This window comes from Lactuca serriola, chromosome 4 (assembly GCF_051521515.1).
Source record: "Lactuca serriola cultivar US96UC23 chromosome 4, Lser_US96UC23_V15, whole genome shotgun sequence".
Classification (NCBI taxonomy): Eukaryota; Viridiplantae; Streptophyta; class Magnoliopsida; order Asterales; family Asteraceae; genus Lactuca; species Lactuca serriola.
The window spans coordinates 206484183-206556271 of record NC_136411.1 but is presented as its reverse complement, the minus strand read 5'-3'; the positions used below and the strand labels follow the sequence as shown (position 1 = coordinate 206556271).

The following is a 72089-nucleotide window of genomic DNA, read 5'->3' as shown; positions in this document are numbered from 1 at the left end:
ACACCTCCTCCCATACAACAGCTCAAAGGGTGGCATACCAATGCACTAATGATGGCTGTTGATATAGGATAACTTAACCAAGGATAAATACGTGCCGCAACTCCCTCCGAAATCTAATACACATGCCCGAAGCATGTCTTCGAGCATCTGAATCGTTCGCTCGCTCTGAAGTGTCCTCAGACATCATCATGATAAGCTCTAGCTCATTTCTCATATCCCTCTTCGAGACTGAGCACCAAGTCAGCTTTTGACTCCACAGTTGAGCCTCCAAGGGTCACCCATATCATGATCCAAATATCCCACTAACTTACTCCCCGTGACCACTATCCCGGCCCAATGACACGCCAGTCACGAAATTCTTTTTCCTCATGCGAGAAAATACAATCCAACCGAGGATCGTCTCAACTCTGATCTCTGGTTTCTGCTGCGCATATCCCTTGCGCATCTTGCCGCATCTCCCGAAAGAGACGGAGACCCCAGTCTTGCCCCCGGTTCAACACCCAGGCTCCAAAAACTCAATACTAGGGCTACTCAAGCCCAAAACTCTTCCACATCATACACTGATCAGAGAACATTCCATCATCACATTATCTTGCCATCTAGTGAGTACTACGGCTCCCCGCAGTATCACAACACCCTCTGACTAGTGAGTACTACGGCTCCCCGCAGTATCACAACACCCTCTGACTACTGAGTACTATGGCTCCCCGCAGTATCACAACACCCTCTGACTAGTGAGTACTACGGCTCCCCGCAGTATCACAACACCCTCTAACTAGTGAGTACTATGGATCCCCGCAGTATCACAACACCCTCTGACTAGTGAGTACTACAGCTCCCTGCAGTATCACAACACCCTCTGACTAGTGAGTACTACGGCTCCCCGCAGTATCACAACACTCTCTGATCCCACTAGCTCATGCTCCGCAGACTATCATAGGCACCTACCCATACTCGACTCGAATATTTATCACAGACTCTGGAGGCAATCGACATATCAAAATGCCTACCCTCGCGAAGATCCACTCTCTTAAATAATCTCCCTGGATGCCCATACTCGAAGGGCTCCCACTAGATCCGTAGATACCTGATATACCACAAGTTGTCTCAACTCAAGATTCACGAGTAACTCCGAAATAAAGATATCATACCCGGATACCTCGGAATATCCCAACAGAACATCACAAGCTCCTGCCACAACCACTGATCTCCTACCCCCAAGCATCATATAGATACAATAATACATTTCCTCCGAACCCCATAATCAGATCTACATTTTTCCCAAAATGCAACTTCGGTGTATCCAATTTCTCAATTGGAATACGAGAAAACGCTAATGCTACGAAATACGCTGATAATTCTCCGAAACCCTTTTTCCCACCACTCAAAATCAAGGGAAGGATACGCATACCGACCCGGGAGTTGGCTACCCAATCATTCTCTATCTACTTGCAACAACACTGACCACTACCAGGTTCCAGACCATTAAACACCTGCCGTGGAGACATTCATCCTTCTCAAACAAGTACTTCCCACATTAACTCACTCTGACCCCCTTCCCTCGATCACCGACATCTCTGGTCTCATGATTTCTTACCGCAGATCTCTATACTCCACTTATAACTGCTCTGGACAAATCTCTGCTTTCTTACATACGGTACCCGGTTCCCCCCCACTCAGGGTTCGAACCATCACCAATTAGCACACAACCAACCCACAACTATTTTCACCAGCAAAATCGCACCTGTCCCTGGAAAGTGCTACACAACGCCCAATAATCCCCTTTAAGGAAATCAATCGACCTCATATACTCTGAACCTCTGATGAACTCCTCAAGAACTTGTCGTCACGACTGCCTATAGTCGTTCCAAATCTCGTACCAATCTAGTACCAAACAACTCAATTGCTCAATAACATCCCTGGCTCATAGACTGAACCACAAAATCATCGTACCCCTCACCTCAACTCATCAACCAACGCTCCAACACATGGATCATCTCAAGAACAGAGACCCACTCCCATATTCAATACCTAACATAGATAGAAAACTCTCTGCACTGCTAAACTCGACTGAACTCCCCACTGATACCACTACAATACATCCTACTATACTCGAATAGGCGTAATGTGGTCCTCAACTATCTCAGTCCCAACTGACTATCTGATCATGATAAATCACTGCCTCGCGGCACACATGCTACCTGATACTCTGGTGGGAAATCATCATCAATGAAAACCTGCAAGGTTTACCCCCAAACCCAAAACTTAAACATCGTGCTTCTCATATTTTGCACACAAACATAATCAGTACCACCCAAATCATAGAAGGTGACATCTCCTTTATCGACTGATCGCTCAACTTAGATCGAAATTCTCCCTTCTCACTGACTCTTTACTAAAATACTCTGAGAGGCTCTCGATCTCCCTCTCAAGGGACGCCTCTTCGAACTCAACATGACCGGATAGCCGGAGAACCACAAGCATCATTCCCTACGAACCATGGTAGTCGTTCCATGACATCTCTTCTCAATATGCTCCGGCGTACGGTACTCGAACCGTAACACCACTCCTTAGTCCACTCTGATGTATGGTACTCGAACCATAACATCACTCCTCAATCCGCTCCGATGTATGGTACTCGAACCATAACATCACTCATCAATCCGCTCCGATGTATGGTACTCGAACCATAACATCACTCCTCAATCCTCTCCGATGTATGGCACTCAAACCATAACATCACTCCTCAATCCGCTCTGATGTATCGTACTTGAACGATAACATCACTCCTCAATCCTCTCCGATGTATGGTACTCGAACCATAACATCACTCCTCAATCCGCTCCTTAGAACCTTCAGAATACTCCCTGTATCAAGTATGGGTCCTCTGCTTTTAGTACTACGGGCCCATACTACCTGCCACATCTACCCATACTTTCCACACGGACCATCCCAGAGCTCCTAAGTAGCTGCTCGACCTGCTCTTTCACCAATCCCATCGCGCGTGCTCGCTCCCCAGCGAAATTCTCTACCCTACCAGCGCACTCATCTGGCTAAGGTTACTCCCTAGGCTCTTCCTTGGTCCTCCTACTTCTTTGCTATCAGCTGCTGAAGAGCTCCTAATGAAGCCAACCATCTACCTCCTGAATATCGTCATATTCACTTGGTAGCTAACTCCCATCATCGAGAGTTCCACAAAGCACAAAGCAAGCAACATTCGAGCATCAAAGAATACATAGAACTCACTCTCGGTGATAACTCCACTTTCTCGGCTCATCCTCAAAAGTACCACCGAACTCTGTAACTCTACCGCGCATGGGTTCTAACCGGATACTCTCACTCATCACATACTCAAAAGCATAACACATATAACAACAAGTCCTAGGCTAAGGCATCACAAATCAGACCACCCTAGTCCTAAGATATGAAATACCTCGCCTGTCTCTAGCATGCAATAATATCTCATAAAGTGCATCATAAATATCTCATAACACAAAAGTAAGGGTGTTTTGGGAAATCACCGTTCGGGCTCTGGCTGATTGTACACACTGCTCTTTCTCGCTTTCTCTTTGAACTCTTATTCACTTTTAGAAATTCATTTCTTTTGAAAACTTTTCTTACTTCCTCATCTTGAGTCCAGATTTACCTGAAGGCGCATCTGAATACCTCAAACCAAGGCTCTGATACCAACTTGTAACACCGAAAATTTCAAAATATTTTTTTCATTTAAAAATAATCGTTTAATTCTTAGAAACACTTGTTTAAAATCTCATTCATAATCGAATTACAATACATAACTCCATTTTCACTTGCATAGTAAACCAGGATCCTTAAAACATGACTCTTTCTCTGGTGTGTACAATCAAGCCGGTGCCGTCCCGTGATCCTGAAGGAAACCTGAAACACATACGTAAAACAAAACACTCTAAGCACGAAGCTTAGTGAGTTCCCCAAAATACCACACACAACACATATTAGCCACTCGAGGCTATAACTCTGTGGGTCCGTAGACCCTGCTCTGTGAACCCTCTGGTTCTAAGTCTGTGAACCTTCCGGTTCTAACTCTAGGAACCCTCCGGTTCAACCTCTGAAAATATGCACAACATAAATCACATAGAAATAATGCAGTACAACACATAACATACATAGCATACAAATACTCTATCACATAAATCTGGTTACCTACTCAAGGTAAAGTATAGTGAGAAGACTCACCTGGCAAGCAGAAAGCAGATATCCCCACACTTGAATCTCGAACTAGCCACCACCTAACACATAAGGCATATACTCTCATAAATATAACTCTCGAGACTAGAATCAACCCTCTCATGGCACTCTCTTAAGGGTAAAAGACTATTTTACCCCTCTCTTGGCCCAAAGGCCACATCGCTGACCAAGCCCTAAAAGTCAACGGTCAACTCTTTGTCAAAGTCAAAGTCCTCAGTCAAAGTCAACCCTCCTGGTTAACCCTGCTCGTCGAGTCAACCCGTCGACTCGTCGAGTCCCCATGCTCGGAACTTCCCCAGTCCGTGACTCGACTCGCCGAGTCACCCCGAGACTCGCCGAGTCCCACAACTCTGAGTCCACTCGCACACAACTTACCGAGTCATCCCTTGACTCGCCGATTCTCGACTCAACCAGAAAATATGGGAACTCTTCGACAAGACTCGCCGAGTCCAACAACAGACTCGCCGAGTCTAAGGCTATCTTCAACCTACTCGCCGAGTTGTTCATACACCTCGCCGAGTTCCAGGGCATCTTCATCCAACTCACCGAGTTGTTCTTCCAACTCGTCGAGTTCCAGCTCATCTTCAAGCAACTCGTCGAGTACACCCATGTTACTTGCCGAGTACCACCGGTTTGAATCCATATAGAAGCATTCCAGGCCATGCAATTGGTCCAAAACATAGATCTAGTCTCCTACAACTCATCCATCACGTAAAGTGGCAAACTTTACGTGAATCCAAGGAGATCTAGGCCTTTTACACTTTAGGGCTAAGGTTTGGAACATGATAGCTTCACTACATACTCAAACACAGGGACTTTCAGGCATTTCTAATCCTTCTCCATTCCAGATCTGAGGTAGCAACCTCAGATCTAACCTCTAAGCTCCAAAACACCAAAAGATATGATCTCAACACCCCCAAAGATGAAGAATCTAGACAATAGAAGCTCAAACAATGGAAAGATACCTCAAAAGGAAGCTCCAAGAGAAGATTATCCCGAATCCTTGCAAAGCCCTTTGATCCAAGCCTCTTCTTCTTCAAGATCTCTCCAATTTGCTCAACAATGGTGTTTCTCCATGAAATTAGGGTTTCTGGGACTCAAGGGGGTGATAAAGAGGCTGGGGAGGAAACATAATGTTCCTTATATAGGGCTCAACCCCGAGAATTAGGGTTTTCTCCACTCAGCGCCTACTCGCCGAGTCCATCTCGTTGACTCGCCGAGTCGGCTACTTGACACGCGACAAAGCCGCGACTCTACTCGCCGAGTCACCCATGGACTCGCTGAGTCACTCTTTCCCAATTTACTCTTTTAGCCCTTCAACTCTACTCTTGATATTTTGGGATGTTACAATAGTGTATTGTGTACTCGGTATTGGAGTCTGATCTTGAAGTATGTATTTGAAAAAGAAGGTATCATGGTTCCAAAAGATGATCCGACGACTGATTTTGTATTGTATCAGCATCCCAAGACAGTGGAGGATGATCCTGCAGTTTTTTCAAATGTTTCAAGGATCGCTAATGCTATGCATCGAAAGGTTGATCCAACTGATCCAGTTCGTGTAGCTTATCTACAAATAATCAAACCTTCTATTGAAATAGGTGTTCTTCTGACAAATGGAATAGCTGGTACTTCAAAACGTGGCAAGAATTTGAAGAAAATTACAAAGGCTAGTCCATCGAAGCCTGATCTTGTTTCTACTCCAAAGAAGGTTACAAAGCATGTTCCAGTTTTTGATCCTAAAGAGCCTGAAAAGGAAGTCATACCTTCAAAATATGGAGTTCTCAAGAAGTTGAAGAAAATGGCACATAGGCCTCACCATTCTCATGAAAGGCAGTGTATTATCGAAACCGCTTCTGAGCCATCTATTTCTTCTCCTAAAGAGACGTTCGCATCAAAGATCAAGAAAATTTTGCAAACCTCAGCAGAGTCGAAAGGGGGTGTTTTTTAGGGAAATTCCTACTCTTGTTTCTTTGTCATCCAAGAAACGAAGAGCTAGAGATATGGTGAAGAAAATCAATAAATGGTGAAAACGAGTGGACGATAATTTGGACGAGGTAGTTGTCAAGATAGAATTTGAAGATAGTGCTAAGTCTTAATCTCCACTTTGTTATGATGATATTGGCTTCGAATCCTCTTAAAAGGGCTCTCATGTTAAGTCTAATGTCGAGGCGACAAGAAGTCGTGGTCGCAATGTGGAAACATCTCATGTGGACACAACCATTAATATGGGTGATCATTCGCAATAATCCATCCTTGAGCAGACTTCGGTCATACCACCCGAAGTTTCGCTTGCCATGTCCAATATGGAGGGGGTGAGAACTTCAAGCATCACTGCGAACATATCTAATATGGATGCAAATGTCAATAAGGGTGATGGGATGTCGACTTCTAATATCAAAGGTAATTCAGATTGTATTGTTGTTTCATCTACTTTCGAAGCATCAGGTATTGATATAACCACTTCATTACCACCATTTCATTCACCCCTTCATACATCATTACCTCAATCCACAACTTCACCCACTTATCAAAACATTCTCAATCAACCAATCGCATATTTGTTTGCCTCCTAATCTACTAAAGAACCAAAATCCATTCTTGATGATAATATTGAAGATGGTGATGTTTATGCTTCGTTTGTTGACATACAATTTGATCCTGAAGAGGAGAAAATTCTTGATCACATGCTTATGTCTGGTAAGAAATTTAAAATCCTCAATAGAACGCTTAATTCTTTGTTGCAACTTTAAGCCAATTCTGGAAATTGACATCATGTTTCTGTGATAGAAGTCGATCTCATGCTTAAAGCTCAGGAGCTTCAATTGAAAGAAATGATGGACCGAATTGATAAGAACAATAAAATGTGTGTGAAACTTCAATCTGAATCGTTTAATCATGAAGTGAAAGATATGCGAGAAATTTCCAAAGAACGACACATTTTTTTTGGTGAAGCTGTGAAGAAAGTTAGGGAGGATGTAAATTTTAAGATTGAAGAGATTCGTCAAGAGATGAAAAAGGAGGTTGTCAATGTTTATCAGAACTATTCTACTCTTCATAACAAGATGTATATAGTTGTTGATGCAGTTAAGAAGATTGCTAAGTTCACTAGTACTCTTTTTATCAAAGTTGATTTGAAATCAAACAATAATTCTAAGGAGTTTGTTCATCTATAAGAGTTATTGGCAGGCTTGAAGGAGTTGATTTCGGAATTTACTGTTCCTGATTCCTCTTCCATTTCTCAAGAATCATTATCACAACTGTTTTCTTCATTTGAGTCTCGCACCAAGGCTGATCTTGATCCTCTCATGATGTTTGTTAATTTGATGCCCAGGACTATCCCACCTGTTTCTACAGGGGTGCAAGGGGGAGAAAAGGGTGTTGGTGCATCAAAGGATTCAGATCACGGAAAAGTTCTTGGTAAAGTAATAAGCACACAGATTCCCACTTCATTTCTAGCATTCTCAACAACTACTTCAACAACCACGACTTTGAAGCCTTTAACTAAAGGTGTTGTTATTGAACCAACTACAGAAGAGAATAAGCTGGTTTTAGAATAGGAAATCGAGAAGCAAAGAAAAATTCAAAGTATTCTTCGACAAAGAGAGAATGATCCTACTAGTATTGATAAGGGTGATCCATCAAAATATTATATCTATGAAACAATTGAAGCTTCTGTCTTTAGTGGTGTTATGCATGAATTCGCTAAAGTTCCTAAAAAGAGCTTTGGTATCTGAAACACTGATTTTTACCAGTTGGTTTTCCCTATCGATGAAATGATGTTCATTTCTACTAAATATCAAATTGTTGATAAGTTTGAAGATAAGGAAGAATATAAAAGGTTGAAGCTCAGATTCTGTGCTGATTTTCGAAAAAGAGAAGAAGAGATTTGGTCTTTGGTGAAGATAGTGAAAGTTTTGAATATCTCAAAGGATGTTTTATTCGAGGGGGTATTACACAATTTCATATTTCATGTTGTCTGAGCCAACAATGTTGCTTTCGATTTTTTAGTAGCAGATTTTCCGTTGATGAATCTCAATGTTCTCATCAATGTAGCTAAGATCTTGAAATGTACAGATGTTTCGAAGGTTCAATTGACCAACAAAGAAGATTTTCTACTTGGATTTTCTCAAATTAAGCTATTCATTGACAATTACTATGATTGTCTTGCAATGATAGATGTGGCACTTGCACTTACAATGGGAAAACAAATCTCTGTCCCACAGTCCTTGATGAAAGGTGTCAAGAATTTAAAGAATTATGATGATCGTGAAATTTGTCTGAAACCCTTGGGAATTGTTTTTGTTGGGAAAAATAAAACAACAATATTACAAAGTTCTTATTCAAGGTTGAAGATGTGGAAAGATATACGAACTCTCAGTATACGAATTTACTGGGTCGTATCAATGAGGGGAAGAAGAATACAGAAGGTGATAAAGCTGAAGTTCGTAAATTGATTTTACGGTATATGGAAATTCAAAGAGTTTTTACATCAAGCGATCCAGATGCCAATGACTTAGGATTCGAAACTGCTCACAAAGGGGGAGAATGTTGAGGTCGAAATTAGTTGTGAGGTGTCGAAGTGTACTTTGTTATGTATTAGTGTTGAAGTCAGTCTTGTATAACGTCTTAGTGTCGAAGCGTGATTGTATAAGCCCTTGTGTATATTTTGTATGCTACTATAATCCCTATAAATAGGTGAAAGGTACTAGAGTTAGAATACCTTTTGAGCCTTTTCTACTTTACTTTAAAACTTTATCTTTATCTTTCAAAAGCTATAATCGAACCATCCAAATCTTATTTACCTTTTTATGTTCATAATTTAATCCAATCTTTGATTATGTTTCTTATACTCAATCTATAACAACTACAATAATCCCTCCAAATCAGAGAGCCACCTCATGGCAACAATCAGATCATTAAACTCCATCAAAGTCCGCCTTCTTGGGTTGCAAGAAACTTCTATTGTTACCTTTAGTCGCCTCGCGTATGCTAGTCATACATAAGATATGATCCAATAGACTGTCAAATATTTGGTTCTACTCTAGCCCACAACCAAACAAGGAACAGGAAGTATGGCCAAATCAATCATTTTAAGGCTATAAAACTCTAATTATGTACAACTATGGGGCATACGCTTAATCACTAGCAATAATAATATATGTTCCAAATAGCGTAACAAGTAATCCCGAAGGCTACCAGTCATTACAATATCCAGGCAATGCTATCATGCAATTCTTGAGGTTCCCTAGCCTATTTACTAGCATGTAATTCTAGCAGTTTGAATATAAGTAATATTTTAGGGCATTACAGTCATTAGAGCTCTCGATGACTATATACATTGCATCGTCCTTGATTTTTTTTCTTTTACTAAAGTTTATTTTAAAAAAATGACGTAAAAACATGCAGCCCTTAGTTTCAATTTGGAATCACACGAATGTTTATCCAAATACTTAAACCAAGGCTCTAATACCAACTTGTAATGTCCCAAAACGATAGTATTTTTTCATTTTAAAGTAATTAAAAGTCATTTTCCGGAAAACCATAAGTCGTGAAAATCATTGTTTCACCACATAACATAAAGTTAGAGTATAAAAATCATAACATCTCTCGAAACATAAAGACCAATAGATGAAGTGAACATTCATGACTTCCCTTTGCCCCAATCCTTAGAAGTATCTGAAACATTTAAATCCACAATTGTTAGTAAATTCTTATCGAGATCCCCACAATACCACATACAACAATGCACACACAATGCATGCACACAAGGCCTTCAACGCAAGGCTGGACCGCCACATGAGCCTACAACATCAAAGATGTGACACTCTCCTTTGGCCTATAATATAAACTACGTTGTCTGGGTCTCTTGGCTTACAACAAATAGTTAGACCACCTAACCCCAACCATAATAAGTTGAGATATGCACATAAATAGTAACAAGAAAACGTAAGTAATAATAACAAATATAGCGGTCTAACAAGTTACTACAACATAACAGCATCCCACATACAAGGATACATACTACAACACAAAGTATAGTGAAAAACCTCACCTCATAGATGGATAGACAATCACTATAACTCACACAGAAGTAAAGACTAGTACTATGAACCACTTATACATCAATTACAGACAAACCCCCAATCAACATCCTAAAGAACCCAAGTTGAGAAAAAGTCAACCAGGTCAAAATTCAATAGTTAATGATCAAAGTCAACCTCAAATGTAGACCACGACGTGGCCAACCATAGGCCACACTATCGTTGCTCCACGACTAAACATTTGTATAGACATTCACCACCATGTCGAGGAAAGAAGAGCACCACATCATGGGATCCAATCAGAACAACTTAATGGATTAAGCTCTTAACCTTTATTCTCAAGAGTTCAAGGACTCATATATGATCCTTCAATAGTTCTTGATTGATAAAGTTTCCAACTTTATCCTTTAGGACATCTAATGAGTCAAGATCTAAAAACCTAAGTCTAGAATGATAATACCAAAGGCAAGAAGTAATATTTAGCACATGAAACACTTATTTCCGTCAAGCAAGCAAGTCTAGAAGCTAATATATGCATTCAAGGTTCTAAAGTTCACTCGAATTCCAAGAACATAGAGTTTTAGGGGGAAACAGCTCATAAAAGCGCCAAACTATAGATTTAAAGAAATAATAAGATCCTACTTTCTCCTCCCTTTTCGCTTTTCCACACCAAAATCTCCTTACTGGTTGACTAATCAATCTCTTCCACAGTCTGAGTGACTGCAGTCTGTTCCCCAAACTTGACAATCAATCTGTCAGTGATTTGACCAATGAGGCCAGACAACTCCTCTAATAAAATTTGTGAAACTTCAGTGGCAATCCAATACTATAGCCTTGTGTCGTCCGCATCAATCTTATAGGACTCCCCTTCCTATCGGGTAATCGACATTCTATTGAACAATGACATAATTGTCATCTCACAAACAAGACTTTATCATTATGCCATTACCTTTTACCCACTACTCAGAAATCCAAACCTCAACCTTCTACCAACCTTTTATAATATTCATGATTTTCCTTGATTTGAGTACGGCTCCTATGCTTTCAGTAGTATAGGCCTAATACTACCTTCCACACCTATGCATACTTTCGTGAAGAATCATCACGAATCCTCTAAGTCACTTCCTTATGAAAATCCTTATAGATTCTTGCACTAAAAAGCCTTCTAAGGCACTTCTTAGGCTTTCCTAGGAGTCCAAATCCCATATAAGCACGTTCTAACATTGTTCCTAATCCACTCAGAATAATACCTCAGCCCATACTTAGTTGCAAAGGATACTTCTACTAATGTCAATTAACTATGCTATGGTTACAATTACATGAAAAAAAAGGTTAAACGATCTTTCCACTAAAAGTTCCTACGCTACAATGGTTGGACTCAAACAAGAGTTGTACCGTAGAGCTAAATCAAGAAATCTAAAATTCTTTAATCTTTGTGGCATGCAATGTAACGTATTCGCTTAATAGTTAATTAGCATCAATATAGGCTTTACATACCACAAAGCAAGAAGCATTAGAGCAAGAAAACCGACTGGCATCTTTGACAATCCTTATGTATCTCGAACAATTAACATATCAGACATAAAAGACAACTCTCCCTAGCAAGCATACTAACATAAATCCTTGAGAAGATCCTTAATCTAACTTCTACCATACATATCGTACTATAACACATATAATATATCAACATCTATGGATATTTTGGGAATCACTTACTTAAGCTCATCCGATTGCATGCATCACACCCTCTTTTCTTGATATATCCTCATTTTGAGTTTAGACACACCCAAGAATGTGTCTGAATCCCTCAAACCAAGGCTCTAATAACATCTTGTAACATCCTAAAAACACTAAGTAAAAATTTCATTTTAAATCAATCAAACCTTTCATTCATTTGTTCCAAAAGACAATCAGAGTCAAAGTATTCTCAAAACATCAGAGTGAAATCGTAAACAGTCAATGCGGAATAAATCTCTGGGGGATGTAGTACAATCAAGTTGGGCTCTTCCCTTTGGAACCAAAAGTACCTGAAAACAATTTAAACATAAACTATAAGAAAAAAGCGTAGTAAGTTCCCTAAAAATACCACATACCATACATAATGGGTCTATTTAAACCCCATGAAGGTGTTATGGTCCAAGTCATAGTCTTATCCCCTGCCATAAGTAAAATGATGGTCTTTATATATACAAGTTCCATGGGCCAGATCCTGGTCCCCCATATAATTGTTAGAGGCCACGTCCTAGTCTTTTATACAAATGCCCAGGTCCAAACCCTGGTCTTTCATTCAACTACAAAGGGTCAATCCTTGGTCATCCATGCAAGTATCATAAAGACAACTAGCATCCTGCATAGTATAGTGTGAAAACTCACCTTACACTTGTATTCGAATAATCACAACTCGAAACGTCCAAATATTTGTAGTTTAACCTACCTATAGAAATACCAAAGGACGAACCTTAGTCTACACTCTAAGACTAGTAGTTTAACTAAAAGTCAACCAGGTCAAAAAGTCAATGTCAGTTCACTTACACATTGTGATCATACTTTGGCAACCTCGTGGTACCTTCCCGACAAAACAATCTGGATTTCCATTTTTACCACGTCGTGGCACACAAATCGATACGTTGTAACAACAAGTTGAAAACAGCTTATATGCTCGACCTCTTAATCAGTTAAGTCCTTATCCCATACTTTCCATAAGGTTTCCAGGGGCTCAAATGGCTCATAGAAATCCAAACTTTATGGAAATGCACTCCCCATGTATGTCCTCACCCAAAATAGGACAAAATATGAGAGAATGGACCTAAAGCTCATAGTTGAATACCAAAACTACTCCAAAGCCTATATCCAAAAGATATAATGACCAAGGGACTAAGGCAAGCCATAAAGTTTCAAACTTTATCACTTTTATCTACCCAAAACTTAAATATGGACCAAAACATACCAAAAACCTAGATCTAAAAGAAGAACATCACCAATAAGAGAACTTGAGAACTCACTGCTTGCTAGATGCATGCACCAAACTTCTTCCTTCTTCCTTGAAAATCACTAAAACTTGTAAAATGAGCTCCAAAAGATTCAAGGAGGCTAGGTTTTCACTTTGGGAAGTTGGAGGCTAAATAGGAGGACCTATAAACTGAGTTAGCGGCTTTAAATTTAGAAGAAACCTAAATAAAATCATGGGCTTGAATCGCAACAGCCACCACTTTGTGATAATTCTTTTGTCACATCGTGGAGCTCACCCAAACTGTGTGTTCGTAAAAGTCTTGACACATCATGGTTACTCATTCCGCACATCATGGCATAGGTTTTTTCTCCCAAACCCAATACTTTATCCCATTAACCCCTTAGCTAATCCATTTTGGAAAACGAGTGTTACAGTCGATCCATTCACGATGACTACTAAATGCAAAATTAGCCTTTTTCTTCAACCATTGGATTCCTAATTACCCATTATTCCAAACAAATCATCGTTACATGTATAACAATAAGAACAAAGACAACAAAAATGACGGACCTAACGAGTCTTTACAACCTTCCCTCTACCGTAGATTTGACTCTTAATCATTGCATCTTTACCATTCACATTGTAAATTATTTAAAATCAAATTTTTACATACTTGCATATATGTAATTTTTTAATTTTAACCTTTTGCATAATGTCACTATAGATTTTTCATTCATCTTCACTATGGAGCAAAGCTTTGTTTTGGATCCAGTGGGAACAAATGGTATTTGATTTTTCATTCCAATTTTGATAGTAGAATATGTGTTCGATGAAATTAAATCGTAAATTATTTGTTTGTATAAGATGATGGAGAATGAAATAAGAGAGATTTTACCAAATGGGAACTTTAAGTATATCATGTCAATCTGCCACTACGGGCTTACGTAGACGGTTGGATCTTTGTAGAAATGTAACATCCCTAATTTCGGAGTCCATAAATTTCAATTTTGATATAACGATTAAGTAAACATTGGTCATAAAACATCACTGTGTCATATCATTTCATAAAACCATAATCTCGTGTCTGAAAATCATATCATAAAAGTAGTAACAATGTCAGAGTACAATCCCAAGAAATCTTATAAGGCGGAATCCCATGTGTGTATGATGTGCAGCTACCTCGCCGACTCCTTCCCCTTCGCTGAAGAGGTACCTGAAATAAAATTGAAAACTGTAAGCACGAAGCTTAGTGAGTTCCCCCATGTTACCACACACCATACAATCATATTGCGTCCATACTGTCGGGCAATTCTGGGGTGCCCGACCTACCCGGTATGGCCATTCCGGGGTGCCGACCTACCCATGTCAAGCCATTCTGGGGTGCTGACCTACTGATGTTGAGCCATTCTGGCTCTGGGGAGCTGACCTAACCTTCAGTCCTACAACCGAACCTCGGGGACTATTCCACCCCTACTGCTACTATCACATATATCACAACATTAACATACTATCAGACATATATGGGGTGTTTGAACCACCCTTCGGTCCTAGCAACCGAACTTGGGGACTATTCCCCTCCTACTACCACTCTCACATATAACATATCATGCCAGCATGTGAGCATATCATAACATATTGTCAGACCTATCTGGGGTGTCCGACCTACCCTTCGGTCCTAACAACCGAACTCTACTAATATCACATATAACATATCATGCCATTCATTTAACATATCGGGTAGTAGCAAACCTAGATGAATATCACAAATACAATCATCTAACATTCAACTTTTACTGGTGGGCCGACATTGTGGCCGTAGACCCACCGCTACCGGAAGGTAACTCACCTCGTAAGGCTAACTGTTGAAACGCTGATCGGCAGATCTCTGACTGATGCTTCGGTGATCCTCCAGCTATAAATCCATAAAACACTTAATCAGACACTGATAACTACCCTTAAGGAAAAATGACTATTTTACCCTCGACCTTGTCAAAGTCAAAGTCAACATCCAGTTGACCCGACTCGCCGAGTTGGGCCGCAAACTCGTCGAGTCCCTATCTTTTCATCTGTCCTTCTTCACGCCTCTACTCGTCAAGTTTGGTAACGACTAGACGAGTTCTCCTTCTAAAACAACCCTGAATGAACCTTCATCCGACTCGTCGAGTTGTATGAAAAACTCGTCGAGTTCATCTGCATCCTATGAACAAGTCCTGCCCTTGACTCGCCAAGTTTTATGAACAACTCGTCAATTTCATCTTCGAAAGTTAGGAGATTGGATTGGACTCGCCGAGTCTGTTCATACACTCGTCGAGTCCTATGATTTCTAGGTCTATGGCTAAGTCCAATACGTTGGGTCACTCCCTCGGACCCCTCTAAGACCACTCTAACACTCACTGGGTTCCTTCGAACCATAACAGAAAAGGGAAGTCAAGCCATGGACTCGCCGAGTCCCAAGGACGACTCGCCGAGTTGAGAATGACCATGTCTCATTTCTCAATTTTTGATGTACAACACTTGACCAAAAGATAGATCTAGGCTTCTAAGATTGATCTAGCACGTAAATTTACAAACTTTACGTGCATGCATGGGACTATGAGCTCAAATGGCCCTAAATGAGACTCTTAAGATGCATGGGGATCTCTAAGGCTCCAAAATCAGTCCCTTTTTGCCTTGTAACCCCTTAAAGACCTTGGATTTGAAGCCTTAGCCCCCAACCATGCTTGCACTCATGATTGGTCACCAAGAATGGCTCCTAAAAGCCCTAAATCACCCCAAAAAGGGATCTAAAACATGAAAGAGCAAGGTATCAGCTTTATACCTCTAAAGAATTGCAGAGAGTGCACAAACTCGAATTCCTATGGCCTCCTCTTGATTCCTCAAGCCTTTCTCTTCCTTTTTATGTTCCAAAAACACCAAAAACCACCACAAAGGCCTTAGATCTTTACACAAACGATTAGGGTTTGATATGGAGAGTTTTGAGAGCAATAGGGACGAAGGGAGGCTGAATGAGATGCTTAAATAGGGTGCAATCCCTTAGATTAGGGTTTTACTCAAACAACATCTACTCGCCAAGTCAGTCTACCGACTCGTCGAGTAGGTTACTTAAAATGTCCGCGGGTGTCGACTTTACTAGACGAGTTGGGCCTCCAACTCGTCGAGTCTCAGAGAAAAACATAAAAAAAAAAAAACTTTGAATTAAGTGCGTACCAGGAATCGGGTGCTACAAGAAACCTTCTCTCAATTGTATAAACAATCTTATGATTTTCGAATTACAATTGGAGAACCTGTGTGAAAGTGATATGTATAGCTGCATCTCAACTAATAGTACATATGAGATATTTAATGTGTATTCATGCATGCTTAATTTATTTATTAGTATTCTATGAAACATAACAACTGATGTATTTATGTTTTTGTGTACTTATATTAACTACTTCTATTTAAGACGAACCAACTAATTGGTCACTCAGACTCTAATTCCTAATGACAAATGACATGGAATCTTAGCTAAGGACCTCAAGAACAAGGCATAATGGTAACTAAATTGACTTTTACTCTAGTTAATTTTATTTTAACTTTTTCTTCATTCCAGCAAGTGCTTATTTGTTTCTTTAACTGTGATTCTATTGAAGTACTTTTATTACTCATTATATAAACTTTTATGATGAAATTTGATTTCTTCATCTATATTTAGACCACTTTACTCGTATTTGTGCTCTAGTGATCAAATTGATGATTTTCATTTTCTTGCATTTAAATAATGGGTTTACTTTGAAATTCTATTGCGTAAAAGATCATCAACCTAGGAAAACCAATGTGATGTTCACTATCTACATCTTCTACTTATACTTGGTTTGCTATTGTTTGATGGATGATATGCTAATTTGCTTATGGAAATTGCACACTATTTGTTTTATACTTTTCATAAGAGAGATGAATTGTCATCTTTGTACTTATACATCAAACTTAACAAATACTAAACTCCGTGCTGTTAGTTACGTGAACAAATTATTGTTTTTGAATACTTTCCCTTACTAATCGTAAACTCAACAAATCATTGATTTTAGGAATCTTATGTTAACATTAAATCTTCAACTAGGCTACTCCATTGATGACAAGACTTATAGTTGTAGTTGCTGCTTATGCTGGTTGATACGGCATCCAAGAATTACAGGCTTTCAAGGTTAGACGAGCTTCACCTGCTGCTTTCAAAATACTTTATAAATGTGGTTTCAACCACTAATGACAAAAGAGAGGTTGGTCTTATTCTAGGTGTAAGGTGCTTACACAATCAAAGTTAACATTCTTCTACACGTCTCTTTGTATTATGACTATTGTGTTTATGTTATTATTGATGATTTAAATGTGTATGGAAAGTATTGCGAGCATTCAAAAGTCTAATGGACATGCAACGTCGGAAAAGGAAATGGAAGCAATGGTATGTAATAAAAGATTTGAAAAGCCTGGTGGTTTGTATTGACTATGTGTATAACAAAAATGGTACATCACACTTAATAACATCGTACTTCCATTTATCTTGGTTTGAGTTACATTTGTATTTGATGATTACAAGATCCAAAATAAAGAAATAAAACCAAATGAAGAACCCCTGCATGATTTAATGCGGTTTAAAGGAAGGCTAAACAAAACCCGCGAATTTCTAGATGATGAGATTAGTAGGAGATAAATTATAAAATAAGTGCAAAGACAATTTTTTCTCTCGTGGTATTGTGCAAAAGCAAGCAAGGGCCAACTTCAAGAGTCAAAAGTCTTTAAATTTGTTATTGTTAAACGCATAGATATTTTGATATGCAAGTTTAGGATTTTATTATATATGACATTCCAGTTTCAGTTATGGTTCAATTATTTATATTCAGCTTTTGTTATGTTTGCGTTTGATTTGTGTTTTTTCTTTTGTTATGTTATATATTGCAAATATATATATATATATATATATATATATATATATATATATATATATATATATATATATATATATATATATATATATATATATATATATATATATATATGAAGGTTATTGCATGATTACTAAGAGATTGTTGAGAAAAGAGTTGTAGTTAGATACATTAATGTAGAATGAAAGTGAAGTGATTAGATGTAATACTTCACTAAAATTTTAGAAAAGAGTTACAAAAGTGGTGGTGTAAGCACTTATGGATTTAGAATGGTGCAGTGGATACATGATGAGTTAGTAACTTACCTAAGATTATATGGTTAAGAAGGGTGTTAGTATAGTTATGAAAAAAGAATGAAATAGGTAAGTTTATTCACATGGTTGTGAAAAGTGGGAAAAACGGATAAGAAATGGTGCTAAGTATGCAATGTGTTTGCATAAGAGTAGATAGACTAGTAGATGTATCTTAGCAACCATTGTGACTAGATAGATAAGGAGAGTTTAGTTAATGCATCGAAAATACAAAGATTAGTAAGTAAGATGATATTTCGGGTTATGAGGTTAAAAAGGAAAGTAACCTTAGAAATGAACCATTTAGTATAAAATGAATAAGAGATTAAGAAAAGATTTCGAGGACGAAATCTCTTTAAGGAGGGTAGATTGTAGGAACCTGAAATTTAGAGAGATCTGAATTTAAGTCAAATAATAACCGAATAGGAAAAATTGTCATTATTGAGAATTTAGAAAGAATATAAAGTTGTGACTTTCTTGAAAATGGCCAAAATAAGTTTAAGTTATTGAGATGATATTTGATAAGAGAGTTCAAGAGAAATCATACATGAGAAGATGTATTTTGGCCAAAAGGGTAAAATGTGAATTTCTATGCTTTTTGGGCCAAGTTTGTGACTTTATAGATTAAGACATGTATTAAGTAAGTGAGAAATGACTTAACTAAGTTGTTGAGTATATTCCCACCTTCACGTGCATATAAAGAAGATAGAAAATTGGTATGGAACAAAGAAGCTATGAATGATAGAAGTTCGAGGAAAAGTTGTCCGCAAAGGTATAATGGAATCAACAGTGCTCTTTGTTGATGTCCAAGTTCCATGACATATAAAATAGATCGCCACAACGTGGTGGCTGAAGTTGGATTCTACTGACCGAAGCCAAATGGTCACCATAAAGTTATACTTGTATGTATGTTTGTATGTAAGAGTTATGTATCCGAGCATGACAAAGTGAAAGAAAGAATATGATTATATACACTATAATCCTCTGTAAGATTATGTACTTTTGGCTCTACATTTAAGATCTTGTATCTGAGAATGTATGTAAAACCAAAGTATGTAGAGATGTATAAGGAAAGAAGAAGGGTATTATGAGTAAAACCTATAAGAGTAGATAATTACAGATTTGGATTATATGTATTATAATCCTATATATGAGTAAATAATGAGAAATGTATCTTTGATACCAAAAAAGTTGTAGATTGAGACAGAGTATGATTATATATAGTGTAATCGTAAGAGTATATATATATATATATATATATATATATATATATATTTGTATGTAAGACTCATGCATCTGAGCATGACAAAGAGAAAGAAAGAATACAAATATATGCACTATAGTCCTATAGAGGATTATGTATTTGTGGTTGTACATTTAAGATAATGTATCTGAGCATGTATGTATAACCAAAGTATGTAGAGATGTAAAAGGAAAGAACAAGGGTATTATTAGTAATACCCATAAGAGTAGATAAGTAAAAATTGGGATTACATGTATTATAATCCTACATATGAGTAAATGATGAGAAATGTTTCTGTTGATACCTAAAAGGTTGTAGATAGAGACGAAGTATGATTATATGTAGTATAATCATATAAGTATATACATATGCCTAGACATTATTGTTATTGTGTAGAATACCTATATGTTAATTGACATAGATAAAGATTAAATAATTAATGTATTATGTACTAAATATGTAGTAGAATATCTCTTGATGAGATAAAGAGATAGAATGTCCACTAGGCAGGTATTATTTGATGAGACACATAATAAAGTTAGAGTTACTTTGAAAGATAATTCATTCGGGAATGAGATAGAGATTCCTACACGAATATGAGTTTGATTCATTCGGAAATGAGATAAAGTCCCTGTAGGGAAAAGGATGATGGTCCCTTTTGGAATGTAGATAAATGATTCATGCATGAATAAAGATTGTGTATGGTTAGAGAAGATAGAGAAAAGGTTCCATGAGTAGAACATGGCTAGAGAGTTCTTTTGTGAACTTAGATGTAATCTGTATAGGATTCAAGAAAAAAAGGAATGATTAAGGATCCATGAGTGACCATATGAGATGGGACCTTTTTGTCTAGATGAGAATAGAATTTTGATGCATTAACGTTATGAATATAGAGATGAAGAGTATGTAGAGTATGAGACGGGCTTGCTAAGAGTAAGTGATGAATGAAGAGCAGAGTAAGAACATTAAAAGAGCATGCACAAATTATGAGAAGAACAAATATAGTATGAGATGAGATAAGAGTAATGGACAAGAAAAAAGAAGTAGAAAGAAGAGTATGCGAGAGATAAAGAAAGAAAAGATACAATATGTATAAAGTATAAGAATAGCATGAAAAGAAGCTAAGAAAGAATATGCATAAAGTATGAGATGAGCCTGAGAATAGGCTAAGAAAGAGTATGAGATGAGAAGACGAGAGTAGAGTGTAGAAAAGAACAAAGAAAGATAAGATGAGAAAAAGATGATAGATATAGATGAATGAGAAGAATAATAATGTATTCCATTAGAAAAAGAGTAGATTAACATGAAATTTTTTTTATTATAAATCACTTGACCACAAATGTAGTAGATATTTTCATGTTTTGTAGGTTAAGGTAGCAACTGTAGTATGCTAGAAGATAAGAGCACAAGGAGTTAGAACAGTAGAATAATTTTTATTTATTGTATTTTTTCCTTGTTGCTTAATTAATAGGTAGATTTTATTGTAAACCCATGATTAACTCTAGGATGTAAAGTGTTTTATAGAATTTTGCATTAGTTAGAAAATTATCCCTATAGATGTATGTGTAGAAAATTTGGCTCTTTACACTAGCCCCCACCACCTTTGTTGCCTTCTCCATTATCTTCGAAACAAGTAGAAACCTGTCAGAAACGTTGTCTTTTTTCGACGCCCAACTTCGTTGGTGATCCCAATCTTCCCGAAACCCTAGCAACTTCTGACGTCGAGTTCACCGAAGTTCCATTTCTTCCGCTCTCATGTCGCTGCATCAGGTTCTCTTCACCAAAGTCGCCACTATTGCATTGCCTAGTGGAACCCTAGAAAATTGCGGCAACATCGTCACTGGAGCTCTAGCCCTTGCCTTTATTTCTGTCTCCTACTCATGTTCTCTATGTTTTTTATTTTCTTTGCTTTTCAGTTTCATGGTCCTCCCGATCATACTATGGGGATGTTAGAGGGCTTTAGGGAGTATTCCCAAAGCCTTTAGGGTTTAGATTTTAACTATATATTTGTATGTAATCTACTTTTGAGCATTAAAAAATAATATTAAAGAAATCCCTTATACAACAATAAGATGACAATGCTAGATTACCAATCACATTTGTTGAACCTGAGTGGACCGATCTTTGCTACTTTGTTAAAACCAAAATCAGCTTTACAGTCAACATTCTATAATTCAAACTATACTGTGAATTTACTCTGAGTGCTGAGTTCTTCGTGCCTTTCTGATATTAATGCTCTGTAATCGGGTGAAAGTCGGAAATTTATTTCAATTTGATTAGAAGTAGAAAAGAGTAAATGGTATGATTTCAATGCTTTTTTTTGTTCTAAGATTGCATGCCAAGTTTTTTTGATATTTCATCAATGAAGAGAACTATACTTTTTATATTGATATTGTGTGTATTAGTGGAGCGGTTGTGTTACTTTTAGAGGTAACGATTAGAAACTAACAGATATAGGGATTGTTGGTAGTGAGATATTTGGTAGTTCTCTTTTTCTTTATTTTCAATGAACTATATTATTTCTGATTTCATGAAATCGAATGGTTATTCATAGTCACCAAATATCAATGAAAGGTTATAAATAACATAGGTTTATATGTTTCTCATCTCTTTAGTTACTTACATTCCTCAATCTTTCAAGCAAACTGAATTTTGAAGTGATTGTATTTATGGAAGAGTGTGTGCTTCTCCCATATTGAAACAAGTATTAGCATTCCTGTTTTTGATTCCAAATTGTATTAAGTTCTTGGATTCGTATTATTTGATATTGTTTACAAATCATAAGGAGAATTAGGTGTATATGTGTCCTTAAAATTTATACCATTGGAGAGAGCCAAAATATCATAATAACATATGTATCTGTTTAAACTCATTTGCTCAGTCAATAACAAGGCTAAGGTATTTTTGTGTTGTTAGATTTCTTGAAATGCATGATAAATGAATATCAACTGAGTTTGATTAATTTGCTTTGATCAGAGTAAATTACAATCTCCATCCCTCTTTTGTTATGTTTTTTGGATTTGGTCTAAAAGTAAATCTTTATGTCTTTTTGGTCCCTATGAAGTATGACAGAGACAAGGGTATGATGTTCATTTTATATAAATATGTTTTAATTCCTAGGCTCTTTAAATGTTAAGAAATAGTACCATATGGACCAAAAAGCACAAAATATAAAAAAATGACAGGTGACATAGGAATTTAGACATTATTGATTCCCATTAGGATCTAAAACTCTAAATATGTGGTGATTACAATTTTTTGTTTGCTTAGCCGTAGTTTTGTGTTTAATCATAATCGAAAAGAGAATATTACGAAAAAATGCTTAATTCTCCTGTATTGACAAATTGATTAACCAATCTTTTAATTTCCTACTGACCATATTTCATTCACAAGGATCCATCTACTTCAATAAACTGCTTGCCATCCAGAAAAGGCTAGCGGCGCATCTTGTTGCCCGTTTGCCTTCTATAGATATGTATTGAACTATATTATCTTACCATAAAAAACAATTAGGGGTTCAATGTTTTTAAACAGCAGAATCAACATAAAGCTCTTAATAAATAAGGAAGGAATTAGAAAAGGACAAAAACAACTAACATATTCCCTCTCCATACTTAACAACTTTAAATTAGAGGATGTGTAGAATCTGCTGGAGATGAAACACAATCAAATGATATAATGTAAATGATCATCTTAGGGTTTAAATTGATTATCTCATGAATAATCAGACCTTTGCTTATATGGTGATAATAAAAAATTTGTTGTTTTCATGTGGAAAAAATTTATGTTGTTTATATATATAAACACAGAGATATACACAAATGTATATACACAGATTCGTACATATTGGTTAAATGCAAAAAATAGTAACTTAATTTCATACAGTCTAAGAATTATATGTAACTTCGCAAAATATGTATATTGGTTTTGGGAAATACTTTTCTAGAACCTCAAACATCTATCAAGACTTCTTTAAATTTTTCATGTCCCTTTCTTCTCAATTCGCTAATAGAAAAAAAATGCTAAGTGGACCGAAGTTCTTTCATTCCAATCACTAAACCTCATGAATATCATATAAGCCTATAGTTTTTCATTCAAATCTTTTGCATTGTCTAAAATCACAAGACATTTATTGATGGATTTAGGAATTTTATCTCTGATGATTTATCTCACTGGATATGTTGGTTTTGACTATGAACCAGAAACATGCATTGAAGGCTTTTGTTTATATTCTGAAATGTTCTCTTCATGAGTGAGTTTCATTTTTTAGTAGTTTGATATTTTGTATTTGTAGCATGTTTGGGTGGTTTTGGTTTAAATAGGCTTGCTTGCTTTTCAAAATTGGATCCAGATATGTTGGTCAACTTTAATAATAAGAATGACTTTAGGAAATGTTCACTTTCATGTTATTTTTTTTTTGAAACAAGTTATCCATTAATTTTCAAATCGAGAATTTTCTTTTTATGATCTTTCAAGTGGAAGATTCTTTTGAAACAATTGTTAGATATGGCTTTGCAAGCAGCTAACTAATATTTTTTGATTTCCAATTATGGGTTCTCCTTCAACGTTGCAACGAACTCCAAGAAATTATAATAGTTGTTAGCACTACTAGAAAAACAGCCTTTAATGACGCGCAAACAATGACACGCGGTGATTTACGATACGCAAAAGCGCGCGCTCTAAAAATAATGTCATCTCTTCAAACTTTTGAAGGATAGAGGTCACGCTTTTGTGCATGCCCTAAAATTAATGTCCAAGAAAAAAAATTAAAAACACGGAGGGCACTTAATTAAAAATGGGCGTCGTCTAGAAATGTCGCTTTATATTTTTTAAATGAAAGGCGCGTTCTATTTTTTTGCAGCTGGGGGGAAAGAAAATCCCAAAAGTTTGAAATGCCGCCATTGTTATCCTCTATCTTATTTCCATCTTTCTTCTCTCTCTCTCTCTCTCTCACTCACTCTCTCTCTTTCTCTATCTCTCTTACTCTAATACCCAAAAAAAACCCTAATATCATCACAAATCCTCTTTTCTCCCACAACAAAATCGCAATATCACCAAATCTTTGATCCCGCAAGTAATCTGAGTTCACCTTTCAATTTCATTTGTCTTGCAAGTAATCTGAGTTCACCGGTGGCGTTCCTGACTGTATCAATGGAAGCGCTGCTCAAGTCGCTGACCAATTTCTTCACCTGTGTTTCGAGTTCCGTGAGATCAGTTCTCGCTTCAGTAGCAGAAGAAACAACTCTCGGCCCAAAAGATGATCTCCGCCATATTTGGTTTCGTGCTCTGTTTCCAAATCGAGGTGAAACTGCATGCTGGGAAGCAGCAATGGCAGCCTGAGGCTCTATGTCTCTATCTCCAGTGGCGATACAATGATGCACGAGTTTAAGAAATCGGAGGAGGGATTGAGAGAATTTGTCGCTTCCTCTGGTTTCTCTTTTGATTCTGGTAATGTTTATATTCGGTTTCTCTTTCTTCAGAATTCTTTTTCACATATTTCTTCCCATATGAGTTTATGATTTCAGATTTTTTCCATATGATTTTGATCTTAGTTTGTGATTTAGAATTCTCAATCTTCGGTTTCTCCTTTATCCACCAGTTCATGTGCCCGATTGGGTTAATAGTTATGCTAGAATTTGATCAATTTCTTTGAAATTTAGGGTGAATTAGGTTAGGGCATGAATAGGAAACACTATAAATGGTTTGACTAAGTCGACGTCTTCTTCTCCTGTATCAACTTGACACCTTAACTCTTCTTTTGCACTGATCTGCAATCTATACTAGGTTTGATTTTTTATTTACAGGTTTTGTTAGTAGACCATGTTTATTGTTACTCAAATTAAACATGTTGTATTTTTTTTATTACAGGATGTGGTTTGACAAATGGTTGTTGAAGGAGCACATAAGTTCAGAGCCACACAACCTCAACTTGGTTTTTTGTTCATCTTTCTTCTTTAGCTCCTGAGGCTTGATTTCATTGAAGGTTTGTGCTCTACATTCTAAGAATGCTCTTGCATGGATTGATCTTTGTCATTTAAGTTTCAATAGTATCATGCCTTGAATTCTTCCTTAATGTGTTTTTGACTATGTAGGTTTGTTGGGTGCCAAATAGCATGGTCCAAGCATCATCTCGATGACTGTTTTCCTGATCTTCCTTCACATCTTATGATCATTTTTCCTTTTTAACATTATTAGTATTTTGTATTTCTATCATGATGAAGAACTTTTTGTCTTGTTCTTTTCCCACTCAACTTTTTATTTCAACTAGTTCTATTTTTTTTTTTGCTTTTATTCAGGCTGGATTTTTTCAAGTACCTGATTCTGATAGGCTAGGTTCTTTCTTAGGCTGGATTTATTCAGGCTGGATTTGTTCAAGTACCTGGCCATATATATTCTAGCAAAGTCGGTATGCATTATTTAAGCCAAATAATTATGTTTGGAAGAAGATCCCAGCGTGCATTTTAATGCCATGGTGAAGCTGATTTTAAAATAATATTAAAATTTTCTTTTACTTTCTTTATTCTAGTTATTTATTTTTGATTATGAATTTGGATGTGATTACAGGGTGAGGCATTAGTAATAACTAAAATGAACCAAGGAAAAAGCTAAACATCCTGAAATAGGGATCCAGCCATGAACCAGACAGTGTCAAGCTCATTATACTCTTTTCTGATGCCTTCTGCTCTTTCAACAACTTCAGCCTGATAGGAGGGATGTATGTGTCATGTGTTTGTTATATTCAACAACACAGGGGTGTCTATTCTTAAATTCAAAACTTAGGATAGGAACATATATATACCTTTATTGGACTTCCTGTAGATAATTGAGCTCAGATTCAGACCATAAGAGTGGTAATTCAACAGCTAGCTGTCCCTTTCCACATTGACGATCAAGCTCTTTTATATATGGGTACCAGAAAGATTTTCTTACAGGAAGCAGGGGGTCTTTCATATCAACATGAAAAGTACCATGTTCCAATCATCCATACAGATATAAGAACTAGCAACATTCTACTTGATAGAGAATTGCAGCAAAAAATAGCAAATGTTGGGCTTATAAGACTGCTACCAGAAGATACGACTCATCTTAGCACAAAATTCTCAGGGACTTTGTATGTTTAAAAGTACATATAACTTAACTACTAATTCAATTTGATTAAAGTAAATTTTCAATAACCAATGTTAAATCTTTGCAGGAATAGTGGTTATGTAGCACCTGAACATTTTTGCCATTATTTGTAGGACTATAGCTGTTCACTTCACCAACCCATTCCATGTCAGCACACGTGTAGCAGATAAATGCAGTGATGGCACCTTGCTTTTGCAGGTATATTGATCTCAAGTCTTGTTAGGGTTAAATGCAAAAAAAAAATAATAATAATTATTTACTCACATTCCCAGGTGATACTCCACTCACAAGTGAAGGCTAACTTAACCATACACGATTCTTGGCTGGACCTAAAAGACGGTTTTACCCTTGCTGGTGAAAGTCAAAGTAATGGAAGACCAACATCCGCCTTCTTTCCACTTGTAGTTCCTTCTACATCAAGAGCCGGAATCTTGTTCACTATATCCCTACCCACAAATGGCAAGCATTATTTTATTTCTCATTTTATCACTCATCTTTAGAAAAAATAATCAATCTCTCTTTTTTTTTTTTACAGATGAAGCGAAAGATATGAATCCTGATAGTGATACGATATTAAATATAAAATATAAAATATCTGGGGATAGAAATCATGGATCGCATACTCCTATGTTTGAGGATGAGTCTTCACAGATGTTGACTTTTAAGAGTGCTCTTGTTTTACAAAGACCAGTGTTGGAACCTTGTTTGGCAGTTGGTTTTCTTCCCCTTCCTCCAGAAGGCCTTAGAGTCGGCCAACTTTTTACTATGAAGTGGCGAGTTGAAAGGTTGAAGTATCTCGAGGACGAACAATACGTAAGTTTCTAAAATTTTTACTTTTTTTTTTGGCAATAAAAAAGTAAAAATGACTTAAATGTTAAATCATATATTTGATTTGCGAACAGGATGAGGTAGTATATGAAATAAACGCAAATTCTGAAAACTGGATGATTGCTGGGAGGAAGCGAGGCCATGCACCTCTCTCCACAAAGCAAGGTACTACTAACCTTTTATAATCCAAATCCTCTTTCAATATCTCAACATTTAATAAATTAATAAATTTTATATCTTGATTTCGAAACCTTGTTGTCTAAAAATAAACTTAATGTATACAGGTTCACGAATAGAGATTTCAATCCTATGCGTGCCATTGGTTGCTGGGTACATGCGGCCCCCACAACTGGAGTTACCGGACATTGGTGAGGGTAATATTAGTTGCAACCCAGCTGGGCCCCACTTGGTCTGTGTTTCCCCTCCACCTCTCAGCTCCTCCTTCTGTATTCCCATTCCCATTCCTGCCTAGAGATGAAATCGTGACTTTTGTAGGTGCTTTGGTGTGGTGGTCCTAGAAATCATTAGTGGAAAGAGATACAAGGATGTTGACTACCAATTAGTCACTCAAAATCTCCTTGATCATGTAAGTATCTCATAATTAAGGGGTGGTTCATTCAACCCGTTCTTTTCATTTATGGTTTTAATGATGAAGGTATCTCAAACACTCAATGATTTATTTTGTATTCAGTGAGACCTTAAGCTTAGGTGAGAAGTTCTTACTAGCCTTTCTGTTGTTATGTGTATGATAGGCACGTGATCTACATGAGAGTGGAGCGCATCTGAATTTAATGGATGAGAAACTAGATCCTAGTGAATATGCAGTAGAACATGTTGTGGAGATCATCAAGATAGCATTGATGTGCACTCAACCACCATCAACTAGACCTACAACTTCTGAAGTGGTTATATGCTTTTAAGTGAAAGATCTCTTCACTTATGTATGTATGTATGTATGTATGTAGGTATGTATGTATGTATGTATGTATGATTTTTATTAATACCTTACGTATATATATATATATATATATATATATATATATATATATATATGCAGGAATGGGAAGGATTAATTGAATTGATGGGAACTGAATCAAGAGCTGTAGGGGGTCTTGAATTTTTACACAAGTAAGTTATGGTTTGCTTTTTTTTTTTGGTTTATAAGAAAGGGGCTAGGGGTAAAATTGTCATTTTACTAACGGTGCGAGTAAGAGGGACCAAAATCACAACAAAGTGAAACAACAAGGACTAGAAGGTCAACTAAAGTCTTGCCTTTTGAAGGATCAAAGTCTTCAGTTGAACCAACTACAATTGTTAGTCCCTAAATATAGATTTCTTTTTTCTTTTCGTCCCTACAGTTTCCTTTTTGCATATTTGGCCTCTTCTCCAACGAAAATGACTATTTTTGGGTCCAAAGTGGAAAAAATCAGCTATACTCAAGGACCAAAACCTTTACAAGAACCTCAAAAATAAGGACCAAAATTGAAACACAACTTTTCATTACAAGGGTAAACATGTCATTTTCTAATCCAAACTTTTTTCCTTTATGTAAATATAAAAATATATATTTTGCCCTCCCTGAAACAAACCTCAACAAGATGAAGATTGGAAGCACGGTTGAGGACAAAAGCAAACTCACAATTGTATTGTCTCATAGTTTTCTCAAAAGCTTCTTTAATGCTCACAACCTGCATGTTAATCAATTTTTATAGCATGCTCACAACGTATCTAGAAGTTTTGGAGGAAACGAGACACAAGCAAAAATAAATAAGCATGCTTATTTATTTAATTTACAATTTACAATACAATTGATAGATATATGAATCCATATGTTACTTAATTTTGTTCTTTTTTATTTTTAATATGTGCAGCATAGGGAGACATCAATGTCCTTCAAAACTATAGATGATGTCCAAGTCTTACTCTATGCAGTAAGTATTAAAGAAATAGCAATGCACTTTCATTCATTTGTTTCATATTTTTTTCACAATTCTTTAATGATATTTTTCCTTGAGTCATAGAATGATTGGCTCATATCTTGTTTTTTGATATTTATACGCAGTTTTTTTCTTACGTCGGTGGTGGCGAAGTTCAAGATTAAGGGAGACTTGTAATCATGTTTGGCTTTCCTTTCCAGTAAGAAACAGAGTTGTATGATTATTTGTTAGTTTTATAGGAATGTATAACACATGTTACCAATGTATTATTTTTGTTTAACATTTGAATGATTTTTTGTATGACATTATAATTTGTGCAATTTATTTTATATTATGCAATGGATTGTATTTTTTGTATATGGTATTTTATTTCTGTTATAAGAAATTAAATGAAAATTTAATTTAAAAATTAATAAATATATAAATTTTTTTTTTTAAACATTTAAATTTACGATACGCAAAAATGTATGTCATCTTCATTTATGACATGGCCTTTCTTGACAGGGGCTTTCTTGATACGCATTGCGTGTCATTAACACGCGCATCGTAAAGTTACGACACGCGAATGCGTGTCGTCTTCCTTTATGACAGGGCCTTCCTTGATACGCATTGCGTGTCGTAACCGCGCGTCGTAAATGCGCGTCGTCTATAGACGACGCGCAAAAGCGCGTCGTCTCTCTTTATGACAGGGCCTTCCTTGACACGCATTTGCGCGTCGTCTGAGGGTTTTACGACGCGCAATGAGCGTCGTAAAAGGCCTTTTTTCTAGTAGTGTAGTGACATCAATAATATTTTCCATTATGTTTGCATACTTACTAGTTCAATTGAATAATAGTAAGGAGAGGTTCAAACATTAGAACCCTTGGATAGAAGCTAACTTTTAGACGCCATTTGTTTTTTTGAAGTGAAAATGTATGAAGTCTGCATACCACCTTTGCAATCCTCTGTAGTAGAAGAGGGGGACAAAACGGCTGGAACATGTAATAAAAAGTTTGTTTGTTTTTTAACCACTGCAGACTACTAAGGTGTGAATAGGTTTGAAGTAGAGGATCAAGTGTTGCACCACGCAACACACGCGCAATAGTTTTTAAGTCAGAAGTCTTTTGAAAAACAAATAGCTACGAACGACCAAGTGATGCGCGTGTGCTGCGAATTGCAGCAATAAGTGGTTAATAGAGGTGTTTTAGAAAAAACAAACAACACCTAAGTTATGAAGTTATGTAGATTATGACACCCAGATTGTACCATTATACAATTTTTTTATAGGCCCCTTTGATATAACTAATAAATTTCAAATGGATATAAGTTACACCAACATATATTTATAATGTTTAAAAATGAAAAAAATGGGTGTACTTCATATTTTTCAAATAAGTATTTTAAAGTCAAGCAAGGTATGATAAGATTATTTTACCAAACATTTTTACTTTACTTTAGATGTACTTATGCATCTATTAATAACAACCATCCGCACAAGAAGCGGGTAGCTTGATCATGTCATTTATGAGCATCGTATAAATTCATAACATTAGCAACTAATGATTCTAACAAGAGACGAAAATAATCATTAAGAAGTTAGAGCAATAAATAGCCCTTGGAAGATCCATAAGAATGATAGAGTCTCAAAATAAACTACCCACACAAACAAAGAAGAACCCAAACATACATCTTATAGTGTCATTACCTTGAGAACCAAAAAGGTTCTCAATGAATCGAGCATGCAAAAACAGGATAGTGAAGAGGACATAGTTGTTAATAAAAAAGAGGATGTAGAAAAAGAAATATCCAATAATTAAAAATTGGTTGAAAATTGAAGCAAAGATATCTGGACCATTTCCTTTATGACTACAAAATACAAATAAGGAAATAGAAGAACAAGACATCATGGATACATTCTAGAAAAGATTCAATTATATGACACTATTAAGAATTTCCTCAATAAGAAATTCATCAATATGTGAAGTTCGTAAAAGAATGTTGCACATCGAAGAAGAAATTAAAATGTAGCGAAATGGTACATGTACATGATAATATTTCAAGTATATTTCAAAAAACAACTACTCCTAAGATATAAGGATCCTTTTGTTTTTACTAATACTTGCAGGTTGTGGAATCTTACGGTGCCTCTTGCGATGTTAGACTTTAAAGCCTCTATTAATGTCTTACATTACTGAAATTTGAAAACAGTTAGAGTAGGACTACTAAATAGGAAAATGATAATCATTCAATTGGTTACCCATTTCATCGTGCGGCCAAAAGGCGTATTGTAGGACGTTTATTTTAAATTTAATGAGTTGTATTTCTGATTGATTTTTAGGTGTTAGATAAGGAGGATGATGATGAACCAAATTCTAGTTAAATTCATATAGGGAGATCATTTTTGAAAGCCTGAAAGAAAAAAAAAAAGAATAGATGTTGCCACCGTATATGTGGAATTTGCTGCTGAAGTAGCCAACTTCAATATCTATGAAGCTATCATTATCCAAGTGATGTTTCTTATTGAAAATTCCTAGATGTAGTTGAACATGATAAATGTTTTGAGTTATTTAATCGTAATTTTCTATAAAATATTCTTGGAATGAATTTATGGTATTCATGGAAAACAAAGGACAGAAATATATGAAACTTGAAAAATGAAAACGATGAATACTAAACCAAAAAAAATTATCAATGCTATGCATGCACTAATGTTCAATTTAAAGACTCTCCTTGGTTGCCTAAAAGATGTTTATCTTGGGGTTAAGAAAATATTACCGCTTATCATCTCAAATAAGTTTCCAAGAAAGCAAGAAATGAAGTAATCACCGCCTTAAATCACTGCAAAGAAGTTATTGGGTGGACCATATCTGATATCAAGAGATTAAATATATCACTTTCATGCAAAAGACCTTCTGGGAAGAAAGAGTACAAGCCCTCAAGGGAAACATAAATGCATTTGAATCCTCCAATGATTGATGTTATGAATAAAGAAAATTTGAAGTTAATGAGTGTGGAGATGATATACCTTATCTCTGAAAGAAAATGGTTGAGACCCATATAATTCGTTCCTAAAACATAAGTATTATCATAAGTAAAAATGAACAATATAAATTAGTTCCCATACGTATGAAAAAAAGGTAGAGTGTTTGTATCCATACTAGAAAACATAATGCCTCCACGAGAAAGACATTTCCTACTAACCATTATCGACCAAATGTTGTAAAGGTAAGTGGTAAATGCATATGAAGTTTTTCACGAAAGTACATGTAACACAGGGAGACCAAGAAAATACCATGTTTACATACCCTTTGGAACATTTTTGTATTAGAAGATTCTTTTTAGAATTTACAGTATCTCTGTTATATTCCACATGTATATGTTGATTATCTTTTTAATGATGTCGAGAAAATCATTGAGGTTTTAATGGATGACGTCATAGTGTACAACAATTCATTTAAGGAGTGCTTAGGAAATTTATCAAAAATTTGCAAATATTAAATAAAGACCAATTTTGTTTTAAATTATAAATTGTGTCATTTTAGGCTTTATCAAGGTCTCATACTAGTTCATGTAGTCTCTTCTATGTGTTAGAGGTTGATAAAGCAAAAAATGATGTAATATAATGTTTTCCTTGCCCTACTTGTTTCATCGAGGTATTCTTTTTCTTGGACATGTAGGATTTTAGTCAAGATTTAGCAGAGATTTATCTATGTTAAATTGCCCGATGTTTGGGACTTGACAAAATATATCGAGTTCATTATTTTTGAAGAATGCAAGCATTCTTTTGACACTGATAAATATATATTTGTCACCACATATATAAACCATACAACGGATTGAAACCTACAATTAGATATCATGTGTGATGCTAGAAATCAATTTGTAGGAGTGGTGTTCGCTCAAAGTTAGAATTGATCGCCTCTTGTTGTTTATAATGCCTCACGGACTCCAGATCACAACTAAAAGAATTACTCAACTATAAAGTAATTCTTTTTTCTTATCATGCCTCACAGATTGATCGCTTCTAACTATTCTTTTAATTTTGAAAAGTTTGGAAAGTTTTTATTGGTTAATAATGTAATTCATTTTGCTTATCATGCATATTTGAAATACCTCATGACCCAACAAAAATACCAAGCCAAAACTTATTTGGTAGGTGATTTTTCTGTATGTTTTCAACTTGGACATTAGAGTTAAAAGCGATAGGAAAAGCTTTTAGAGGACCACTTGAGTCGCATTATTAAAAAAAGGAGTTGATTCCTTTGACTGACTCTTTTTTAGGATGAGAACATCTTTGCTAATAAAATGAACACCCATGGGTATGCAAATATAGTCAACTACTTGGTCACTAACGCCTTCGCCTTCGACCTCACTCGGGCACAAAAGGATAATATAAAACACTAAAGCAAAAATGTAATCTTTGAATGAAATCCCTTTGAGGAGGTATTGAGCAGATGAAGTAATTAGGTTTTATGTGGATACAAATGAGGTATTTTCTATCCTCATTTTATGGAATTCTTATGCATGTAGTAGACATTTTGGTCCCTAAAGGACAATGTGGAAAGTGTAAAGTGATTTTTTTCTCTCCAACTTCCATGACATTTACATGTATTGTTAAAGTTATGAGAGATGTCAAAAGACAAAGATCAAGTGACAAAACCATCAACTTTAACTTATCCCTACCAGCTTGCAACATATTTCGTATGTGTATATACTTTATAATACCTTTCATACTATCCTTCAAGTTTACGTATACCATATTGGCCATGGACTATGTGCCTAAATAAGTGAAAGCTAAAGCTACTAAACTTATGATTATGATGTTTTATAGATTTTGTTAGGGAAAACATATTTTCCAGGTTTAAATTACCAAAAGAGATCATTAAAGATTGAGGAACCTAATTTTACAAGAAAATTTGGAAGCAATTCTTAAGAAGTATACTGTGACACATCGATTCAACATAGCTTACCATCTGAAAACTAATTACAAAGTCAAGGACTAAAATATACATATCTAAGCTATTTTAGAAATGGTGGTAAATTTGAACTAAAAAGATTGGGGTAATATACCAGAAGATGTATTGTTGGCGTACCAAACTATTTTCAAGACACCTAGTGGTAAGTCTTTATTCTGCCATGTAATTGGGAAGCAATGTTGACTCTCCATAGAACTTGAGTATAGAACATATTAGATGGTAAAACAATTCAACATAGACGAAAAAAGTGGGTAAGAAGAGGAAATTGCTACTCCAAGATCTCGTAGAAATAAACTAGGATGCTTATAAGAATGAGATTACATAGTAAGTGAAGACAAAGGCATTTCATGTAAAAATATCTCACATAAGATTTATGAAAAAGGAAGGAGGGTATTTATATATCACTCCATTCTTAAATTATTTTCAACTAAAATGTGACATTGTTAGATGGGATATTTGATCATGGTGTAATGAAATTAAAAAAAGTGAAAATGTAGTTAATATTTTTAAAGTAAACATGCACCATTTAACACTTTTTATGAAGGAATTAATGTTATAAATTAGGAGTTGGAATTGTTCGAATGTCCCAATTGTGAGTAATAAAGAACAAAATGGACCATATCGAGCTAACAACCTTAAAAAAGCCACTAACCGGAAGGCAACCCAACTTATTTTCGTCAATTTCATTAAGTTTCACTCGGACAAATAAATTTTCTTATTTTATGTTCCAAATAAGGTTTATGGTTTATAATGATTTAGAATGTTTCTTGGATTCCAAATATATGTTTGAAATAGGAGGTCAATGTCGTAACTAATTGGTGTAACTTCAAGAATAATAACAAAGTTCTTTTTGGGTTTCCCTTAAGAGCTAATATACTTAGAAGAATTTAAGAGAGTGATATAAGTAGTTTATTAATTTATTACATGTTAATAAATTAATTAGAAACTTGTTAACATTAATATGAATTAATTTGGATTTATTTAAAGGTACATGGATTGAATGTTAATTGTTAAATAGTTGAGTAATGGGAACATTCTGGAACTCCATAGGGAGTGGACAATTTTGAGAGCTTCCATAAAGGTTATGGAATTGTCTCTAGTACGAGATAAGGTAAAGGTTTGAATCAAGATTAAATGTGATTATTTAATTTATTCAAATTAGGTTTATCTACAATTTACCTCAAGTATATAAAGACCCCTCTATCTAGGCCTTCAATAAGTCGATTATCCTTTTGGCATATGTGATAATTTCAAATTTTCTAGAATTTCTCCACTCTCCTAAACTTTCTAGGGTTTTAGTCTTTTAGGTGTGAGTCATTATAGGAATTCCTACTTTGGGTGCTAGATCTTCCAACAGCAAAAAAGTAACTGGAAATCTTTAAGTGGTTAAGTGAAAATTTTGATTTTATCAAAAGTTTAGTCGTACTATCCATCCTGTTGCTTTAAATTTATATATTTGAAAGTATGTTGTCATAACAATTAAACCTATATCTGGGTTACATGTACACTTAGGGTTTATATCGAATGCTTCTATTGCCTAAATTTTGTGTATAGATGTATAGAAAACACATTAGTGGTATCAACGCTATTAGGTTTTAATTATAGACACTACTTGATAAAACTGATAAAATCGAAAGAAACATGGTAATCACAGGATATGCCATGCGCAGATCTAGACGCGACACGCTTTTGGAAGATTTGGTTGATTTCAGGATTTTTGCTATAATTTCGAATGTTAGGGTTTATGATTAGTTTTAAATGTTATTTTAATCTGTCAAAAATGGATAAATAAGTAAGAGGATAAATATAGCGAAGTGATTGGAAATTATAGATAATTATTTAAAATGATTTAATTAAAATTTAATTAAATATAATTTTTTTAAATCATATAATTTTAAATTATTTAAAAATTACCTTACATATAATAATAAAAGTTTATAAAAGAATATATAATAAAATCAAAGAATTTATATATGCAATACGAATAATATATGTAAAAGAATAATACATGTGTCCTCATATGTTTAATTAATGATTGTTAGTCAAATCAAGAGTATGCATCATTCATGAAGTCATGCTACAAGAGAGGGATAATGAAACAACCTATAAAATGACCTTTGGAGCAGTGTCATTTTCACTGAGTGCTTTTTTGGGTGGTGGTTTGTTGTTAGCCGAAAGGGTTTGATAGGAAGATGTCTCATTAAAAGTATAACATATAAAAGTACTAAAAACAAAATCATCGTTCTTAGTTATTTTAGGAAAATGTGAATAGTTCCTAATCCATGAATAACACACATTATTCCTTATCGTATACTTATGGAGTGTGTGTGGCTAAACGATACATAAATTTGAGACGTAATAAGAAGATGATATGAAACTTAAGGTTGTGGTTTGTTGGCAAACCGTGTGTGGCTAACCGGCCCATGATTTTGAGGACCATGACATAATCAAGTGGTCACATTTTTTATGGTTGGTTCACCATCTTATTTGTTAGACCTCTGTATCCTAGGTACAAATAAAGCTTCTGCAAATCAAGATTAACATGCCACTGAATAGTTTCAAAGAGTCCCAAAAGATCTAGGAATACATAGCGATTAAAATTGGTAAAGTGCATTACATACCTGAGATAAATTCATGATATGATTACAATATCCTTCTTCATAAATATTCATATATCGGTAAAATATTTGAATTAATCAAGTAGTTAATTAACATAATTTGAAAAGGTGGGAGTTTCAAATGAATATAAGGGAAGATAGATGATTTATCTTGAGCCATATTCATTTGGATGTCCTCTTTTATAAGAGTTATAAAGATTATAGGATATTAGTAGTTACATATTTATTCCATTACTAACTAAATTTGGCTTGTATATATAAGCCATCCATGAATAGCATGTTTTCATTCTAAAACATCATTGTTGAATATATTCATGGGAATCATAAAGAACTATGATTATATTGAATGTTTGATTAATGTTTCGTATATAGGGAAACGTTGCATTAGATTCACTTGCAATTATTTATGAACATATATTAGATAGACCAGTCACTAAGATCACTTAATGGATCATTGTCATAAGTGATTCTCAATCAGTCATATTATTAAATCCTTAGGTTTTAGATACTTATGAACCTTATCAGGGGGAATATCATGGTTGTATATAGACAATTTCTATCCATAACCTATGAGAAGAAAATGTATTGTCGAGTATAGTGTAAAGTGGGTATCGTGATGAAGTAGTCAAGATAGAACTGGAGCCTACTTTTGGAGTGGTGTATCTTGGCCCCTTGATGATTAAAAATGAAAAAAATGGATGGCCATGTTTAGATATAATGATATATGTTATTACTATGCTTTGTTCCTAACCTTGATCGAGAAACATAATTATCAAGTACTTAATGATAGTACAATCATTTCCTTATACTCAATACTAATATCGTACATCAAAGATGTTTTAAATCTTTAGTTGTGTTTTCATACATAATGATCCATTGATAGAAAATCTTGATTTTTGAGATTTTGGTTTGATTTAGGTAGCATTTACATATGTCTAAATGACATCTATTTATTGTGTAATTGCTAGACTATTACTATGTAACAAAAATAGGAGTTTGCATGAATATGTTACTATTGTTCGAACTCATCGTGAGGAATGTGTTGTAACGGTAACACTTGGCCTGGTTATAAGTTCAGATATCTATGAATGTGACGATATCGTTTGAGTATATTTTTGAACTTAGAGATGTGACTTGGTTTATCCACTACAACCTAGTTCATTGTAACGATTCATCCGGTACACACATATTGCAACAGACTCTCACTTGTATTAGAAAGTACCACTCTAGTAACAACATAAGCAATGTATCATAATCTCCAACATATAACTCATAGTGAAAGATATTATTTAGTCGGGCCCAACATTATTCGTACATGAGATGTGGAAGACCGATGACAGAAATATCATCCTATTTGTGTTATCTATGGTTGGGTTTGATTAACTACCATTTTGGAGTTGTAAAAGTTCTTAAATTTCAATATATTATTTACAGAGTTCTATTATAGAATAACTGCCATTTTGGACTAACATTCCGTAATTACATTCTAGGCGTCAAATCAATCGTTATGTGAAATAAAATCCAACAATTATGTCATAGATTCATGACATTTCAGACTCACGGACACACATTCTAGATACACAATCATATGGATAAATTCTAAAGACATATTTCAGATAAACTACTATGGACACTCCGTTCCGGACACAGTTTGGACACACTATATTTTCTTACAACCTCACATTATTAATATGGATATCCATACATTATAAACATAGTAGATTAGCAAAGTAATATCTTGAGAATGAGTTCATCTAGGTTTGGTGTTTTGCATCGTGAAGAAGAAGACAACTATGTTTCTTTGGATATTAACCCGTTTCCGGAAGGCCCAAATTTCTCACTCCTAGATAAAATGCCTGATGACATTTTTTAAGCTATGACAGTTGTTGAAGTAGCAAACGAAAGGGACTCTAGAAGAATTCGCACACTCAATCATCACGAAGATGATCTAGCAGAACAAGTAAAGGAAAAAAGAAAAATGGGTAGCTGAAACTATGAAAAAAGTCTATGAAGCTAAGAAGTGGATTCGATATGCAAATGCAAAGATTGATAATCTTCACGCAGAACGGGACCATCTTACAGATGTTGTTAGAATTAGAGGAGATTTTATTGATCACGAACAAAATATGTATCCCTTACAATTTCATAATCCGTAGCAACCAATATAAGTATGTAATAGATTTTGTAACGATCTTCTAACTAATGTTAATAAAAAACATTGCCATTTTAGATAACCCTACCCAATTCTTTTACATAATTAAGTTCGAAATGACATTAAAATATTTAAAATTAAAGTACATTTCCAAGATAATAGGGAACTTGCATTCGGTGCAAACTAGTATTCTATATGATTTTTGAACAATTTCATGTAGGTCTTAATTAGGCTAAACCCAATACCAGTCATTTGCAATCGTTCTTCTATTTTGCACTTGTCCTACGTTCCTCTTCTTTGATGTACGTTGTGTTCACAAAATGTCGTATATATTTAGAAATCGTAATGAGGAGAATTTGTATATTATACAATGTTCGATTTCTATGTTCGTCAACCGTAGAAGGCGATGATGAGATTTTTCAGTATTATCATTCCTTGTTTTGCACATTGATAATCACAAATCATTTCTAATGCAATCGTATCAACAAGACAATGTTGCTCATCTTTAAGACGTATTATTTAATATTCTGTTGGCAAAACATCATTATCAATCGAGCTACTGGATGGTGGTGACTAAAATTAAAATACATACTATTCATTTAATTAAGTAACCACATTTTGAAATTATTCTTAGTAACTACTTGATATAAAAAAAAACTTTTTATTATAATATAAGGACTGATATTAAATGTTCATGTTATTCATCTAATTAAATAACAATATTTTGAAAATTTTAATCCGATTTAATTACGTATCATACGTATCAATTAAATACAATAAGTAAATGTGTGTAATGATTTAATATTAAATAACACATAGTTGAATTGATGAGGTGTAATATTAAAATAAAAATCAAATATAATTACCCATTAATGTGTTTAGTATGTGTACTCATAATTTTCAACTAGATGGGAATCATGTGCGTCCGTTGGCGCTGAATCATTATCATCAGTGTCGGTATGCGTTGTTGATTTCCTTGTCGAACTCGTCAACTCGATCAAAGAAACTCCCAATCGATTACAGTAAGTGAAACGAAAAAGGTATTCGAAATCAACCGGTGTGGTGGAGTCTGGTGTTTTCTGCTTCCCCTTTGTTCTTGCGGCAAGTAAAGTCATGATTTGATTTCCTGGAGATAAGAGAGAAGAAGGATTTAGGGCATCGAAGCACCAGCCACAGAACATAGAAAGAATGAAATAGGATAAACAAATAACCTGAAATTGTGGTTTTAAACACAGAATTAATGAGAAACACGAGATGATCGAAGCAGGAGTTACATGGAGCTGGTAGAAGGAGAGGGAAGCGCTGGTTTGTGGAAAACACTTCAAGTCACCAGACCATCGTCTCCAACAGAAAGTATTTTACAAAAAGGGTTCGTGTCTAAAAAAAAACAAACGACTCCTAAATCTTTAGTGCATAAGGGTAAAAAGGTGCATGTGAATAAAAGGTCGGACATGTCATCTCTGAATACTCACAAGGAATCAAGTAGTGGATATAGTGACATGAAAGTGGACAAAAGGAAATGGGCTATAGGGGTTTATCCAACACAGATGTCTTGGGTAAAATACGTGAACTTATTTCCACTCATGCCGGTTTTAACATAAAGAAAAAATGAAAGCAAATTCAATGAGGGTATTTCTGTAATTTACCATCTTCATGAAGAATTGCTATAATTTGGTACATTTTACAAAATCAACCCAATTACGATAACTAAAATTTCTTAATTTGTAATTTAAATGACATTCCTATTACCTTCTTTTTAACCATTAAATCAACGTTCATGGTTGGTAGCTATAATTCAGCAGTTCATAATATAAGATCTTGGCTTCCAAATCCAAACCAAAAACAAATAAATATATCAAGTTGAGATTTAACAAATTAGAAATCAGTTTAAGAGTTTAAAAGTTCTAAATTTAGAAAGACAACCTTTGTGATATGAAAATCCTTGGAACTATCTTTGTCTATGAAAGTAACAAACCGTTGAATAGATTTCTTTTCACATATAGGCTGAAGAGCAAGATAGTTTTGTAAAGATCTTTTAAATAATTACCTGGATAATTATTCTGTGACGATGGCAAGTTTATCTTGTGGACATATAGATCCCATAAAAAGTAACACATTTGGATGACGTAGTCTCTTCATTATATCAATCTGAAGTTAAAAGCTCAAGTCATTATAGTTCATAACCAAATGATATATTTTATTGTTTGATTGAAAAAAAATAAATAAAGTAAAACTGGTTATACCTCTTTATTGTAGTCGTGCAAAGCGTTCTCACTATATTGATTACCAAAATAAACTTTAACCGCAACACCCTGATTGAAGGAGTAGGAAAAAGTTTTTAAAAAATTAGTAAAAGAATATATTTTTCAATATGTCGTAACTTGTAGTCTTGATAAGCAGGTCGCAATAAGTCTGCAACCATAGCAATAGTTTAGTGTTTTACATCCCGTTAATATATCAAAAACAGAAGACAGTAAGCTAGTTATAAGAAATAAGCAAAAAATTATTTATTCAATTCTGAAACATAGCAACAGTGGTAATTTTCTAGCTTTAAAATGAATAGTATATCTGTATCATTACACCAAAACCAAACTGAAATTCAGCAAAACCTTAAAACTGAGAGTAATAATAACAAAATTCAACCTATTACGAAAAGGAAAGACTTTATTTTTTGGGTGAATAATAAAGAACAATGGCAAACAAAGCGGACTTCATGTAGAATTTCTCAAATTTGAATCGGATTTTAGGGAATACTTACTGCAATCTACATATCTTTTGAGTTACTCAAGAGCCAGAGATACCCGAAGCATTTCCAGAGAAAATCCCAACTACAACATCTGGGGTTAAAAACAAAAGGGAATCTGAAGAGGATGAGGGAAATGTTGTTTTTGGGTTTTTTTTTCGCTTTTGCTTCTGCTTTTTTTGATCCATTCTTGCATTTAATGGTCCTAACTGTAGAGATAAACAAACATAAATATGAGTTGCCTTTTGAGGAACATTAAAATTCATGAAAAAATATTTTTTAAATATGTAAAATTAATAAAAATATTAAGAAATTACCTTGATCCACCACTATGGACACTATCACAATACTTGATCATATATGCAAGTAAAATTACAAATCTCCTCAAGCACCTGGTGCAAGAACAAAAGTGTTCGACTTTCCTAAAAGAAATCATACAAACAAAACACATTATAATTTCTTATGATTAGTATACCCATAACATAGTACACCTGTCACAAACACCATGCCTAAATGTCAAAAATACCCCTGTATGTCCCATTAAAGTTGAGACATTTCACATAGTAAATATTTTACTTGAATTGTTTTAACATATTTGGATATCGGTAATTTTTCATAGTATTAGTATCAATCCGTTTATAATGATGATAAAAGGGTAAATATATAATTTCTTGTCTTTTCTCAAATTTTCATTGGCATAAAGATAAAGAAGCTTCTTATTAACCTCATTTGTTGCAATAGCCAGCAGTTGTCAAAGGCATTGTCAATTTATAGCTCCAAGGGTAGATTTGAAAATACAAATTTATTTTGTAAAAAAAAGGTATGTTACAAATTTTGTAAGCTTGTGTATCAGTTTGTCTAATGTGAATACGGGTAACGACCACGTGCCAAGAACTGTCCTACATACATCTTCATATTTTGCACCGTCGATAGCACCATCAAGAAAACTATATAGTAGATCCAAAAATCTATAAATAAAAAAAAGTAAAAAAAACTAACGAATGAGAAAATTAGGAAAAAGAGAAAATAAATACAACACCTAGCATATGACTTTATGTCCCCCTATGAAAAAACGGAGGATAAAATGGTCATTTACTCATATGAAGTAAAAAGGAAAAAAGTAAGATTTACCTTAATGATCCTGCAGACTATGAGTTCCATGATTTTTCTAGTTTCTTTATTAGCAATTTCACTTTCACGCATGATATCAGATGCAATTGGGGTTCCGCCATAAGGATTCTGCACCAACGCTAATCCTGCAACTTTATCTTTAAGGTCACACCAATAAATCGATAATGCAGCAGCAGCATCCACACCACCCTTGCTGTGACCAAGCAACATCACACGTTTACCAGAGCTCCAATACAATTCTTCAATATATTGCTTCAAAACCTATGAATTGTACTCCACTGATGCCTTCATTTTTTTTTATAAAAATCAAGAAATCTTGGTGAAATCAGAAGGGTTTAATGCAATTGCAAATCTTATTCTGCCCAATCACAAGATAGAAGTAGATTTTATGCTAATAATCCACATATGTAATGAATTACCGGTTTTTGTCGGGTCTTCGATGTTGGAATCGGTCCTCGAGAAATACTAACATATTTTGAGAAATAGTTTGACAAATACTTGTAAAATAACTTCTTATTAATTATATTTGTTACTTAATATTAATTACTAATTCTATCTTAAAAAAATCATTTTAACAGTCATATAAGTTCATAATTCACAAAAGATTAGAAATCTTGATCTCTAAAAGAAATTATGTATACGGATTAAAGGGGTAGCATAGTAACTGTTACTTGAAGAAATAAAATCACCCATCAAATGAAACATCTTCAAGAACACATGTTAGTTACCATAGGAATCATTCGGGGATATAAATAATCACATGTATCCATCAAAAATGAGGATACCCTGGTTCAAGCATTTCATCAACCAGTTGGGATGCATAGTGAAACTCTCCCTCAAATCTCCATATCAAGTGGGTTACACTCCTAATCAACCATAGAATTTTGTACTCAATCAATATACTGAAATCGAAACCTATATATAAGCAAGTAGATCATCAATAAAATCAAAGTAAAAAAATTACCTCATTGATGAAAGCTTGCATCTCAAGCTTTAGAGGTCGGTCAGAGCATAAAGCTACGAAAATCTACTTATTGGGATAACATGAAGGGATACTTGCTTCTTCTTTTCTATTTCTATTTGGATTCGATTGTTTGAGATAGAAAACGGACAAGTTGAATACCAAATTCAGTTTGATAAAAAAATGTTGGAAGCTGGGGGAAATTGGAATCCATAAGAACGCAGCAGGTGAAGAGGAAGGAGGAGTAACGAAAGAAGATTCAAAGAAATTAAAAAACGACAACAAATACCATTGGTCAAAAAGGGCGGTGAGGAGGTAAGAAGCAAAAGATGAGGAGAGGAAAACATATTAACTTCTCTGTTTAAGAAAAGTCGATGGAGGAATAAGGTGGTGGAGCAGAAAATGACCTCAGGCCGCCGCCATCAATAAAATGTGTCCGTCCTTCAGCGACTCCAACGTCTACGAAACTATAGAGGGTCCCTATCAATCGGGTGTAGAAAACCAACGATGAAATAAAGGGCATCGGTACCTCGCCGATTAGACCATAGTCAACCATATGGTGAACAAACCAATTTCTACGGTTCAGATCGACTGCTATCTGTTTGTTGAAACCAAATAATTAAAAGCCGACATAAAACGAAATTGGAAGAAACTGAAATAATGAGAAGGAGTAGTAGAGGTCGACCTCATCGTTCGATTGGAAGGCTATCGGAGGAAGGCTGAGGGAAGCAAGGTCAGCGACGGTGTGTTGATGGAGGTGAGAATGAAAATTAATAGGGAAAACGGAGTTGAGGACAAAAATATTAGAGCTAATGGAGTCAGTGGAGGCAGCAATCGGCCGAGGAAAAGAAGATAAGGATGGGAAAATGCATGGCAGTGTGTGCGATAGAACGATAAATAGAATTTTCAGTGTCAAAATAACGAAAACCAAAACTTGCGTGTCCAAATATGAAAGAGCAAAAAAAAGTTACTGTTCATCAAGTTTTTAAGGATTAATAGTATATATAATATATTATATGATTATTTGATTATGTTTCGTTTTCGGGTATGTGATTGATATAATTAAAATCAGATAATTATATTATCAATGCATATTTTACTGAAATATGTATACATGACTGAAAGAAAATATGATAATATGACATAACATAAAATTCCAATATATTATAAAGAAAATACAATGCATAAATGATTTTTAAAAGTCTTATGTAACTCTTTAGTAGTAATAAGTAATTTTTAAATTAATTAATTAATTAATAATAATAATAATAATAATAATAATAATAATAATAATAATGTAAACCAACATAAAATTATAAATTACATTGTATTAGCTTAAAAAATTCGTTGATGTCTAAAAAAACAATTATGATCGTAACTAAAAGATTATCAAATAAATAATTGTTAAATTGATTAATCATAATAATAGTTAAAAGTGTGAATACTGCTTAAAATATTTATTTCCGGTCAACTTAATATAAGAATTATTATTTTATATTTACTATCCGTAACATAATCATTTTGAAAAACTTATATTTTCAAAATTGTAACTATGTAATTTTAAAATGTGCAACACATGGACAATCATCCGGTTCAGAATAAAGTAAGCAATTCTATATATATATATATATATATATATATATATATATATATATATATATATATATATATATATATATATATATATATATATATATATATATTAACAATTGATATTTTCAAACTAATATAGTTATATACATATCGATAGTAATAATTCTACTTTTATAGGAAGTTAATTTATATATCCTTGCATGATTCTCTTGAACTATTTGTAGTTGAGACTTAGTTAATTTGTAGGATGAAATAATAATTCTTTGTACGTGTTTTGACCTTTGGTGTTATTAATTGACCTTATCTAGAGAAATAACATCAATGTTATCGGTACATCCATCAATTAGATTGGGGTACTAGAATTTTTTTTTGAATAAGCATACAAGTTGTTTATCCAAATGCCTTCCTGAGTTACAATGTATGTTGGTATGTATTCAAATTGTGTAGTTTAATCAATGATACTGTCTTTGTTTGAATTTTTCTCAGCAGAAAATTGTTTTTAGAGAAAAATATGAACCCTAACTAAGACTTGTAATTATCTTTACCAGTCATGAATCTAGAATCCATGTAACCTTCTAAAGCTAATAATTCATTACTTTCTCTTAAATACTTAAGGATGGGTTTAACAGCACTCTAGCGAAATTCACCTGGATCTTTCCCAACATCTACTTGCATTCTAAATGCACAGGACGCATCAATTTTCATGCATAAAAAGGAGTACATTTATATATGGTTCTAATTATCGATATAAATTAAAAAAATATTCATATCATCATGTTCGAATTGTGAACGAGGACAATGGTATTGCTCATTAGCTTGTCATTTGTCATGGCAAGGAATCCATGTTTTCATCCTTCAATTGGTTCCATTCGTAGGAACCACTAACACTATTCTCTACCAATTATTTTATCAGGGGTGCAAACGCGAAACTCATTTATTTGGTCATGACGCGTTCGCATACATCGCACATGCATGGAAAGTAATAAGGACTCGAGGTAATAATAATGTGCGACAAATGTCATGGAACGCCATTTAAATGAGTTTTTCTTTTCTTTTTAATTTATTTTGGTTTATTTTCGTTTTTTTATTATATTTTTTACTTTTCTTAATTTTTTTCTTAAATATATATATATATGCTAGGTTTTAATGTTTTTATATTTTTTTTTGTTTTTTTTTTAAATTAATTTTTTTTGTTTTTTTTTAAATATATTTACTACATACTTGAAGATAGTATGTTTTTTTGTTTTTGTTTTTGTTTTTGAATTTTTTGATTTTTTAAACTAAATATCGGTTTGAGTTTGTAATATTTAACGATTATAAAATTTTAAATAAGAAGAATATTAAGGATCAAAATATTTTCCATTCATACTTTTTTTTGAATCATATTATTTTTGGATCATAAAATTTTGAATTATACTATTTTGAATCATCACGATATTATGTATCATACATTTTTTGATCATTTTAATTTGGATCAAAATATATTGAATTAAATAAAGTTTTATTAAATACAACATTTGGTTCATTAAGATTTTTGAATTATTTACTTTTCAATTATAAAAAATAGAATAACTAAGGATCATTAAATATTTTAATCAAAATATTTTTAGATCATAACAACTTAAGTATCCTAAACATATTGAATAATAGTATTTTTGAGTCATAAATATTTTGAATCATCTCTGTTTGTATCATAATATGTACAAGATTATTTTTAAAAACTTTTAATCTTTTAAAATCATGTTTGGTATCTAAAACACCTTATTTCTTAAGAATTTTTTTTACAAAGTCATTAGAATAGTGAGTAGAGGTATTCCTTAAATTTTTATAATTTTCGGTAAAAAAATTATGGGATCTTTATAAATATAAAAAAATAAAAATAAATATTTTTTTTTCAAATTTTCATTATTGTACTCATTTTATAGAGAATTAAATTTTAAATTTTTTTGGGATTTTTATAAATATAAAAAATAAAAATTCAGTGCTTTTTGTCACTTTTTTTGAAAAAAAATATATCACAAAAAAAGATCACATTTTAAGAGTGGTGCGCGGAAAAGTATGAGTTGGCAAAAGATCCTGACTTTATATATATAACTTTGTGTCTATATATATATATATATATATATATATATATATATATATATATATATATATATATATATATATATATATATATATATATATATATATATATGAGGGTTCAATTAAGACAAAAAAATGTTGAGAATTAGAGAATCAATCTCAACCAATCATTTAATTAACAGAAATTCCTATTATCTGGTTGTGATTGATGATTTGTCTCGTTTTACGTGGGTTTTCTTTCTATCCAACAAAGCTGGAGTTGCAGATCTAATTAAGAAATTCATTGTGTTGATTGAGAACCAAACTAACAACCGGGTGAAGGCGCTTCGTACCGACAACGAAATAGAGTTCAAGAATTATGTACTCGATCATTTTTGCGTAGAAAAGGTATTATGCGTCAATAAAACTCCACTCACACACCCCAACAAAATGGTGTTGCTGAGAGGAGAAACAGAAACTTAAAAGACGCTGCAAGGACAGTGTTGTGTGACTCCAAACTACCAGTTTATTTTGGGCCGAGGCGATAAACACTGCTTGTTACGTTCAGAATCGCGTGTTGATCAACAAAGCTCAAATGAAGACCCCGTTTGAGATTTTATATGGTCACAAGCCTTCAGTCAGTCATTTTCGTGTATTTGGCTGCCCTTGCACCCTTCTTCACTTAGAGACCAACCCGAAGTTTAATGCCAAAGCCGATGATTGTTACTTCATAGGGTATGCTGCTCGCATCGCTTATAGGGTCTACAATAAGAAGACAAAGTAGGTTGTAGAATCTTATGACATGAGCTGGTTGGAAGAAAATGAGACGGATGCTCGAGTAGGTCCAGATTGGTTATTTGATTACACATCTCTTTTCAAATCCATAAATGTGCTTTCAGGTAGCTCATCTGGATCTGTCTCTGGTTCGAATAACGTTTCTGAAGACGAAGACGTAGAAGTTGTCTACAGACCTCCAACGGTATCCTCTTCGCAACCTGAGGGGGAGTCCTCTGCTTCTCCTGAGGGGAGTCCTCTACTTCGCCTGAGGGGGAGTTCTCTGCTTCTCCTGAGGGGGAGTCCTCTGCTTCGCCTAAGGGGGATTCATTTGTACATCATGATAGTCCAAAATCTCCAGTTCAGAATGATACTCCTGATGTTGAAACTACACCAATCACTCCTATAGAATGAGAGTTTATGTCTAAAGATGCTTCCGCTGTTACTTCAACCTTTATGGAGCTACTCTTTCCTGAAGATATTTCAAATGATTTTGTGGCAGAGTCGTTTGTCGCTGCTCAATCAGCAAATGAAGGAGGTGTCAATATTCACAATCTTCGTGTCTCTCTTAATGATATCAGCCAAGAAATACCCTCAAGGATTCAACATGATCACTCGATCGAAAACATCATTGGTTAGTTGGGCGACGACGTTAAAACCAGATGTCAGAGTGGAGATGTCAATACATGTCTTTACTCTTGCTTTATTTCTCAAATAGATCCCAAGAATGTTGAAATTGCCCTGAATGAGCCCAGCTGGGTAGATGCAATGCATGAAGAATTACATCAATTTGAAAACTCGGGGTTTGGAAGTTACTTGAGTTGCCAAAGGGCAAAAAGTATCTTGACATACGTTGGGTCTCTCGAAACAAGCAGGATGATTCAAGGGTTATAGTGCGAAATAAATCTAGATTGGTGGTTCGCGGGTTTCGACAAGTCGAGGGTCTTGATTACACTGAAGTTTATGCTCCAGTGGCTTGCTTGGAGATTATTCGTATCTTCCTTGCATATGCCTCTTACATAAACTTCACCGTTTTCCAAATGGACGTCAAGACTGCCTTCTTGTATGGCAAGGTGAAGGAAGAAATCTACATTGATCAGCCCCCTGGGTTTGTTAACTCGAAGTTTCCTAATCATGTCTACAAGTTGGACAACGCATTGTATGGGTTACATCAAGCTCCTCCAGCGTGGTATGCGAGTCTAATAAAGCACTTGCTTGAGCATGGATACTCTCGTGGCACTATAGATCAAACTTTGTTTATCTAGCATGTCGGTAGTGATCAGATTTTGGTTCGAATCTATGTTGACGACATTATCTTTGGGTCGACCAGTCCGTAGCTTTGCAAGGAATTTGAAGGTGTAATGAAAAAGAGGTTCGAGATGAGTTCATTGAGGAAAATGACCATGCTTTTGGGGCTTCAGGTCAAACAAAATTCAACCGGAATCCTGCTACATCAAGCCAAGTATGTGGAGGATATTCTTGAGAAGTTCGGGTTTCACGACGCTTAATGGCATCGACGCCAATGGCTGAAAGACCTCTTCTGACTCCAGATCCTGATGGTGAATCCATAGATCAGGCACACTACATATCGATGATCGGATCGTTGATGTATCTTACTGCAAGCCGACCTGACATCATGTTTGCAGTTTGTCAATGCGCACGTTATCAGGCTAATCCTAAACTTTCACATCTTGTTGCTGTCAAAAGAATTTTTCGGTATATCAAAGGTAGCCCAAAATTGGGTCTTTGGTATCCGAAGAATTCTGAATTTGATTTATATGCTTTTGCTGACAGTAATTATGGAGGCTGTGAGCTTGACAGGAAATCTACTTTAGGAGGGTGTCAATATCTTGGTGACAGACTAGTGTCATGGCAGTGCAAGAAGCAACACACTGTCTCAACCTCAACAACGGTGGCGGAAGACGTTGTTGCATCTGCCTGTTGTTCTCAAGTTATCTTGATCCAACGTCAGCTGTTCGACTACAGTTTGAATTACTTAGAAACCCCCCATTTACTGTGATAATGAGGCCGCAATTCAAATAGCGAAAAATCCAGTCCAACATTCTAAAACCAAGCACATCGATATTAAAATTCATTTCATCAGAGATTGTTATGAACGTTCACTAATCCGGATGGAACAAGTTCCCACTGCTAATAATGTGGTGGATCTGTTCACAAAGCCTTTTAACAATGCTCGTTTCGATGTGCTTGTGGGAATTCTGAAAATGATTCGTTTTGAGGATTAAGTTTTTCTATTTTTTTGTTTTCTTAATTCTTCTTAATTTTTAAATTTATTTTTGTTTTCGTAGGTAGGTTAATTTAAATTTGCACATTTTATTTTCTTTTATTTTTATTCTTACCCATGCACAAATTTAGGGGGAGAAATAATCAATAATCCAAAAACAATGAAAATTTCAAAAATCCAAAAACAACAAAAAATTCCAAAAACAATAAAAATCCAGAAAATTAAAAATATTGCTGACAGTTTTGCGTGTAGGTGTTGTGACGGGAAATGATATTAGCAAGTGATAACGGGCAATCTGAATCTGCGTAATGTACCTAAATTGAATTGTCTACGCTCTATGCTCGATGCGCTGGTAGGCACGAAAGATTTTAAATGGACTTGACTAGGGAGAGTTGAACTTAAGGAATTCAAGGACTTGACAAAAATTGACCTAGTTAGATCCGTTTTGCCTGACATTACGACACCCGGATAGGCTAAGCAGGGAGATATACATGAGAATCTACCGGTCACATTAAAAGAACCCGTATCTTGAACAGTGGATTAAGTTTTCCTTGATGTGCGGATTCTGTCCTTAATTCCGGTTTGATATGGTGACTGGGGAATTTCGATAAACTAGGTCTGTAGAAGGTTATTTTCTTGCTTTCTGTCTGTTAGTCATATGTTGCCTCCTTTGCGTGATCGAGAGATCCGACCTAGACTGTAACATATGCAATTCTATCTCGCTGCATCTTCTCTCTATGCAATTCTTTCTATCTGTTAGCCATATACTGTCTCCTTTGCGTGACTCATAATCCGACCTATTACACAGTATATACAACATTCTCTTCTCAATCCCTCTAAAATTCAGTTAGTCATATGTTTCATCCTCTGTGTGATTGGAAGAGATCCGACTTAGATGTTTAGAATATGCACTCCAAATCTATCTTCTTTCTTAATAATTGTCTGATCACCCGGTGTAAGGAGTATTCTGGAAGTCCTTGATGGCTGGAACATATCAGGAAGCGGGAAACACATTATAGTACAATTAAAATCTGAACACATATAGATTGTTTGTAGATCTCGATGCTCAATTTAGGTGGACAACAATATCCCTGGTTGTAGTTAGTTAAATGGCCACAAGGAAATTTACTTAAGAATAAGGGCTAAAATGTCATGTTATTGGTAAATTGTCCATATTCTGTCATAAATGTTTCGTGCTTAAGTGGACCACAATACTGACGTGAAAATAAGTGTACCGACAAGTAGAATAGGGTTGTCCAACAACTTTGATCCCAACGTCACAAATTTATTATTAGTAATTAAATTCTGATGTTTTGTTGTGTATTTCATTTGATTTTATTTAATTTTATTTTTATTTTTATTTTTTATTTTTCATTTTATTTTGTTAATTGTTAAAATTTAACTGTTAATTTTTAATTTTTAAATTTTGCAAATTAATTTAATTTTATTTTATTTATTTTTAATTTTAATTTTAAATTTTAATCCTCAAAAGTTTTCTTTTTGAAATTTTTGAAAATATTGGACTGTATTGGACTGTGCCTTACACTGCGTGGTCAGCAGGTAAAAGGATTCAAGGTATTTAAAGAGTTTACAGCCGGAATCCTCCTCATTTCTCTGATTCCGACCGCAAACTCGCATCCTCTCTCTCTCTCTCTCCTCGAAAAAAAATTCATTTTAGTGAAATTGCTCGGATAGCTTCGAAGGTATCATGTTTTTCGACCGTGAATATGTGTTTGTTTCAAAGATTAACCGATTTTGAGCCTAAAATCGACGAAAAAGGGGTTTTCGGAGTTTACTGCCCAAGCTTACGGTCGTAAGGAGCTTACGACCGTAAACTCAGTTTGCAGCCACAGGCTTGTGGTCACGAGTTTACGGCCGTAAACTCGCGTTGACCGTAAACTTCCCGTTGACCGTAAACTCCCCATTGACCTGAATTTTTTTTTTTAAATTAAAAATTCACTCTCAAGCTCAAAATTAAATTATTTAAAATATTATTTGCTCAAAATTTTTCTCTTGTCTTACTTGGTGTGTTTTAGTGCAGATAAAATGACAACATTAAAATTTGCAGATATGCACAACCTGGCGATGGTTCTCGCTGATCCTCCAGTGGCCCATGGGGACTTCAAATCGATGATTCATTGATTACGAGAATGCTGCCTGGCCTCTGCCATCACTATGAATATGGTTGTCTATATGAAAATCATTTGGGAATTCTGGCAGACTGCCAAAATGACAAGGGACGATGATGGATCGGTGGCTGTAGACGCGATCGTTCAAGGATCAAGATTGTTATCGATGAGCCTTTTGTGAGAGAGATCGTGCTGATCAATGACCTTCCGAGCTTTCCCATGGAGATTGGTATTGAAGATGCTCAATGGATATTAAGGAAGATGGGGTACGAAGGTGATTCTCCACCAATAATGAAGAAACTTCTGGCGCCCTATTGGAGATTTCTAGCCCACGTGTTCGTGAGCTGCATCTCCAGCAGAAGGTCCGGTGCAGATGAGATATCCCTGAGAAACACTGGCGCTATTTTTTCTCTCGTTGCGGGGATCGACTTCAACTTTTCTAGGTTTATCTTGGACGATTTTGTGGTCAATAATAATGCCACCACTCGGGATACCTTCTTAATGTACCTGCGGTTCGTTCAACTCTTCATCAATAAATAATTTCCTAAATTGGTGAAGGAGGGAGAAACTCTCAATATGAAGTCCTTGGGTCCTCACACCATTGGGCTCATTAAACAGAATCGCAAGGGGAAGGTGATCTTTCAAGGGTTGTATCATTTGGTTAAGTTCGGACGATTTGCTGAACCGAATGAAGCCACCGAGTCACATGGATCTTCAGATAAGATATCATCGGAGCATGCTTTGTCAGAAAAGGTGATCTCAGAAGGAGTTGTGATTGCCGTGTTGGATCAAGAAGGAGAAGAGATTGCTGCTCCTGCTGTGTCAGTAGCCGAGGAGCATGACCTACAAACAGTCCAAGTTGAAGGAGATTACAATGAAGGGTCTTCTAAGAATACTGTTGAGCCTAATCAATTTGAAGACCTTGATCTCACAGGTTTTGATTGAGATGAGATTCCAACTAATTTTGGAACTGATGCTTATTTTCTGTCAAACGTCAACCTCAACTCGCTGCTAGATAATCTCAGTGATGTTGCTCACACGACAACGGAGAGTATGGATACGAAAGATGCTCTCGAATCAACCCCCATTACTACAGAACAAGTGGTTGTTTATTCAATTCCAATGGTGACAGTGTTAGGCATTCCTCCTATTGACATTGCTTCACCTACATCTAAGACACTTCAGGGTGATTTCTCAACAGACCAGACTTCGCAGCCTCCGTCCAAAAGAAGACGACGAGATCCTAGGTTCGGGCATCTGGATTCTAGTTTGTCTCAGGGCTTGCGAGTTACTCCAACTACCACTCCTGCTATTGTAACTACAGAACCTTTACGTGAAGGCCCTAGAACAGTTTTTGAAGCCGGTGGATCCCCTGTTCCACCAGGATTCTCTCCTCCAAGAACAGATATCGATGCAGCCTTTATGCGTTTGGCCTTGCATCTTGCTCAGGAAGAAGATGATGCACCTTCTTTTAAGGGCAAAGGAATTTCTGTTGGAGAAGGTCAGTCAAGAGAAGATGACTCCATGATTGATGAACTTCAGAAAAGAGTGAATGTGCCGGATCAGAAAAATATTGAGCTCAGCATTCGAGTTGAAGATCTCTTGAGTGAGAATACGAATTTGAAGATTCAAGTTTCTAATCTCCAAGAAGATAAGGCAATAAAGCCCAAGCAAATCTATGAGCTCCAAGATCATTTCAATCTTCTGACCTCCAGCTACTTTAGTCTCACGAAGAAGCTTGAAGAAGACTTTGGTGATAAGTATAAGACATCCATAGATGAGCATAGAATCGATCTTCACTCTCAGGCTCATCCTATTGTCGTGCCAACTGCTCAGACTTCTCGAGTGGTGAATCGTTTTGAAGAAGATCCTACTCATGCTCCACATGTTGCAGAGATTATTCGAGGTAAACAAGACAAAGCCGCCGAGAAGGGACAACTCTTGTTCCAGAGGATTTCCGACAAGAATGCACCAGGAAATCAATCCACTATCACTATTACGGACCTCGAAGCCGTAAGGTTTAGAGATACGTATGGTGATAGGTCAGGAATTGTATCTTGGGGTTTTCATGATCCCCTAAAAATGTGGATTGTTCGCAGAAAGAGCGGCAATACGGAGCTCTATATGGATTGTCATGATTTCAATTCTTGGACCAGGGTGGATCTTTCATAGTTGTCTCAATCTCCATTTTCAAACCCGACGGATAATCAGCAAGCAACTAACTTCAAACACTTTCTGGAAGATCAAGTAAATAAGGGTTTTCCATCTACGAAGGCTGCTGAATCTGTGATAAAGCAGTATCCTGATGTCATTGATCCCAAAACTGGTCATCCACTCCAGGTAGTAATGTGGCCTGCTACAAATTAGGTCAAACAAATTCTCGTGCTTCAAGATTACCCGGATGGATCCTTAAGCTCTATGCTCTAATGGGTATTTGATGAAACCACAACATCTATTGTCATCAAGCTAAAGGAGAGGTGCATTCGTTTGTATGATAGAAGGGATTTGTTCCAGTTTAGAAAATGGGACATTCATCATTTAAGCCATTTTCAGATCAGGGTTGCTGAGGAGATATTTGAGTCAGCCACGAAAGAATACACCACTATGGTTGTTGAGATTGTTAACAAGCGGATATGGAATGGAGCTATGAGGCTAGACGATGTGATGATCGTGGACAAAGATTGACTTCAAGCTAGCACCAAACCAAGGGGGAGATTGAAGGGTCTAATTAATGGTTTGGTCTAGGCTTTCAATGTAATAGGTTCTTTGGAGTCAATATGCATGTTTCGATAGTTTCTGAGTAGTTTACGGTATGCTAGGAGTTTACGGCCGTAAGCCTATTTACGGTTGTAAACCCAAGGCCGGCCTAGGTCCAGTATATATAGAGGTGTGCTAGGTCTTTTGTTAGTTGTTGATGCCACAGAGTTCACGACTGCTATTCCACTACTTGTACCAGACATTATTCCTAATAGAAAGCATGAGCAAGCCTGTTGTCATTCTTGTTTCTATTTGTTCCCTATTATCATTGATTGTGTTTGTTGTTTGATCACTGGTAAGATCCGTTTCAGGACCTTGCATATGGACATTAAGAATTTGTTGTAATGCCCTTTGGTCTAAAGAATGCCCCTACCACATTCATGGACCCGATGAATCGAGTCTACCGACCATTCCTCGAAAACTTTGTCATCGGTTTCATCGCCGATATTCTGGTCTATTCTCGAAGCGAAGAGGATCATGGTCGGCATCTCCGACAAATCTTGGAAACCCTGTGAGCAAAAAAGTTGTACGCGAAACTCTCTAAGTGTGAGTTATGGCTCCGCAGCGTAAACTTTTTAGGTCATGTTGTCAGCAAAGAAGGGATACATGTGGATCCTTCTAAGGTTAAAGCCATTGAAGGATGGACGGTCCCAATGACACCCATTGAAATTCGTTAATTTTTGGGTCTCGCAGGCTATTACAGAAGATTCATTCAAAACTTTTGCAAAATAGTCAAGCCACTTACCATGCTTACACAAAAAGGCATATCATTCGAATGAACAGAGAATCAAGAAGTTTCCTTCCAAACCGTGAAGAAAGCCCTCTGCAGTGCACCCGTGCTATCGTTGCCATAGGGAACTGAGGACTTCGTAGTTTACTGTGATGCTTCAAATAAGGGTTTAGGTTGTGTACTCATGCAGCTTGTGCATCCCGACAACTAAAGACGCATGAGGTGAATTATACCACCCATGATCTCGAATTGGGAGTTGGGGTCCCCGCCTTGAAGATTTGGAGGCACTACCTTTATGGTACAAAGTGCACCATCTTCACTGACCATAAGAGTCTCCAACACATTTTAAATCAAAAGGAGTTAAACATGAGGCAGCGAAGATGGGTTGAGCTGTTAAAAATTATGAGTGTGAAATCAAGTATCACCCAGGCAAGGCTAACGTGGTGGCTGATGCCTTGAGTCGGAAAGAATACTCAAATCGTCATATGAAAACTGTTTCAATAACCATTCAATCCGACCTGTCCTTGCAAATCAAAGAAGCCCAATTTGATGCCATGAAGACAGAAAACAGAACAGGCGAAGCGTTACATGGAATGGAAAAGAACTTCGAAATCAAGGAGGATGGAACTTATTATTTCATGAACCGAATTTGGGTTCGTAAACTTGGGGGATTCAGAGAGGTATTCATGAATGAAGCCCATACGACACGATACTCTACCCATCCGGGTTCAGGTAAAATGTACTTGGATATCAAGCAACTTTATTGGTGGCTTAACATGAAGGCAGAAATTGCCACTTATGTTAGCAAGTGCCTCACTTGCGCTAAAGTGAAGGTAGAATATCAGAAGCCCTCGGGACTATTACAAAAACCTATAATACCCGAGTTGAAATGGGTAAAGATTACCATGGAATTTGTGACCAAATTACCCAAGACAACAGAAGGATTGGATACCACATGGGTAATAGTCGACAAGTTGAGAAAATCCACTCATTTCCTGCCAATAAAGGAATCATACAAGATGGAACGATTGACGAGAATCTATATCAAGGAAATTGTGAGACTCCATGGAGTATGAATATCTATCATCTCAGATCGGGATAGTAGATTCACTTCTCGCTTTTGGCAATCGCTTTAGAAAGCTATGGGAATACAACTCGACATGAGCACTGCCTACCACCCACAAACCGATGGTCAAAGTGAGCGAACCATTCAAACGCTTGAAGATATGCTTCGTGCATGTGTGATATACTTTGGAAGGTCGTGGGATACCCACTTGCCTTTAATTGTGTTTTTGTACAACAATAGTTACCACACAAGCTTCAAAGTTGCTCCTTTTGAAGCATTACCAAACAACGCATTAACAGGGCCATAAATCATACGTGAAATGACAGAGAAGATAGTTCAAATCAGAGCTCGACTCCAAGCATCACGAGACCGACAGAAGAGCCACACTAATAAACGGCGAAAGCCCTTGGAATTTCGAGTGGGGATCGTTGTTGTTAAAATTCTCTCCCTAGAAAGGGGCGATTTGTTTCGGGAAACGGGGAAAACTAAACCCACGGTACATCGGAACATTCGAGATTCTTGCCCGAATCGGTCCAGTGCCTTATAGACTGCAGCTACCAGCCGAGCTCAGCAGTGAACACCTCGTGTTCCATGCTTCCAGTTTGAAGAAGTGCTTATCCGATGAAACACTAGTCATTCCATTGGAAGAATTCAAAATCAATGAGAATCTCATGTTCATCAAGGAACCAGTTGAAATCATGGACAGGGAATTGAAACATACTAAGCTAAGTCACATTCCGATTGTGAAAGTTCGATGGAACGCTAAACGTGGGCCAGAATGAACATGGGAACGCGAGGACTAGATGAAGCAAACATACCCTCACCTATTCTCGCATTCTAAAACCTATCTTTGAAAAGAATTTCAGGACGAAATTCCCTCTAACGGGAGAATGATGTCACAACAAGGAATTTTAAGGTTTTTGTAAACATTAACAAGAGTAACATTTGTGAGTAAAACTTGAAAGTATGCATGATGATTATTCAATGAGAACAAAAATTCCATCAAACACTTTATACAAACATTTCAAATGGTCAACAAAAGATTTGGAAACCCTAAAAATCCCGGTCTAAGTCCATTACGAACTAGGATTTCCTTATTGGGCCTAATAGACCTATAAGTTTCCAATTTAACTATTTTGGGCTTAGGACCCTTAAATGGGCCCTAATTGGACACACTTTCATAAAACTTAACATTTTAGGCCATAATGAATCCAAATTGAATTGGTTTAACTTAACGGGCCTTATTGGGCCATAGTTGATTCAATTAGCTTTCATGGACCATAAATCCATTCTTTTATACAAGAATTGGGTCGTGAACTATCCTAAGGGCCCAATGGGCCGTAAACCATCAAAATTGGCCTCCTATTATTGGAACCAAGCATTAAAGGCCCATTCCATCTCTCTTCTTTCTCCCTCTCGGCCCATCATCATAAAAAAACAAAAAAATAAAGAAGAGAATTAAAGGGGGAGGGTTGACTTTGGAATGCCACCTCCATTTTTTCTATCATACATCCATGAAAGATCCTCCATGTATCCAAGCTAGTCATTCACCACTCTCTCTCCTCTCTCTTCTTCTACTCGGCCGAGAGCCCCCAAACACACACACACAAATCACAACAAACTCTCTCTAATTCTCTCAAGACTCATTCATCTTCTTCATCCAAAATTCTCAAGAATTTTGCTTCTGTTTCATGAGGTTTTCACAAGATAATCATCATTTCTTGGTATATCTTTACACCTCCAAGTTTCACAATTCCATTCTCTTGATAGATCACTCTTTTAAGCAAAGTTTTGGTGATTTTGCTTCCTAGAACTTCTTAAGTTCGAAATCCACTCAAGAAAGCTTGCTAGGACCAAAATCTTCTTCATTTCTTCTTCAAAACCAAATCAGCAAAGCAAAGGTGAGTTCATACCCCCTTGTTTTTGGTTTTTACTTGTTTTTTTTTTTGGAGGGGGGGGGGGGAGAATACAAGTATTATGTGATGATCTATGTGTGTTTGAATGCTATGTGTGATTTCTTTAGTTTTTGGTTGTGATAATATATAATAATTGTTATATTTCGTGATATATAGCAAAAAGGGTGAGTGAATACAAAAACATAAAAAACAACGTACATCGTAGATCCAAGAGTCGTTAAGTTTAAAAAGTGTAAAACAAAACCAAAAGAACCTTACAAGTGTCATTTTTGCAAAAATAACAAAGATTGCATATAAATTGTAAACTGTCAGTTTTATGAGGGTTATAAGTTGTTTATTTGTATAAACACTAATTTTTATGAGAATAACACTTTTCAAAGGGTCAAAAACAAAAATTTTAGCTTAATGGGCTTAAAGGTGGGCCTGATGGGTTCTGGGCCCAAGGTTGCGAAAAAATGGGGTTTTGAGTGGCTGAATTGGAAAACTTAACAAACTATAGGCCTAAAATGTAAATAAACTTTTTCAGGGGTTAAATTTGAGTTTAATACCAAATTGGACTAAAAATGAAAAGTTTTTTGACTTTGGGGTCAAAACTATAATACTTATGGAAATTGGGCCAAAAAAGTAAACTTTTAACAAATAAAGACCGGAAATGACAAATGCAATGGTTTTGGACTGAAATTACTAATCAAATAAAGTTTGGATCGAAATTGTCAAGAAAAATGGTTTAAGGACAAAAAATGTCAATTTTCATAAAAAGGGGACTAAAAGTGCCATTTTTATAGAAAAAGGGGCCACATGGTCAATCTAAACGTTTTTGGACCAAATATACGATAATAAAATATTGGGTTAAAAATATTAAGTTTATAACACGTAGTTTCAAATATATATATATATATATATATATATATATATATATATATATATATATATATATATATATATATACACACACGTATAACTAAAGCTTCGTTATAAATCAAACGTCAAAGAGGTTTAATGCCTCGAATAAACACTTGGATTACAAAAAATACCAACAATAAGATCTTAAACTCGATAAAACATAAATGATTTAATGATTGGACCCAAAAATCTTTTGTTCGTACTATTTGGTCTTTGTGGCCCAATATCACGATTATTGGTCGCTATATAATTACACATTATATTGGGCCTTAGGTGACCCAATTACATGCCTAATGGACCCTCAATGGCTTTTACATGCTAATGGGCCTTAGTGGCCCATTTGCATTGCTAGTAAGGTCCAAACCAATTATATGTTTGATGGGCCAACGTGTCCATCGCATACTTCACAACCTAAAATAACATACAGGATTAGTGGGCCTCTGCTGCTCTCTTCTTCTCGTTTGTTAGGCTTACCCCTTTTTATTCAAGTAAACATAAATCAGGTTGTTAAACAAGGTTATTCAAATTCAGTTGGATTTAGTGGGAAATAACGGGTGACACTAATAAGTGTCGGTCGTAGTATGTAGTTATAACCAGAGTCTCCTGGAGGGACATCGAGTGTTTGTATATAGATCTATATGGGGGTGACTCCCCCACGCCTGAGCTGTTTGCTACAGTTAGACTCGACCAGTCTAGGGTGACAAAATCTTGATCAAAACCGGTGTTTGAAGAATGCCAAGACAGGCGAATTAGTCATTATTATGCATGATTATAACGACTCACATAGAGATCCAATACCATCTAAGTAATCAAGGGGAATCATATCCATTCGCTGTGACGATACAATAATACCAAACAATCATATTATTTTATCGGAAAACATCGGGTTTTCTGGGGAAACATTATTATTCACTTGTACTTTCAATAACCATAATACAAGAAATTATTATTAGAAACATATCATTTTTACATGTTTTGAAATCAATCACGCATATACCTATGGATCATCACAACAATTGCATAAACAATTATTGTTTCAGAAAATATCGGATTTTATCGGTTTTACAAGACGATGCAAACTAATTTTATATCAAACATACTTATGAACTCACCAACATTATATATGTTGACGTTTTCAAACCAACTTGTATTCTCAGGTAACAGATAAGTTGAAGAACATTTCCAAGTGTGTTAGGTATGATTAGGCGGAGGCTAGATCCTATCTCACAGAGTCCGAGATTTCGGAGTTACTGAGTTACCCGAGGTGAGTCTTCTCACTATATTGTACCCGGAAAGGTACCTATGTGTGACCGGAAGGTCTTGTATGCTATGAGATGCTTGTATTGTATGCTATGTGTTGCATGTTCTGTATGCATTATGTATGTGATATGTATGGTATGTATGATATGGGCCGGAAGTAATTATGACATGCACCGGAAGGTCGGTATGAGTAGGACCGGAAGGTCTACCGGGACTGGGACGGAAGTCCCCTGAGACACATGGACCGGAAAGTCATGTAGAGTATGGCATGGAAAAGCGTATGTGTGTAAGTGGTATTTGGGGAACTCGCTAAGCATTTATGCTTACAGATGTTATGTTATGTGTTTCAGGTACTAGCGAGGACCGTGGTAAGGCGCCGGCGTGACCCGTACACACAGAGAGAAGATTTGATTTGTGATCTTCGGATATGTTTCGAATTTATAACTATTGTGAAATACTTTTGAGAATGTTTTATATATGAAAATTATGGTTGTTGAAAAATGAAAAATTTGTTTTGAAAATTACATCTTTACAAGTTGGTATCAGAGCCTTGGTTTGAGGGACTCGGATGCACCTTCGGGCGTATCTGAACTCAAAATGAGAATTTGAGAAAATATTCAAACGATAAAACTGATTTTTTTTCTAAAAGAGCAAGAGGTTTTGAGACAACCGGAGCGGAGCAGTGTGTATGGTCAGTCAGCACCCGAATGGTGAATCCCCAAAATGCCCTTACGTTATGTGTTATGAGATATGATATGTTATGTTATGCATGCTACAGTTGGATAGGTATTCATATTAGGACTAGAGTGGCCTGATTTTGTGATGCCTTAGCCTAGGAAGGACTGTGCTGCTATGTGGTGCTTGAGAGCGAGTAGGTAGCAGTGAGGGGCTGATAAGAGGTCTACCGAAAGGTAGCCTATGCCAGTGAGATATAGAGTACTTGTGATCTGGGATCCAAGGAAGAGGACTTAGGGTGAATACTGATGCAGTGTACACTGTAGTATAAGGGCCCATACTACCAAAGACACCGGAGCAGTGTGCACTTTAAGTAAGAATCCTTTGGGTACTAAGGAACAAGAAGGGTCGAGTTTTTGAGTGTGAGCATGCTCAAGCGAGTCTTTAATATTATAATGTTATATTTTAGAGACATCATGGTTGGGATACGCCACAAACCTAAGGCGAGCGGTGTGAGTGACGAAGTGCTTCGTCAGATGATCCACAATGAGGTGGCAGCGGCGATCATGGCCGAGATTCCGAAGATGTTTAGGTTTATCAAGACCACACTGATTGAGACTTTCGATGAGCGGTACGCCGTGGTGACTAAGGCTGCAGCCGCTGCAGCTACCGTAGCTGTGGCTGCTGCCAGGCCTCAGGGAGGTGACTCGTTGTTGTTTCGGGAGTTCAGCAACACGAAGCTACCTGAGTTTGATGGGACGCATGATCCGATCACTGTGATGAGATGGATTGTTGATATTGAGGGATGCTTCTATACGTTTTCATGTCCGGAGCATCTGAGGGTTCGGTTCGCATTGAACCAGCTTCGCTTGGGAGCGAAGGACTGGTGGAAGTTCGTGACGGGAAGCTTTACTGTTGCAGAGATCTCAGACGTGACCTAGGAGAGGTTCACCATCGTGTTCAGAGATGAGTATGTTCCCTCGGTGGAGAGGGAACGGTTGGTTCAGGAGTTCTTGACCCTCAAGCAGGGTACTGATTCAGTCACTATGATTACCAGGAAGTTTCATGAAAGGGCGATATTCTGCCCTGAGCAGGTGTCTACTGAGCAGGCACGTATGAGCCGATATTTGGGCGTTTTGAGGAGAGACATTTAGGAGTTCGTGTCGAACTCGACATATCGGACATTTCTTGAGCTCCAGGAAAATGCCCGGAAGAGGGAGATTGAGTTGGAGACTCAGGCCAGGGAGGAGGCCGAGTTTCAGAGGAGGGATCGGCAGCCGACTCAGTCTCAACCGGCAGCCAAGCGGTCCAAGGCCGCTGATTCGAGGACTGGAGGCCAGAAGGTCCGCACTTGCGGGAAGTGAGGCAAGGGACATGAGGGGGTCTGTCTATCGGATGCTTGCTACAAATGTGGCAAGGAGGGGCATATCGCCAAGGATCGCCCCAAGGGATTTATGGTTTGCTTTCATTGCAACCAGACTGGCCATCGGAAGGTCGAGTGTCCAGAGTTGCATCAGGGGTCAGCACAGGGATCTGCGCCTGCTACTAGGGTTACTGAGGTTCGGCCAGTGAAGGCTGAGGCACCGAAGGTTCGTGGGAGAGCTTTCCAGTTGACTGCGGAGGGGGTTCGCACAGCGCCCGATGTTGTGGCTGGTATGTATTCTTTATTTATTTTTGAGTTGAGATATTGTGCTTATATGATGATATGCGTAGGTACTTTTCTTGTGAATTTTGTGCCTGCTTTGCTGTTATTTAACTCGGGCACGAGTCGGTCATTTGTTTCCTTGGCATTTAGTCAGCACATTAGTATCTGAGGAGAGGCGTTGAGTCGACCTCTACGAATTTCTATAGCTAACGAGGGAGCGGTATATGCTACGGATGTGATTCGAGGATGTATCCTTGAGATCTTCGGTTTGGACTTCCCGATAGATTTGGTCGCGATTGCGATGGGGGACGTATGTGTTATAGTGGGCATGGATTGGTTGAGTCGATTTGGAGTTGTTATAGACTGCGAGCGTCAGTTGGTGACGATACGAGACCCTAGTGGGGGAGTACTTACGGTGTACGGCGATGGAACCTGATGTAGGTCAGCGTGTTGTTCGGCTGCCAGGGCGAGACAGAGTTTGTAGCAGGGCTGCGGCGGGATAGTAGCCTATGTGATGGACACGCGAGTGGCCGCTGGGAGGCCAAGTTCAATTGATGGGGTTTCAATAGTGTGCGAGTTCCCGGATGTTTTTCCTGAGGAATTGTCGGGTGTGCCTCCCAAGAGGTAAGTGGATTTCCGTATCGATTTAATTCCGGGAGCAGCGCCTATCGCCAAGGCGCCTTATCGCCTCGCGCCACTGGAGATGCAGAAGTTGTCCTCGCAGCTTTAGGAGCTGCTGGGGAAGGGGTTTATTCAACCGAGTAGCTCACCTTGGGGAGCACCGATCCTTTTTGTCAAGAAAAAGGATGGTTCACACTGGATGTGCATTGATTACCGGGAGTTGAACAAGTTGACGGTCAAGAACTGTTATCCGTTACCGAGGCTCGATGATCTGTTTGATCAGTTGCAGGGGGGCATCTTGGTTCTCCAAGATAGACTTGAGGTCGGGTTATCATCAGATGAGGTTTCGGGATGAAGATATCCAGAAGACAACATTTAGAACTCGTTATGGTCATTACGAGTTCGTGGTGATGCCTTTTGGGCTCACCAATGCACCAACAATGTTCATGGATCTCATAAACAGGGTGTGCAGGCCGATGCTGGATCGGTTGGTGATCGTGTTCATTGATGATATTTTGGTGTATTCCAGATCTAGAGAACAACATGAGGAGCATTTGAGGGAGATCCTTGGAGTTCTGAGATCGGAGAGGCTTTATGCCAAATTCTCCAAGTGTGAGTTCTAGTTATGAGAGGTCCAGTTCTTGGGGCATCTTGTCAACCAGAATGGGATTTTGGACGATCCGGGCAAGATTGAGGCGGTCATGAGGTGGGATGTATTGAGATCGCCCACCGAGATCAGGAGCTTTATAGGATTGGCCTGCTATTATCAGAGATTTATCAGGGATTTCTCCAAGATCGTCGTGCCACTCACCAGGTTGACCCGAAAGGGTGTTGCTTTTTCATGGGCCCTAGAGCAGCAGGCCTCTTTCGAGACACTTCGCCAGAGACTGTGCGAAGCCCCGATGCTCGCTCTTCCAAAAGGGATGGAGGATTTCATGGTGTACTGTGATGCATCGATATCAGGGTTAGGAGCGGTGCTTATGTAGAGGGGGCATGTGATAGCATATGCAACGAGGCAGCTGAAGCCTCATGAGGCAAGGTATCCGACCACGATCTGGAGTTGGGGACGGTGGTGTTCGCTCTCAAGATCTGGCGTCACTATCTATATGGGGTTCAGTGTACCATATACACAGACCAAAATAGTGTGACAACCCGAAGTTTGTTCCATCGTCGTAACCCGTTTTCGGCCATAAAAACTCGTCTTTAGCGAATTGTTCCGATTACGTTTTTTTGAGTTAAGTTATCTAAATTGAGACTTTTATTATGACTTAATGGGTATCCGAACACGTTAGAAACTCATGAAAACAACCCAAATTAGTAATTGGAAAAGTTTTTAGTTTAGACCACGTCGGGTTACGACAATTAAATCGGGTGCGACCAAAAGTCGCGTTTAACGTCAGTATCGGGTAGAATTCCACCGTGTCCGAAACTCGAACCGTATATAAAGTTCAAAGAACTTGATTTTGAAGCTTTTCACCCTCTCTCACTACTCTCTCTCTCTCTCTTCAAGCTCAATCCTTCGTCCAAAATCACTCAATTCAAGCTCCAAATCGGTAAGACAACTATCCTAACTCATACATTAACATCTTTAGCCTTCAAATTCGTGTTTAAACCATGAAATAGTACCATGGTCATGTGTTTATGGCCCTGGAACACCCCTAGGCCGCAAACACACACAAAAAGGGTTTTGGAGCCCAAAAACCCTCCCAAATCACTTTTTGAGCTTGGAAATGACTTAAGAGCTTATTTGAATGGACTAGGAACACCATGAACACATCTTTTAAGTGGTAAACATGATTTTATGGCCCAAGAACATGCTTGGACCGTAAACCCCCTTTCATAGGCCGTTAACACCTTTCTAGGTGTTAAGATGCCCCTTAAACACCTCCTAAGCCTTGGAATAAAGTCTAGAAGCAACCACAAATGAGTTACGGGCCTTAAAATTATTAAAAACCACTCCCTTAGGAGTTCACGGCCGTAAACCCCCAAGAAAAGGTTCCTGGGCCATAAACTCCTATAACTTGGTCAAATGATGCCCTAATTTCATTCCATGGCTTGTAAAATGAATTAGAATCACATGTGATTAATCTAGGACCACAAAAGCACATAAGGAATGAGTACTTGAGAGTTTACGGCCGTAAACTCCTATTTTACTACCGTAAACTCCTCAAATGGTCCATAAGTTGATCTAGTCCTCTTCCATAGCCTTAGAACTAAACCTAGCATCATCCCTCAAGAGCTATAAGGCCATTAAGTACCCAAGAACACCACCCATGAGTTTACGACCGTAAACTCATGGGGATATGGTCATTGGGGCTGTAAACTCCCTTAGGAGTTTACGCTTGAAGAGCAAACTCCATATCTAGATCATACACCCCCTTAGATGCTACCCGGGTCACTCCAAACACTTGAATTGAAGTGTTTTTGCATCTGGAAATGTTTATTCTTATTTAATTAATATATCAAGGTCTAATTAGATACAAATTATGTATCTCTTCATTTTACATTGGAACCTCGCGTGTTTTCAAGCCCAGAACTGACAATTAGCATCCAACCGACACATTTCTCATCTGGAGAGTTCATACCGCTACACCTTTTCCGTGTTTTTTAATGTTTTCAGGGAGGGAATACAAGCAAACTATAAATGTTTTCAAAACTTAAAACTAATATAATTCTATAAATATCTAGCAAACTTTTAGATATCTTTACCCCTTATGTATTATGCGGAGCATAAGGGATGTTTTATTGAATATAACTACGTGGATTTCAATTACAATAAAGGAAACAATCAAACCACTCAAATTATTATGGGAATAATTTGGGATCTTCAATTCTCGTTTTATGAATTCGGATTTTATGCAATGTCAATAGATAAACTATGTCTGATTTAGTTTATTTCTGTTTAAAGTAGGGTATAATGCCAAATAGTTTCTTTGTATTCAATTGTTTATACTTTATTATGTTTCAAAACGATTATGATACTCGATAACGACCGAGTACACCGTGAATAATTTAATACTAGCTTGTGAGATTAGTCTTCAATATACCCTTCAGGTTATCAGTAAATCCTTCCCGGAAGTTTAACCAAAGTCTCCTGGAGGGAGAGCGTGGAATTTGTGAATAGATCTATTCAGGACTAACAATCCCACACCTTAACTGCTAGCTACAGTTAGGCAAGCATGCCTGGGGTGACAAATTCCAGATATCGTCCGACGCCTGAAGAACGTCAATGAGGTCTCATGTCATATTAGCATGGTTATCCGACTCACAATACGTATTAAAATATAAGTTTATTCACGGATTTTATATTTTCCTTTAATCTATAGTTTTATGTATTAAAACTACCTACTGTTGTATTGGATGGTATTCCCAGGGGTTTTCAATCTATAGTTCTACGTATTAAACTATCTACTGTTGTACCAAACGGAAATTTCAGATATTCTAACTAAACTTTCTTTATTAGAAAATATGGGATTGTCTTGGATAACAAATTTTCAGAAAACCAAAGGAAAACATGATCTTTTTACATAAACAAACAACTTATGAACTCACCAGCTTTATGCTGATTTTTAAACTGCTTGTATTCTCAGGTTCTCCTTAGACCGGTATCCCACGTTCTTTTGCAGAAGACAGAGCACATGGAAGTCTCGTCTTACTTTTGATGAAACTTATGTATCTACAAAACTTGTATTATTTTACTTTCAAACAAACGTAATGAATCTATGTAGTGTAATGTTTTGTGTTTACTATGCTTACTATGTACATTGGTTGCGATACTTCATGATGTACTCCACCCCCGAACGTTTCCGTCCTGGGTTTCGAGGTGTGACAGAATGGTATCAGAGCCCTTGTTTATAGTGAACTAGTATACCAAACCTTACATGGGCAGTTATGCAGTCGTGTCTAGGGTCAGTATAACCTGATCAACTATATTCATTCGAGACACGACCTACATGTGCTTGGGAGTGACTGTGGTGTGTAGCAGGCCTAAAACTTACCCAATACCCAAACAACGAGTCGTCGTCACGACGAAACATAAAATACTATGGGAGTATTTTAGCCAAAGCCGAGTAAGTTGTAGAAATTCATTCTGAGTATTGCTGCTCATTCCTTCTTTAGCGATAGTTTATCTGCTTTGATAACTCTTTCCTGCACATCGCTTATGGAACCTTATATCTATCATAATGAGATATCCCCTGTTTCATATCTCTTGATTCAATTTCTTTTTCCTAATCATTTTAGATCGTCATGCCTCCGAAGAAAGGACCCAAATCTAGGAACAACAACTCTCCACCACCATATTCTCCTCCGTTTGACCTTGTCTTATTTCAGACAGCTGTTACTGCCGCAGTGACGACTGCAATGGTGCTTTTGAATCCTAGCCGGTCCAGTGGACTAGGAAGTAATATCTACCCCCAAAGCCATGAAGATGATCAGGAGCACCAGAATGAGCGTAATGAGAGTAAAAAAGGGTGTCTGGAAAAAGCGAAAGGGTCAGAGTTCACAAGGACCCTCCAAGAGGCATGAAACTGTGGCAGTTCAAGCTGCCACTACTCCTTTTGTTGCGCCTACAGCTCAAGCACCTATCACTGGGTATGCTGGTAACCTCCCTTGGTGTAACAGGTGCAATTATCACCATCGTATCCCGGGCCCATGCCGTGAGAGGATCTTCATAAGCTGTGGCAAGAAGGGCCACCTTGCTCGAGACTGCAAAACACCAACTCAACAAACCAATCAAGCTTTCGGATCGAGTACCGATTAGGCCTGCTATGGGTGCGGTGAAACAGGGCATTTCAAGAGAAACTGCGCAAAAGCAGCAACCACCAACAACGCCAACAACACTGGGTTAGCACTGATTATAAAGCAGGAAGAGGCAGCCGCCGAGCCCACGATCATCGCGAGTACGTTTCTTCTCGACAAATACTATGCTTGTATCCTTTTCGAATCTAGTACCGAAGAAGCTTTATTAGTAATTCATTCAAATATCTACATAAACATAGTCCTCATCTAGTAATCCGAAACAATTACCGTCGAGGTGGCTAACGATGAGAAAGAGAGCGCTAACGACTTGTTCATAAGTTCTACCCTTACCCTGAGTAATCATTCTTTCCCCCATTGACCTAATGCCAATTTCAATAAAGAGCTTTGATGTTATCATTGGCATGTAGTGGTTGAGTCCCAATCGTGCTCATATCCTTTGTTGTGAAAAAGTCATCTATCTCAATCTCCCCTCTGGTCAGACTCTCATGATCTATGGCGATAAACTTAATTCCAACTTTCGTATCTTTTCGTGCATCAAAGCTTAAAAAGTTTCCCCGAAAGGAGTGCCATGCATTCCTAGTCCATGTGATCAATGGGAAATAGGAAGTTAAAGACCTCGAGAGCACCCTCGAAGTCTGCAACTTTTCTGATGTCTTTTCCAAATAGCTTCTGGGAATTCCTCCCGAACGTCAAGTTGAATTTCGTATCGACCCAATTCCTGGAGCTACCCTCGTAGCCTAATCTCCATATCGCTTAGCTCCAGCAGAAATGCAGGAGTTATCCAGTCAGCTTAATGAGCTAGTCAGCAAAGGGTTCATTAGGCCGAGTTCCTCACCTGGAGAGCCTCGATGTTGTTGTAAAGAAGAAACATGGATCCTTCCGGATGTGTATCGACTACTATGAGCTGAATAAACTAACCGTCAAAAACCGATATCCTCTTCCTCGAATAGATGATTTCTTCGATCGACTTCAGGGAGCCGGCTACATCTCGAAGATAGACCTTAGGTCAGGGTAGCATCAGCTACGAGTCCATGAGAGTGATGTTTTCAAAAACAACATTCGGGACTCGATATGGACACTACGAGTTTGTAGTGATGCCCTTCTGTCTAACCACTTTCCTTGGTCACGTAATAAGCAAAGAAGGCATACTTGTGGATCCTTCCAAGATCAAAGCAATAGAGAATTGGTCGGCACCGAGAACACCCACATAAATCCTGTCAATTCTTGGGTCTCGCTGGCTATTATCACAGATCCACCCAGAAAATTCTTCTAGAAATGCCAAACCCTTGACAACTCTGACACAGAAAGGTGTACCCTTTTGTTGGAATGAAAAGTGAAATATAGCATTCCAAACATTGAAGCAAGACTTATGCATCAGACCTATCCTGTCCCTGCCAGAAGGAATAGAGGGCATTGTTGTCCATTATCTCCGATCAAGATAGCAGGTTTACCTCCAAATTTTGGTAGTCTCTCCAGAAGGCTTTTGGAACTAAACTAGATATGAGCACAACTTATCATCCTTAAGCAAATGGACAGAGTAAGAGAATTATCTAGACCCTAAAAGACGTGCTGGGAGCATGTGTCATCGGTTGCAGAACAACTTGGGACACCCATTTACCTTCGATCGAGTCCTCCTATAACTGTAGATATCACACCAGTGTCAAGACTGCACCGTTCGAAGCCCTCTACGGTCGAAAGTATAGATTCCCATGTATTGGGCCGAGGTAGGGGATATGCAGCTAGCCAAGAGTCGAGTCCCCGAAAATGCTCTCACTGGTCCTGAAATCATCCGTGAAACCACCGAGAAGATCATCCAAATCCGAGAATGATTGAAAGCTTCACGAGACAGACAGAAGAGCCTCGCCGATAAACGACGAAAACCATTAGAATTCCAAGTAGGATATTGTGTCCTGTTGAAGGTCTTGCTCTGGTAAAGCATGATACGCTTTGGAAAGTCTGGAAAACTTAAACCAAGGTACATAGGACCTTTCGAGATCCTCGTTAGGATCGAATCCGTAGCCTACAAACTCCGACTACCTTCAGAACTTAGTGACATCCATCTTGTATTCCACGTCTCTATTCTTAAGAAGTGCCTATTCGATGAAACCCTTGTAATCCCTTTGATGAGACCAAGATCAATGAAAACGTGAATTTCTTGAAAGAACCAATCGAGGTCATGGATCGAGAGATCAAATGTATGAAACAAAGTTGTATCCCGATAGTGAAGGTTCGCTGGAATGCCAAGCAGAAACCCGAGTTCACTTAGGAGCACGAAGACTCGATAAGACAAATATCCGCATCTTTTCGATTCTATGATTTGTATCTTAAGTTTTGAATTTTGGGATGAAATTCCCTCTAAGGGGGGATAATGTGACAACCTGAAGTTTGTTCCATCGCCGTAACCCGTTTCCGTCCATAAAAACTCGTCTTTAGCGAATTGTTCCAATTATGTATTTTTGAGTTAAGTTATCTAAATTGAGACTTTTATTATGACTTAATGGGTATCCGAACACGTTAGAAACTCATGAAAAAACCCCAAATTAGTAATTGGAAAATTTTTTAGTTTAGACCACGTCGGGTTACGATAATTCAATCGGGTGCGACCAAAAGCCTCGTTTAACGTCAGTATCGGATAGAATTCCACCGTGTCCCAAACTCGAACCATATATAAAGTTCAAAGAACTTCATTTTCATGCTTTTCACCCTCTCTCACTACTCTCTCTCTCTCTCTCTCTCTCTCTCTCTCTCTCTTCAAGCTCAATCCTTGGTCCAAAATCACTCAATTCAAGCTCCAAATCGGTAACACAACTATCCTAACTCATAGATTAAC

General features: G+C 36.6%; 1 protein-coding gene and 1 long non-coding RNA gene across 5 annotated transcripts; one reads left to right on the top strand and one right to left on the bottom strand.

The window, feature by feature from the left end:
• Positions 1–26783: 26783 nt before the first annotated feature.
• LOC145099136 (trafficking protein particle complex II-specific subunit 130 homolog) lies at positions 26784–28144 on the top strand. The gene is made up of 7 exons (XM_079036722.1): positions 26784–26793; positions 26866–26878; positions 26912–26996; positions 27071–27257; positions 27334–27611; positions 27701–27791; positions 27911–28144. The coding sequence occupies exons 1-7, from the start codon at positions 26784–26786 to the stop codon at positions 28096–28098; spliced, it is 852 nt and encodes a 283-aa protein (XP_078892848.1). The 3' UTR covers positions 28099–28144.
• An 11963-nt stretch (positions 28145–40107) lies between these two features.
• LOC145103208 (uncharacterized) lies at positions 40108–42233 on the bottom strand. 4 transcript variants are annotated; one of them, XR_013706392.1, is made up of 5 exons: positions 42047–42233; positions 41532–41600; positions 41038–41436; positions 40500–40665; positions 40108–40414 (listed from the first exon to the last, which is right to left on the bottom strand). It is a non-coding gene; the product is annotated as an uncharacterized LOC145103208 (long non-coding RNA). The 4 variants fall into 4 exon arrangements; XR_013706393.1 differs by having other exon boundaries at positions 40500–41110; positions 41336–41436; XR_013706394.1 differs by having other exon boundaries at positions 41336–41436.
• Between the last annotated feature and the right edge of the window lie 29856 nt (positions 42234–72089).

Coding starts and splice junctions, on each gene's coding strand:
- LOC145099136 (XM_079036722.1), top strand. Junction 26,997..27,070: donor ATGGCACCTTGCTTTTGCAG/GTATATTGATCT, acceptor TCACATTCCCAG/GTGATACTCCACTCACAAGT. Junction 27,258..27,333: donor TATATCCCTACCCACAAATG/GCAAGCATTATT, acceptor TTTTTTTTACAG/ATGAAGCGAAAGATATGAAT.